Source organism: Ceratotherium simum, chromosome 5, assembly GCF_057802395.1.
Source record: "Ceratotherium simum simum isolate JZ-2026a chromosome 5, ASM5780239v1, whole genome shotgun sequence".
Classification (NCBI taxonomy): domain Eukaryota; kingdom Metazoa; phylum Chordata; class Mammalia; order Perissodactyla; family Rhinocerotidae; genus Ceratotherium; species Ceratotherium simum.
In genome coordinates, this window is record NC_141904.1 from 2,668,100 (window position 1) to 2,729,047 (window position 60,948).

Consider the following 60,948-nt stretch of genomic DNA (forward strand, 5'->3'; position numbering starts at 1 on the left):
GTAACTGACTCCCGCCACCCCCAAAATCCTCCTTTGTCATTGGCTGAACATGGTATTTAAGACGAGAATTTCTGCTATTGTGTTGAGAAACACAGTGTCCCTGCTTTCTCCCATGTATACATGTTATTAAACTTGGTATTATTTTCTCCTGCTAACCTGTCTTGTTAATTTTTTGGCCAGCCAGAAGAACCTTAAGGGAAAGGGCAGAGGGGGATTCTTCCTCTTCCCCCGACACCACCCTTCCACTGGAGCTTGCCAGAGACTCCACCTATCTGCCATCTGTGCCTCTAGCACCAACAGATCTGCAGGATTACAAGGCCAAGTGGTGGGGAAGGCTTCATCACAGCCCGGACCTGCTACAGAGTCATCTCCAATCTGAGCCTTAATCAACATTGTAACCTTTCCCATAATCTGATAAATGGATTGGAGGCAATATTTCCAAGTACGGCATAAGTTGCCTCAAAAAAGCAGATAGGCCCAACCAAACGCTATCTCCCTTCCTTAAAGGAGGTCCAAGACGCAAAAATGTGTTCTTCGCGTTACAGGGAAATTTCCTGGCATGTCCCAGATCACTAGTTCACTAAAAATTTTAAAGTGTTTCAGGACCTCTGGTATATGTGAATGTGACTAGAGTATCCAGGGTAAATGCTATTCCCTGTTCACCAAACACAGTTAGCATAATGGTATCAAAATAGTGGAGCAATGGGATATTCCAAGAAAAGTCAAAATAACCAAGATTCCTCCAAACGATATCATGACAAAGAAGAGAGGGGGCCTGAAAGCCCGGCAGCAGGACCGTGCACACACAGAGCGTACTGCCCGCTCTGGGAAGTGAGCTCTTCTGCGTGCTTCACCAGGGATGCAGAAGAGAGCATTGTCCAGCAGTAGCCAGAGTATGTTGATCTACTCCAGCAAAGACCACATCTGGCAAAGCAGCTGCAACTGGGCCACTATCTGACTAAATTTGTCCATTCCTCCCGTAACATCCTTTTTCTAACAGACAAGGAAACAAATGTGAGGGTTCTAGCAGTAGTTAAGTATCTATCCCAATTATATATTCTAGAACTGGAGAAATAACCACAGATCGAGTCCACAGATCCATTGAACCTCCAGTGAAATGGACTTGAGCCCACTCTGCATTTATTACCAGGCACCTATAAGTCCTCATTCCAACCAGAGGACCATGACGACAGAGTCAGCCCATATCTAGCGTCCTTGAAATTTGGCTATTCCTCATTCTGGGGTGTGCTGTTACGCTACAATGACCAAGGAAACAGCACAAGCTGTTGTGGCAAAGCAAGTACACCATAGCATATGAACTTAATTTGTTTATTTCAGTGATTTGTTTCAAAACTCTCTATACACTACAGGTTTATTTATCTATCTCTCTGCAAATACCACAATGCCTTAACTGCCATAGCTTTATTAAAATTTTATCTATTAGAGCAGTTTTCTTCTTTGGGAACATCTTTAATCTTCCTGAGATTTTTGCTCTTTCAAGTTTCAAATGCACCTCAAGTTCCATGAAAAACTCAGTTGTAACTTGGAATGGATTTGACTTCAGGAGAGCCATCATTTATGTATGGGATAGCAGTTCGAGATTATTCATAACTACAGAACAGAGATTGTCATGGGAATGGGAATGAATAAAAATGGAAGAGAGTATCTGAGACTGCTTTTCTGACAACTGGTGTTTGTCCTACAAAGTTTTTACTGTTTTATAATGAAATTTAAACTCTTGTACATACAGAGCTTTTAAGAAGCCAGATGGCAAAGGGAAAGAATGAGAAGGGAATATAGCTTAGAAATGAAGCCCAAAGTTTGAAGGAATGGATTTTGGTTTTTTTGGCAAATGAGCTAACAAAATTCAAAGGTACTTTAGATTAAAGGAAAGAAACCAGAAGAAAGGTGGAGAGGAAAGACTGAAGAAGAGACAAAATGATTGAGGCAGCAACAACCCCACAAATGTAGGGTGGAATAAGACCATGGTTCTCTGAATATGTGTGTGCGCCCACGCGTGTGTATGTGTGTACGTGCATGCAGTAAATAATGCTCAGAAAACAAAATTTCAAGAGTTCACAATATTAAAGAGGAAAAAAATCCCAAAAAAATCATACCCAAAGAGTGTCTTTATGCATAATTACTCTAACAGAATGGAGAAAAATCATTAGATTTGAGGAAACTGAGGAACTGTGGGAACAAAGAATTGTTGTGGGCAACGTGACCCATTTTAAGAGTTTTTCTTAAGAGGGAAATGAGATATGACTTGACAATTAGTAGATTTGACCATGGAAAGCATCTTGAGTTAATATTCCAGCCAGTTTTATGACTTTTGATATAATCCCATAAGAGCTACTTAAATTTCTCTGGATAGCTATAATTTTACCCATCTTATTTAGGAGGAAAATTTCTGCACTTCATAATTCAAGAACATTTTCATAAATTAGAGCTTGGGTTTCTTTTAGGAAAGAAAGTATTAAGAACTGAATGAAAAAATATTTTAACACGAAATCACTTTTCCTTCAAATGAACATGCATTTTTTTGGAAATTTTAAAATATGATAAAGACAGCAAGTTTTACAATCAAGTGATGTCATAAAAATTCAGCAGGAAATAATTGAATGGAGCTTTTAGTTTTCCTGCCAGAAGAATGTCCAGTTTCACAACAGGCATAACCTCTGGAAGTTTGTGATCTACACTTATTGATTTAAAGTTATTGTTCTAAAGTTATTGTTCATGCTTGAATCTAATTTTGATTTGCTACATCTGAGGAGGTGTGTGGCTATGATTCCATAGCTTATAAAATTATTTTAACAATGTAAAGTAAAATGATTAAAGTGAAAATAAAAAATGAGTTTTATTTTACATTACTCAAAAAAATTGCCAGTGAAAATAGTACGAGTATTAATAATTGTATTGGTGTTACATGTGACTCAGAAATATCAGTCTTTCATGCTATCTCTTCAATCATCTTTGGGTTTTTTTTGTTGTTGTTGTTGTTTTTTTAGTGAGGAAGATTAGCCCTGAGCTAACACCTGTGGTTACCAATCCTCCTCTTTTTGCTGAGGAAGATTGGCCCTGGGTTAACATCCATGCCCATCTTCCTCTACTTTATATGCGGGATGCCTGCTACAGCATGGCTTGATAAGTGGTGTGTGGGTCCGAATCCGGGATCTGAGCCTGTGAACCCCAGGCTGTCAAAGGAGAGCGCTTGAACTCAACCACTATACCACTGTGCCAGCCCCCAATCATCTTTGTTTTAAATGGCCACATAGGGTTCTTGCTTTTGTCTCGTTTTATTTTGTTTTTGCAGGGGAGGTGGTTTCATTCTCCCACTTTCACACATACACACACAAACATACACATACATCTTAATGATTTTGTGGCTCTTGGAACAATTTATAAATGTTATAAATAACTTTTATATTAGAACATAGCTACTTCCTTTACTGTATCCCAGATAGATGGAATAATTTTTCTTTAAGCCATTAGTGCTCTACTTAGCAATTATGGCTCCAACACTAAGTATGACGTTGACGGCTAGCGGGAATAACAAACTCTAACACATACTTCATCTTGCTCACTCAGTCAGGTCTAATTCAGTGGTTGACCAAATTTCACAAATGTTCGAAGCAGGGAAATGGACACCGATTTCTAGATTTTATTATTGAATGTGTAAATGGGGAATTTGAGACACAGTTATTTGCCATAATAAATCTGATGTCATTCAGTAACGAAGTTCCAGAGCTGAAATTAGTGTCACCAGCTCTTAACTCAACCTATTACACGCCAATGAACTGGTTGTATTTGTTTGGATTAAAACAGAATCATAGCGATGACTTCCAGAATGGTGGTGTGAGGACCTCTTCCCAGCAGAACAACCACAAATGATTAAAATTATTTAAAAAACAATTACTTGAAGTCTCTGGAAATTGTCCTAAGGAAATAGAGAAAACAGCGAAACGTTTATTCAAGAAAAATATACTAAATCTTTTTAAGAACAGCCAGAGTCTGTGGCAATTGAGCCACAATCCACTTCCTCTCACCCCCTCAGCTCAGTATCATGGAAACTCTACTCCTGGTGGTGCAAGCGAGAACAAAGAGATCCCTTTCCAGCCTGCTCCCAGTCTACAGCAAGGATATCTTCCTAGAAGGAGCAGCCGCCAGCAGTGCTCATCCTCCCAGCTCCTTGTTGTAGAAACTCTATTATAAGAAAGAGCAGTAGAGGGATCTGGGGCTCCCTTCCTCCACCCAGCTCCCATCTATAAGGTGGTAACACTACACGCGCCATTGCAGACCAAGAATACTAGACCCCAACCACTCTTGCCCAGCTTGCTCATGAGGTGGAGGTTTCATGCTGGGACTGTCAAGATGAGCACACTAAAAACTACCAAGCTCATCCAGCACTTCACTTGCACAGCAGGGTGTCACTTGGAGAGAAGCTTGCCACTGTCCTCACCTCCAATTCCCTAATGGTAGCACAGAGGTCTTGCACAAGGGTGCTGTGGCAGGTCATAAGGGAACTGACTTTATTTGGAACTGATCTGGGGAAGTTCAAGCCTGTAGGCACTGTTGAACAATGAAGATTTTGGTGATCAGCAATTAAGAGGAGGTTGGGGAGCCAGCCCCATGGCGTAGTGGTTAAGTGTATGTGCTCCACTGCTGGCAGCCGGGTTCGGATCCCGGGCTCACACCAACGTACCACTTGTCAGGCCATGCTGTGGCAACGTCCCATATAAAACGGAGGAAGATGGGCATGGATGTTAGCTCAGGGCCAGTCTTCCTCGGCAAAAAGAGGAGGATTGGCATGGATGTTAGCTCAGGGCAGATCTTCCTCAAAAAAAAAACAACAAAAAAGAGGAGGTTGGTAGCTCCATAAGAGCAACAAGCTAAGCCACAGACCAGCTAAAAGTTTAACAAATAGAACCAGGAAAAGGGAAAGCTAAGAAGAGCTCTCTTGGGATCAAAATGAGCCTCAATTTAGTTAAGTCAAATCTAATACCCAGGGGGCTGAATTTAATTGAATCAAATGTTGGAGTAATTTATGCCTCAGGGCATTGTTGAAAACAATAGAGCAATCAACTGGCAAATAGTGGAGGTAACAGAGGGGCACGATACCAATAGAGGCAAAAAGTCTTAACAGAGAGGGCAGGGACGGAGATCAAGAAAGCCTTGATGAAGCCACGGTCATCCTGCGAGTGTGCATGCCCAAGACTGAGCCCTATGAGGAACCACATCAGAAGACATACACTGGAGGAAAAAGATTTCACTACACTTGCCTATTTCAACAAAAATTATGAGACATGGAAAGATACAGGAAAGTGTGACCTATACACAGAAAAAAAAATGCAGACAATAGAAATTGCCTTTGAGAGGGCTCAGTGATCAAACTTAGCAGACAAAGACTTCAAAGAACCTGCTATAAATACATTCAAAGAACTGGAGGAAACCGTGCATAAAGAGGTGAAGGCAGATATGACGACAACGTCTCACCAAATAGAGAATGTTGACAAGGAGATGCAAAGTATAAAAGAAAACTAAATAGAAATTATGGACTTGAAAAGTAAAATAACTGAAATAAAAAATTTACTAGAGGGACTCAACAGTAAAGTTAAGCTGACCAGAGAGAGAATCAGTGAACTTGAAGATAATTGATATAGATAATGCAATCTGAATACAGAGAGAAAAAAAAGAATGCAAAAATTGAACAGAGGCTCAGAGAACGCAGTGTACCAAAACTTATGGATGCAGCTAAAGCAGTGCTTAGAGAGAAATTTATAGCACAAATACTTTAAAAAAAGAAATATCTGAAATCAATAATCTGACCCTTCATCTTAAAACACCGGAAAAAGGAGAGCACATTAGCCCTAAAGCAAAGAGAAGAAAGAGAATAATAAAATTTAAAATGGAAATTAATGAAATAGAGGATAGAAAAACAATAGAGAAAATCAATGGAACAAAATTGTGAAATGATCCACAAAATTGACAAATCTTTAGCTAGACTGGGAAAAAAGAAAAGACTCGAATGAAGGAGTGAATATCACTACTGACCTTACAGAAATAAAAAGAATTTTAGAGGAATAATATAAGCAATTGTATATAAACAAATTGGATAATTTAGATGAAATAAACAAATTCCTAGAAAGAAAGAACATACCAATCTGATAAAAGAAGAAATAGATGTAAATAGACGTATAATAAGTAAAAAGAATGAATTAGTTAATTAAAAACTGCCCAGAAAGAGGAGCCCAGGACCAGACGGCTTCAGTGGTAAATTCTACAAAATGTTTAAAGAAGAATAAAACTAATAAACACTAATTCTTCACAAATTCTTTTAAAAAATAGAAGAGAAGAGAACGATTCTTAACTCATTTTATGAGATGTGTTACCCTTACATCAGAACAAGATGAAGACATTACAAGTACAGACCAATGTCTCTTATGAAGGTAGGTGCAAAGATCTTTTACAAGATATAGCAAATTGAATCCAGCAATATATAAAAAGGATTATACACCGTGAGCAAGCGGAATTTGCTTCAGGAATGCAAAGTTAGTTTAACATGCAAAAATCATTTAAGGTAATACACCACATCAATAGATTAAAAATGAAAACTATATGGGGGCTGGCCCGGTGGCATAGTGATTAAGTTCACGCACTCCTTTTCAGCAGCACAGGGTTCGCGGGTTTGGATCCTGGGCATGGACCTACACACCACTTATCAAGCCATGCTGTGGCAGCATCCCATATCAAGTAGAGGAAGATTGGCAGAGATGTTAGCCCAGGGCTAATCTTCCTCACACAAAAAAAGAGAAGTATATGCTTATCTCAGATGCAGAAAAGGCATATCATGATAAAAACATTCAATAAACTTGGAATATAAAGAAACTTCCTCAACCTGAATGATAGTTTCTATGAAAAACAGCCACAGCTAACATCACACTTAATGGTGAAAGACTGAATGCTTTCCCTCTAAGATCAGAAACAAGGCAAGGATGCCCACTCTCACCTCTTCCATTCAACATTGTACTGGAGGTTCTAGCTAGAGCATTTACACAAGAAAAATGAATAAAGGCACATTGGAAAGAAAGAATCAAAAATATTTCTATTTTCCAATGACATTATCTTGTATAGAAATATATTAAAACTAAAATCCACTAAAAACTATTAGAATATTAGACTTAATAAATGAGTTAATCAAGGATGCGGATTATAAGATCAATATACAAAGATCAATAGGGTTTCTTTATAGTACCAAAGAACATTTCAAAAATGAAATTAATAAAAGAATTCAATTTCCAGTAGAATCAAAAACAATAAAACATTTAGGTGTAAACTGAGCAAAAAAGTGTAATACTTGCACACTGAAAACTACAAAAATTGTTGAAAGAAATTAAAGAGTATCTAAATAAATGAAAAGCTATTTCATGTTGATGGATTTAGGAGACTTAATATTGTTAAGATGGTGATACTTCCCAAATTGATGCACAACTTCAACACAATACCTGTCAAAATCCCTGTATTCTGTTTTTGCATAAATTGTTAAACGCATCCTAAAATTCATATAAAAATTCAAGAAACCCACAATAGCAAAACATTCTTGAAGAAAAGAACAAAGGTGCAGGACTCACACTTCCTAATTTCAAAACTTAGTACAGTAATCAAGAGAGTGTGGCAGTGGTATGAGGACAGACAAAAAGATCAATGGAATACAACTGAGACTCCAAAAATACACCCTCCCACTTATGATCAATTGACTTTTGACAAGGCTGCCAAGACAATTCAATGGAGAAAGAATTTTCCACCTCTGGTGCTGCACACTGGATATCCACATGAAGAGTTAAGCTGTACCTTTTCCCTACACCGTACACAAAAAGTAATTCCCAGAAGACAGACAGAAATGTATGAGCTAAAACTGTGGAACCCATAGAAGAAAACACAACAGTAATCTTCATGACCTTGCTAGGCAAAGCCCTCTTAGATATGCCATCAAATCATAACCAACAAAAGGAAAAATAAATAAGATGGATGTCATCAAAATTAAAAATATTTGTGTTTCAAATGATAGCATCAAGAGAGTGAAAAGACAACCTATAAAATAGAAGAAAATGAATAATATTTAGAAAAGAAAATAATGTTTTAAAAATAGATCATGATCTAAGAGCTGAAGTGCATTTTGCATGGGATCTCAGATCCTTCTTTAGTGTCAAGTCACAGTCTTGCTTTCCTCACTGATTCTTTCTTTGACTTCACCTCTCTCCATTTGTAGAGTGGGAGAGCACTGATTAAACAGGAGAAATCAAGGATAGTTGCCTGTCTAGTAAACTTTGACTGGGAAGATTTTCCTAGATCTTGTTGAAAACTAGAAGAACTCTAACTCAGAATGTTATTAGGCTCGAAAACAAAGCCTAGGCATATAGCTTACTTATTATACAAACCAAAATTACTTACATGATTGCTGTTTAATGATTCCATAAGATTTACAGCAAATATATCTAAAAAATACATATTAAAATGTCAGATTTTAAAAATAAATAATCCCACCTATTAGTCCCTCAAGGAAAAAAATTTGTAGTTTATTTCTTAGAGCTGAATTAGATAGGTCTTAGGTAATTAAGTGATATCTTGCAAAATATTGCCTCCAGATGGTAAATTAACTCTGTTTTTGAAATTAAGATTTTAATAAATTACTCACCTTGGAGTACTAGGTGTGTAGGTTTTAAGTAGATTTCAAACTTAAACTGTTCCTTAACTTCTTTTACCAGGATTACTAATATTCCCTGAAGAACTATTCATTTTCTAACTTGTTCGTTTTCGTTACTTAATATACTGATGGGATTACTTTATCTTGGGCCATGTCTAGACATACAGATGGTTTTGATAAGTTCATTTGAAAAAGAGGCTGAGTTCAGGGAAATGGCTAATTATTTTTTTAGAACTAAGCATATTTTCTTCTAAAGAAAGAATTCCACAAAATCATCTTGACTGAATTATTCAACTTTCAACTGGTTATTTTGGCACCAGCTAGTTTAGAAACTTCATGTTCTGATGGGAGTTTAATATCAAGCACAGAGAAACTAACAGAGACCTGCCTCCTGGGGCTGGGCAGCAGGAGTGCAGGTGAAGGAAGGGAAGCTTGCTTTTCACGGCTATCAGGTTAATTATTGCCACATAAATATGTCCATCCTTTCACAAGCAAAATCATATCCCAAATCTAAGCAACATTTTATTTCTAAGGGAAGTAGATGTTGCTGAGAGGTCACCCAAGAATTACTCTTTGAACCGTACACTGAAAATCATCTTTAAATCAAGACAAATGATAGACACGATGACCAAAGGTGCAGCTTTCTCATGTGGCGGGAAGTAATGTTTCATTTGCTGCAACCAAGAAAAAGGTCAGAACATGACAAGATTCACTGCACACCTAGTGGCAGATACCGAAATGATTCTCTCTTGTTTACTCCTTCAGACATGTTCCCGGATTCTAAACTGAGGATGGGTGCATATGGGTCACTCGTTATGATTCTAGGACTCAAGGTCGTGATTGTTCTTTTATTTATTTATTTATTCAACAAATATAAGAATAAATATTTGTTGAGCACCTCCCATGTGGCATTTCTAATTTGCGTGAACAAAATGTAGAAGCCTCAATATAATTCTCAGGGTAACTCTATGACATAGAAAACTGGGACCCAACGAAATTATGTAATTTGTGCAAAGTCCTGTGCTCTCCCAAATGGAAGAAGCGGGATGGAAGCAGTTCCCTCAGACTGTAAGGACGTTTGCTTTCTACGTTGCTGATTTGGTTCTTTAAAGACATTTATTGTTTTCATTTTAATTACAACACATATTTGATATTAAAAAATAAAAATGGCTTGGCATCCAACAATCAGATTTAAGAGAAGTTAACACTTCACCTCGTTTGCTTCGCCTCTTTATTTCGAGAAGTTAAGTGTTACAGATCTGGCTTTGACTCTAACTCCATTCTTTCTCCTTCCTGATTTCCTAGAAGAATCCACTGCCCCGAAGATGCTTTACATCATCCCCAGGTACATTTTGGTAGCCTGGGCCTATGTATTTTTACATTGTAATGTTGTTTTATGTGTTTAAATTTACATAAATGCTAACATTTTATGAATCTGCAACTTCCTTTTTCATCTATTATGTCTGTCAGACATCTATTTTGATATATGAATATTTGATTATTTCTTCTTTAACCATGAATTTATATTAACCTGCATTTTTAAATTTCTAAATGCCTACATTTTTGTTATTGACTTCTAATTTTATTGCTATTTACTTCTAATTTAGTTGAGAGTTTCTTTGTGGCCACTACATGTTCATTTTTAAAAGGATTTCATGTGCTTGAAAAAGAGCTTATTGTCTAATTGTTTTATGCATATTCCACATATGGCTATTATGTCAGGCTTATAAATTGTATTGTTTAAATCCTCTATATTGGAACTAAATTTTTGTTTGCTCAAGCAACTAATTTTTTAAAAATCATGTTAACTAAAATTAAAAATCCTTCTCTATGATTGCATATGTATAAATTTCTATTTATAATTCTTGCTTTGTGTATATTAAAGAGGTGTTTTTAGGGTCATATATTATCAAAATCATAATATTTTCCTTTTATCATGCAGTAGTACACTGTTCTCCATAATAATGTATTTAACTTAAACTCTATTTTGTTTGACAATTATCTTTCTGTAACACTGTTATTATAAACAAGCTATAGCTGAATTTTGTGGTTTAAACAATCTCAGAGTTTCTATCCTTTGCCTTGTGATTTCATGTTTGTACTTGTTGCGGCTCTTTATGGTGGATGTATCACTATCATGTTATTGTGAGCTGTTAACTATGTTTCTCCTTTCCTAATTATCTTTTCTTTTTCCTCAATTCTATTAGACTGATGAGTGTCCTTAATTTTATTTCTATTCTTTAAGGTTTTTAAAATATGCGTACTTGACAAGCTCTAAATTAAACCAATAATTCCACACACCAACTGAATAACAATGAGTTATTTGATTGCTTTAATTCAGAGCATACACTTTCCCGTTGGTCATATTGAGTGTGTACCATCATGCTGACTGTGAGCCAATGCTCCAAGTGAAGAGACATATGAGTGGTCATGCGACGGAGAGCAGAGATAAGATGGAGATGCAATCCTGATAGTGTCCAGTCTACAGTTCTACTTAATTCCTGAGGTCCAGTGGAATTCTCTTCTCTGGACTCTGTGAAAAATAGTATGTTCTAATAAATTCTGCTCTGAGATTAAACTAGTTTGAGTGGAATATATGTCACTTGGAACCAAATTAAGTTTCTCTCACTTAAAAACTAAAACAGAGGTAGAAGGAAAATAAGAGCAGGACATAAGGTGAAGTTAGAGCCAGGATGTTTATAAAAATTACTACTCTGACACCAGGCACACTTCCTGGAGATGTTCCAAAATTTAGCTCTAATGTTTCTAGGGGCTAAAGAAGAAAACAAGATTATTTTAAATATATATCAATGTCCATAACGTAAAATACATATTAGTTGCTCAGAAAAATATGCAGGTTTGCCATTTACTAATACCTAGAAGAAAATTTCCTATAGCTGGTCATAAAGCAACTGCATGTGATGTGGAGACTTGACAATCAACAACGTCCCTATCAACATCCCTGAGTTGTTACTTTGAATATCCTTGTGTGAGGTTAACACGGTGCATGTGTTAATGTGATTTGAACGAAGCTGAAGTTAGGACTTGGAGGAATAGGTCCATTGTTCTCATAATGGAGTTTTGCTAAGTTGGAACAGAAGACGTTAAAGGTTCTAACGGTAAAAACTTCAAAGGCTTATTTACGAGGATGATAAACAAAGAGCATTAGAAACTTTTAGTTATATCGATAAAAACTGAAATAACCAGGACACACTCCTCAATTAAAGAAAGCCAAGATTTGTTTTTCCAGAAACAATTTTCTGTCTACACTAATACATAGACAGAGGTGTGATTAGGGTTCCTACCTTCTATTCCAATGAGCCACATTTCACAGCATTTAAAAATGTAGGAATCACCCTTTAACACTTCTGTCTATCATCTATCTGTATATGGCAGAAGACTACATGGAGAAAAAATAAAGAAATAATTTTAAAATTTAAAAATCTAAAAAATAATTAAAAATTCTAATAAAAATATTTGAATCTGTGTGAAAAGGCTAAAACAATGTTAAGAGGAAAATTCATGGCCTTAAATAATATCAATATATAACAGGAAAGAATAAGATTAATTTAGTTACAACTTCAATATTATTAAAATTGTTTCCAAGCACAAAAAAGGAATGAAAACTTTCAGATTCTTTACTAAAAAGTCATTGGAACATTTATTCAAACCCCCCAAAAATAGTACTAAAAATGGAAAAGTACAGACCAATCTCAAATACAACGTCAAATATAACAAATAATGCAGAAGCTTATTAAAAATAATATACATTACACAAATGAAGTTTATTCTAGGAGTATAAAGATGATTCATTTATTTTTTATATTTTTTCTAAAAAGATAAAAATAAAAATAACAATATCCAAAGATATTGAAAATTGGAAAAATTCAATGTGTTTTAAAGAAAACTGTTGTATATAAGATATGGAGATATAGATATCTCCTATGCATATATTCATAGGAATATACATATGGAGAGAGTTCATACAGAGAAATAAACATATCCATCACTCTCCCACATGTACACGATTGCCCACAAAAAAGCAAGTATCTCTCAATCTGAAATGAGAAATTTTGTGTTCAGGTGTCCAAACATAATTAACAGCATTGGCATACAGAATAAAAACTATCAAAGATTACCAAAATGTGACTAGATCCAAATAGATAATGTGAGCCTGGCAGAGAGAACATAAGTGCAGAAACAAATCCAATTTAACTTGTGTTATGGACTAAATGTTTGTGCCCCGCCACCTCCCCCCCCCATTCATAAGTTGAAATCCTAACGCCCAATGTGACGCATTAGGAGGTGCGGCCTTCGGGAGGTAACTGGGTTTAAATGAGGTCACGACGACGGAGCCACCCCCCCCCCCCACGATGGCACTTGTGCCCTTGTAAGAAGAGGCCAGAGAGCTAGCTCCCTCTCTCTCTGCCGTGTGCGGATACGGTGAGAAAATGGCAATCTGAAAACCAGAAAGAGGACCCTCATCAGGAAACGAATCTGCTCATCTCTTGATCTTGGATTTCCCAGCCTCCAAACTGTGAGAGAGAAATGCACCGGTCTATGATAACCTGTTATGGCAGCCCAGGCAGACTAAGGCAGCTTGCTGGGGTGCCACTTCAGAAATGAAGCAAAAGATTCCCACCAGGAATGTCAGAGAACTCCAAGTCTTGATGACACTGTCCCTCTTCCTGAGTGACCCAGACACCCAACCCAGACCAGCTGGCAGAGTTCTAGGTGGCTAGTCCACCAGCCCACTCTTGTAGTTGCCAAAATGTTTTCCTTTAGACTTGGAGAGGAAAAAATTAGAAACTATTATCCTTGAAAAAAGGAGTTTTTAAGCCCAGATGTCTTTCAGGTATGGAAAGCTCATGACTTCCTGAACAAATGCTCTGAATACATTGTGATCATTGGCATCATTCATTTTCTCTAATGAAGGATGGGACCTTTCCTACCTATATATTTATTCTAATAAAAATTTTACCTTTCATTTTTAAAATATGCCTTCCATTCATCAGAGAATAGACTAGAGATTGTGAAATAGTTGTCGAATTTTTCGTTCTGACCCTAAAATATTGCAGTAATCAGAGTGATTCACACTAAAAACAAAAAAATTCAACAAAAAACAAAAACAAAACAAAAAAATTCAACATCTCAAGGACTTAGAGTAAAGATTTATTTCTCTCCTATGTCACAGTCACAGTCCAATTTGAATCAGGTAGTCTTTCTCCTTATTATGACTATTATATTGTATCATTAAATATTATATAAATTATATATATCTATAGTATATATAATTATGAATTATATAAATATATAATTATATATTATAATATATTATAATGGCCTTACTATACCATTGGGAACACAAAATTCACGTGACGAGGAGAAAAATAAATGCTGGAACCACACTGGCTCTTAATTTCCTTTGTCTGGAAGAACACCTGTCACTTCTTACAGTCCATTCACTAAAGAACTAGTGACATGGACCCACCCAACCAAAAGAGTGAGTGGGGAATGTTGAGGAGATAATGGGTATTTGGTGAACACTAATGGACTCTTCTACAGATATACTCTTGGTTTAAAAGATTAGACTATAAATTCGAATGCCTTTCCAGCCTGCTCTGTATCAGATGAGTCAGCCTCAGAAGTCAGTGTTGACTTATGTGAGGTGAATGGCAATAGCTTCCTCTCGTGGGCATTCTTCTCATCAGCATTTAAACATATTCAAGTTTCTTCCTTTAAAAAAAATCAAAATATCTCTCTCAAATCACATAATTCTTCTGTTATTGCCCCACCTAAGCCAGAGGGATATAATTCTTTAAGACTAATTATAGCAACGTACAGTCTAATTGAGGACTAACTAATAGCAACTAAGGGGAAGGATTGGCTATTATAGGAGCTATCAATTGTGCATGCTTGAAACAAATATTTTTATATCCATTTTACAAGTGAATAAACCAAAGCTTAAAAGATTAATCAATAACCCAGTTAGGGTTATAGAACCAACACACACAGGTCTTTTGACTCCAAATCCTGGTCTTTTACCGGCAACACAGCACAGTACATACATGATGTCTCCATGCCCTTAACGTTATCTCACATTTTCCCCTTTCCCTGAGGCTCCTCAGGAGTTTGGTGCCTGAGAGGGAGGGGCCTCACGCGGGCTGTTCCTTCCACACCCGCCCTCCCTGCAGTGCCCCACGGTCAGGACAGCTTTCTCCCTTGCCTGCTCATCATCACTCATCATTTCTGTCACATGTTCCTCTTCCAAAAAGCATGGATGTCAACAAGACATGACAAACATAAGCACATGAACAAAAGCATAACACAGTCAGTCACCCCCTGGCCAGCGGTTAAGTTCCATGTGCACCACTTCGGCGGCCTGGGTTTGGTTCCCAGGCGCGGACCTACACCACTCCTTGGCAGCCATGGTGTGGCAGTGACCCACATAGAAAATAGGGGAAGATTGGCACAGATGTTAGCTCAGAGCGAATCTTCCTCAGCCAAAAAAAAAAAAAAAAAAAATTGTAACTTTCACTTAACTAGGAAAACGATGATTGACATTCTTAGTAGAATTTGACAATGTGACAGGGCAGTAATTTGAGCAACCTAAAAATACCACTAGGCAAGCAACTATTTGTGCTGTCTCTTTAGAGGGCACAGCCTGAGTAGTAATAATTATCACATCCCCATTAAATCATTATACTGCGCGATTACCTGACTTTGACATTGTGGTAATTCATCTTAAATGATATAATACACATTAATTTTAACTAAACACTTTAAATATATTTACCAAGAGAACGTGAAACATGTGGAACATTTAAACACATGAACAAAAAACAGTTACAAATATCAAATATTTAGATTTTATTTCATGGTAAACTCTAAGCAGTTAACCTTGCTTATTTAGTAGATTTTTCTAATGCAATTTAAAAACCTAGCTGAAGTCATAAAAAATAATTTTCTCATGTTATATTATGCTTTTGTGGTAATAGAAGTTGTATCATGGAAAAGTTCATCAGAACTGTTATTGATGCCGGGTACTAATACGAGGCATAAAGTTTCTCCAAGTCCTATAATTACATAATAATGCATTACTGACATTAACAGATGTTTCTATGTTCATAATTGCCAAATTTTTTATTTTAATGTTATTTGCATATTAAACTGGAACCATATTGGTATAGTCCCATGTGCTGTACAAGTTGCCGATGCTTGTCAAAGAACATACTGCAGTTTGCGTTACCACCATAAGGTGGCAATAGTTGTTTCTCTGTAATTCACCAGAAAATTGGCATTTACTTCAACATCTTTATTTCTGTAGCATACAAAGAGCATGTGTCAGTTCACTTCAGAAGCGCTTCTGTTTCCATGGCAGCCTACAGAAAGAGAAACAGAGGTTAAATAGTTAAATAGTTGATCCGAAATAAGACCGACTGGATTAGGTTTTTAGAAGGCCCAAATCACTGAAAACATTATGATACACTTGATTTTCTCCCTTTATGTGTTGTAAAATAAAAAACAGCTCAGTAAAACTTACACATACATGGATACTAAAACGTTTTTTCTAGATTTTCTGTTTTCAAAATTCTGGATAAGGTATTTGAAGCTAAATCAATCCCAACCTGCCTCCCTCTCTCCATCTGTCTCCTGTTCTCATTCCCCCTGGCTATCCACCTATTGACGTGTCTGTGTGTTCATGCCCAGAGCTCATGCTCACTCTGGCAAGGGGGTAACCCTGCTCCAGCCCCAAGACACACACTACACAAGGACATACCAAGTTTATAATTCTAGGCTTACTGGTTTTTAACTCTTTGATGGTTATTGCTAGCTTTTTACCAAATAGGTTGTTTCCTCTCAAACCAAAATGCATTTGATGTGTTAATAGTATCTGAAAATTAAAATTTCATAGTATTTTATTATAGTTAAAAAATTTTTATTTAGATTCACTGTCACTGTATCAGAAACCCCAGCACACTTATTATATTCAATATAGAACAATATTACTAATTAGTAATAATAATAGTAACAATATAGATAAGCTCTTTGCTTGATAAAAGGAAAATTTGTGATCTCAGACTCTGGCAGAAATGTGAAAAAAAAAAAAAAGAACAACAACAAAAAAAAGAAACGTGAGCTCTTATTCTGAGGACAGAGACTATGTCGATCTTATGGCCCACTCTATCCCCTGTGGTTAGCACGGTACCAGGCACAGGGGAGGTCCTGCGGACAAGCTATGTGGGAATTTATCAGGCTCCTTGTTTTGATAACGGCATAGAATTTAAAGAATATAGTCTTCAAACTCAAATGGAGCTAGATTCGAAATCCTAGCTCTGAGACCTACTGGCTGTGGGTCTTGAACAATAAATTGACATTAATTAATTTTTACCATTTTAACATTTATTTATTATAAACATGAATTGAGCTTCAATTTCCTCATAGGGAAGATTGGAAGAAATGATGTGTGTAGATCCCCTGATAGAGTAGGCATTCAACTGGTGGCTGTTATTATTTCTTACTCATAATTACCATAATTTGCTATTCTGAATCCTGACAAAAAGAATTTATGTAGACAACTAGCTATTTTTCCCCCTGAAAAGCAGCATCCTAGGACCTTTCTGCACTATTTTATCCCCCACGTAAATTCATAGCACCCCTCAATTCTGATTCTGCAAATCCAAGTTTAAAGTCATGTTTTACCACCAGGGGCAGACTGAATTTCAGTAGGAAAAACTTGGGCAGCAACAGCTGGACACGCCAGAATTCAGAATGAAATTATGCTTCAGTGAGCGCACAGCTCAAGTCAGATACCTCCCTCTGCACCTTTCCCCTCATAATAACTAGTGAATGGACAGGGCGGCAGGCAGAGGTCTAAAGTGGCCAAGACTCCCACCCCCCGGTATACAGCCCTGTGCCATCCCCACCCTTTGAGGTGGGCAGGATCCATGGGTATGAAGGGTAGCCAGCCCTTTGTTTAGATTAAGTTACACAAGACTCTTGTGACAGAAGGGACAGAGCTATTTCAAGCAGCAGCAGACGCTCTCTTGCTGGCCTTGAAGGAGCAACCCGCCATCTGGTGGAGAGAGCCACGTGGCAGCAAATGGTGGGCAGCCTTGAGGACTGAGGGCCTCGGTCCTACAATCATAAGGAACCGGTGAGCCTGGAAGATGACCTCCCCGAGCCTTGGAGGAGACTGAGGCTCCAGCAGACACCTTGACTTCAACCTCACGGTAATCCGAGCAGAAGCCCTCACCAACATGTTCCTGCAGCATGGAAACTGTGAGACAGTCAATTTGTGTTGTTTGAAGCTACTTAGTTTGTGGGAATTTGTTATGTAGCAATAGAAAACTAGTACAGATGTCTAAGAAATGTCTACATTATTGAAACATCCGTCTAGATATTCAGAGTAATGATAGGAAATATCTGAGGATATTTGCACGTCTAATCTGGGACAAAGTAAATATCATTAACACGTGTAAAAGAAACAATTTTGAACTAAAGCCAAATGGTAAAATAACAAAAATCCTACAATAAATTTGATCCGTTGGTCTCCAGCTCTGATGAATAGTTAAGTAAAGTCAGAGCGTATTCCCTGCCCGAGGAGAGGGTAGCCCTGTGGCTAAAAATCACCCAGCTCCCTGGGTCTAGAAGATGTACTTTTCAAGCTGAACATTCTGTTAGAATTTGGCTTCAAATGTAAATCAGTGTTCCGAGAAGAAATTAGAGTGATCAGTGAAGTCTGGTATTTTTGGTCTATTTGATAATTAGTCATATTTTTCATTGTAAAAGAATAAATTAGAATTCTCTGGAAGCCAAGCCTTCTTTCAGCTGGTATTACCAAAGGATTTCATTCACTGGTAATTTTAAATGAAGTAACAATGCAGTTTCATAAACAAAGTGCGTATTTTATTTTCTTGTCCGGAGGATGCACTTCCCAATACTCATATGAAATGTTTGGCAAACTGTGGAATGTAATTTTTCTGTGCAGGTGTTTATCTGATGGTATGCAGCCTGAGGGCCAAACATTTCCATAAGGCAGCAATACTGATGTTCTTGTTCACGTTTCAGTACGGTTTTGGCATTACCTTCAAAATATGCCTGACAAACAAATGTTTTGAAAGTAAATGTATAATAATTGTCAAGTAGTAGTGTCTTACTATAGTATATTAAAACTTTCTGTCTTCTTTTTTTAGTGATTAGTTTTTAGGCTTCAAGTACATATATGTGTTTGAAATATAAGAACTGAAAAATGACCAGCAAGATTGAAATCTCAACATAAGCTAACATTGACTAAGTCTTTTCCATGTGTCAGGTACTGTGTAAAGCATTTTATATAGATTATCGTATTCAATCCTCAAGACAACTTTATTATTTCGACTATTAAATAGAAGAGGAAACCTAGGCAGAGAGACCTTAAATAACTTGCCCAAACTCATATAAAGCTAAAAGATTGTGGAGCCAGGAGTCAAACCTCAGCAAACGTAACTCCAGCTACACAAGCACCACACCTGCTAGATATTATATTGCTTAAAGGCAGGATAAATAATGTATAATCGATAAGTAAAGATGATATCTATTGGCTGTGAAGGAATTTGTCTGTTTTTTAATTAATCTGGTTTATAAAGTTGAAATAACACATTCATGTGGTTTAAAATAGTAGATCGTATTCCATGTCCAGATCCCCCAAATTCACTTGCATCCTCTCTCAAACAAATATTGTATATTTTTTGCAGATTCCTGCATGAATATTCTATACATATATAAATAAGTGTATGTTATATATTTTTTTATACAAGTGGGGCATCTATACACTCAAAAACTTGATTTTTTCACTTAACAATGTGTCTTGGGGATTGTTCCATGTTAACACAATAGATCTAGGTTTATTTGTTTTTACTTGGAAACTTATTAACTTACCACCACGAAAACCAGCAGAATTCTCAGAAGTAGAAGTACTTTCTTTTTCAAGACTGTCAAAAAAAACAAGTTAGGAGAAAATGCATTTTCTCGTTTTTGCACAGTATGGTTTAAAATTTTCATTTTACAGACATACTAAATAATTAGCCAGGCAAGCCATGAGATTAGGTAGAAGTCTGCTATTTATTGCATTAAAATTATTTCTGGGGTTAGTATTATAATTTTCAGTTTCACAGTAGACTCCCATTTGTTTTATGAACATTTTCCATTTTCATCCCTCACTTATGACATTAAAAAGAAGGCACGTTCCAATTAGTCACCAGAAGAGTAAATGACAAAATCTTTTCTTGATCCCTTTTGCAACAAATCAAGAATTGGGATGTCATGCTCAGCACAAATCTTCTGGAAATCTTAAACATTATATTATTTTCTATCCAATAAAATGTGTGTGTGTTGTGTGTGTGTGTGTGTGTGTGTGTATGTGTGTAATTCTATATCCAGTAGTTTGAATAACCAAGACCTTGGGGATCAAATTTGGCTTTTCCTTGGTTTCACTGGCTCTTGATCGTTGTAACCTGATTCCTCATATGTTTTATAATTTTGGATTGTGCACTTATGTTTCTAAGTGGGAATTCATGAGATCTCTGATAACTGGGCATCTTTCTTAGAGACTATTTGCATTTGCTTCTACCAGATGTCTGGGTTGCTACTAATATGGAACCACAAACAGTTACCTGCCTAGTTTGGAGTTCCCTGGACCACATAGGCAAGTGAAATATAAATCCCAACCCCCAAATTATTTCTTCCTAGAGCCTACCACAAGACTGATGACTTTCTTTACTGTTTCTCTTTGCTGGTAAGCACATTTTATAAGTCTACCATTCTCTGAGAATGTAGTCTTTCATGGCTCTCAGGTTTGTGTAGGGCCTCAGTTCCAAACCTCTGTTTTGAGAGCCTTGGGACCTAATTTCCTGTCCCATGTGTAGCTACAAAACGCCAAGGCTTTGGGACCTAGAGAGTGGAAGATGTACTCAGCAGAGATAGTTTCAGGTGTTATGGCTTTGTTTCTCGTTCCCTGGACTTGTTTTTCTTCGTCTAATGAGCCATGCTTTACATTTGAAAAGAAGCTTATTATGTTTTACACAACATATGTAAGTGGTTTTAGAGTCGGAGATTTTTTTAAAGTTATACAGTTATATAACACAGCTAGAAACAGAAGATCCAGAAAGTCTTCAAGCTGTTTTTTTCCTGAATCTGCTGAACTCTGGGCATCAGATGAACCTCTGAGCATATCATCTTATTGTCCCCCTTGAGAGGAAGAGTGATAAACAGTAAATATTGTGCACCAGGCAACAGTGGAGTGACGGGGAGAATGAGGGAGCCCAGGAGACTGAGTAAGAGTCTTACGCATGGTGTAAGGAAAGGGCTAGGATTTGCCGTCAGAAGTCTGCCCCAGTTTGCATTCTGGCTATACACCATGGCCTTCAGATCTTGGACACGCCATTTAATTTACAAGTGGGGATAATAGAACTTCCTCCACAGGGTTATCTTAAGAACTAAATGGAATAATTTATGAAAAATTATCTGAATACCAGCTACTCACTTACATGAACTGAACTAAGTACTCATCCATGTGTGAGCACACTGTGATGAATTAGAGGGTTTCAGGGCTGATCGAGGGAGAAAACGTGACCACAAGGTGGCAGTGAGACCTCATGAGCTTTATTGGTGGCGCTGAGCATGAGAGAGAAAGTCCTTCTCAGGAGACCTTCCAGAGACAACAGGATGGGGCCATCACCCGGAAGGGACCAAGGCAAGGGAACCTCTGGGGAGACAGGAACCAGAAAGAGGCTCATGTGTCTGGGGGATGTGGCTCAGCAGCAAGGTGGGTCTCTCCAGGTCACAGATCGCCAAGGGGCAGCAGAGGTCTGCTATCTTTTATAGCCCCAGAGTTTGTCTTATCTGTGGCTAGCAGAGGTTGGGTGCAGCCTCACAGGCTATACAAAGCAGCCAGTCTCTATATGGCTAAAAATAGGCTTACTTGGGCTATGTTTAAAGAAATTGGATGTGTAAAAAGTTGAGCTTGGTGCTGGCAGGATTTGGCAACTGAGCTAATGATTTTAGCCTGCTGTGAAAAAGCAAACAACACAGGAGCCAGTATGCAGGGGCATCTTTAACTCATATAACACACACGGAGGGACTTACACACATCCACAATGCAAATTGTCATCCTAACATCCTGTACTGGGTATTCTTCATTCGTTATCTGGATTCATTCTCCTACGTCCTCTGCCCTCCTTTGTTTCCCAGGAAGATGACCACCCTGAGAGTGCCCCAGGCTCCCTGTGCCTTCTGTCTGGCACTTGCAGGAGATTAGGGGTGGGAGGGCAGAAAGGTTGGGATCTTGATTCTTTTTGCTGCTCATTGCACGCTGTTTCTGGCAATAGCTGCACTCTCCACGTAGGGCTCTTGTCCCTGCAGCTCCCCCGGGGACCTCTCCAACCTGATGGGGCAGTGTTCTGGCTTCCTTCTCTCGCTAATCCTTCACTGCCTCATCTCCTATGGTGATTCCCTTAAATCAGCACATCTCTGCACATGGTCCCTTCATTGAACTCTCCTCTGTGAAACTTTGGGTGAGCCATCTCACAGCTAGAACTCCTTATCAAATCAGGCTAATGTCTCTGCTGATGGGGGCAAGTTTCTTTCTCTTTAAGCATTGTAAGCTATGTATATAGGCTTAAGATATTTTTAAAAATTTTTAGTTAGATAATATGTTCATATGCATCAAAAAATGAATAACTGTGTTGGGGCCGGCCTGGTGGAATAGTGATTAAGTTTGCACACTCTGCTTCAGCGGCCCGGGGTTCATGGGTTCAGATCCTGGACACAGACCCATGCATCACTTATCAAGCCATGCTGTGGCAGGCACCCCACATATAAAAAAGTAGAGGAAGATGGGCACGGATGTTAACCCAGGGCCAATCTTCCTCAGCAAAAAGAGGAGGATTGGCAACAGATGTTAGCTCAGGGCTTTTTTTTTAAGAAGTTCACCAAAAAAAAAAAATGAATAACTATTAAAGATAAAAAGTTAAAAAAATAAGTTCCTTTCCTTCCAACCTTGTCCCTCATCTGGACAGAACCTCCCTCCCTTCCACACTGAACTCTCTATTTTTAGATCCTGTGGATTTTTCCAGAGTTATGCATATTCAAGAAGATACAAATGTAGGCTTTTATTTTCTCTTATTTTAAACAAAAGGTATATTATACATACTGTCCTGACACATTTTTCCCCACTATATAGTTCCTAGGATTTTTTAATAGATATATAGAACTTCACTGTAAAAATAAGTCATAATTTATTTAGCCACTCCCTATTGATGGATTTTTAGTTGATTCTAACCGTTAGTTATTATGCAAAAATGTCACAATGATTAAATTTGAACCTATAGCATTTAGCGTATGTACAAGTATATTTGTAGAATATATTCTCAAAAGTAGAAGTGCTGGGTCAAAGGCTATATGTGTTTACGGTTTTGATAAAAATCGCCAAATAGTCCTTCATAAAGCTCATACTAATTTACACTCCCCTCAGCAAGGAAGAGGGCTTCCTTCCCGACAGCTTTGTCACAGGAGCATGTTGTCAAACTACTTCCCCCTATAGATCTCTCCAGAGCCATCTCAGACTGCAGACAGGGGAGGTTTACTCACAATTACAGGTAGCAAAAGAAAAACCACTCAAGGTGAAAAAGCAAAATTAGTTTTAATTTAATAGGTTCAACTTAAATACTAGATATAGAAAAGGAGTGATAAATCACCCTTTTGAATGGTTCCCACTACACTGTCTCCTTGATTTTCTGTTTTGTGTTGCATCTCTATGCCTCCAAAATGTCTCATTTTCTTACCCTCCAAAGAGTGACAATCAACAAGGCAGAATTTTTTTTAAGTACCTTTTTCTTTTTTGATGAGTGCTCCAAGCTCAAAGGGACACAAAACAAACTTATTATTCCTTGGGGAAACATGTAGCAATTTCTTTCCTTGTCTATCTCTCCGAGAGATTAGTCACAAACAGTTGATTTCTCTAGCTCAGAGCTGATATGTCTGGTTGATATCGCTGATGGTCCCATGGGAGTTGGTGTCAGGCACAAATAGAGAATAAACAATTCCTTCCCTCTTCCAGTGTGCTCACTGGTTACCTTTCTGGATGTGATTATAATGTTAGAGAGACATATTGAATCTGTCCCTACCCTGATCTCTATACCAGCCAGCGTTAATATAGCAAAGTATTGAAAATATTTTTGTTAATATGAGGCAGAAATGTGCTGGTAAAATGTTTACAACCTACTTTCCAGGAAGAAGGGCCCACATTTTAGTATATGTCCACTTCTGTGGTCTAAATGTTCCCTCCATGACCAGTTTTCAGCTACCAACGTGATGTCACTAAATGCAGAATTGGGAAGGGCCGGACCCGTGGCTTAGCGGTTAAGTGCGTGTGCTCCGCTGCTGGCGGCCTGGGTTCGGATCCCGGGCGCGCACCGACGCAGCGCTTCTCCGGCCATGCTGAGGCCGCGTCCCACATACAGCAGCTAGAAGGATGTGCAACTGTGACATACAACTATCTACTGGGGCTTTGGGGGAAAAAAATAAATAAATAAAGTTTAAAAAAAAAAAAAGAATTGGGAAGAGGCGCGCAGCAGCACACGGTTATATAGGTGTCCGTCGTATAGTATTTTCACCCGTGATTTTGTGATTTATAATAAGAAATACATATTTGGTCTTTGTCCTGGTTTCTGGCACAGAGCTCCTAAAACTCTTGGAATTTCCTAAGTGATGAGCTATCTCTTGTTATGTTAAGGAGGTGACCTTTGGACTGCACCTAAGGATGGGGCTGGTTGCCAGGGGAACCAACCAGTGTGATTAGAGGTTGAAACTTTCAGTCCCACCCCTGACATTCCGGGGGGCCGGGAGAGGGGCTGGGAGTTGACTCAATCTCCAGTGGCCAGTGATTTCATCAATCATACCTATGTAATGAAGCCTCCATAAAAACCCAAAAGGACTGGGTTCAAAGAGCTTCTGGGTTGGTGAACACGTGGAGATTTGAGGAGAGTGGTGCCTGGAGAGATCACGAATCTGCATCCTTTCTGCACACCCTGCCCCACGCATCTCTTCCATCTGGCTGTGTTTGAGTTATATTCTTTTACAATAAACCGGCTATCTACGAAACAAAATGTTTCTTTGAGTTCTGTGAGCTGCTCTAGCAAATTAAATAAACCCAAGGAAGGGATCGTGGGAACCTCTGATTTATAGCCAGTGGGTCAGAAGCACAGGTGACAACCTGGGCCTGCAACTCACATCTGAAGGTGCAGGGTGGTGGGGGCGTCGTCCTGTAGGACTGAAACCTTAGCCTGTGAAAACTGATGCTATCTCTAGGTAGATAGAGTGAGAATTGAGTTGAATGGTAGGACACTTGGCAGATGTCCAGAGAATGGTTGGTGGTGCGAGAACCACCACCCCCCACGTTGGAAATTGGGTCTCAGAACATTAATTATCACTATTCAGATACAGTAGATGTATGTAACCTCAAGGGCATAGATAACAGCAAATCTTTGTTTCTCATATGATTTATTCGATTCTGTTTATATTATTAATTTTTAATAATTGCTGTGTTTTTTACCAGCTTGCAAAATTCTTGAAAATTTACCATTTGGCTCTTGCAAGCTGGCTCCTGCACATTGCTGAAAGGGGAATATTATCGTCACACAGAGAAACAAACCGCTGAAATAGGGCTCATTTATTCATGGACCTACCAATAATTATAGTCACAATAATAACAGTGGGAAAGACTGCTACTTGCCTACCCAAATTCAATTTTCTCTTCTTTCTTAACAATAGAATTTTTATTTTGTTAGGTTTGGCAATGCATCTAGCTAAAATACATTTCCCATCTTACCTTAAAGAAAAGGGAAGGTATGTGACTCCATTGAGGACAATGATATTTGAGCAAAAGTTGTTGGTTGGGACTTGGGAAGAGTTTCTTTTAAGTGGAATGGATCCAGCTGGCCTTCACCATTTTGTGCAACCAGCTTTTTTCCTTCTTCTGCCTATGTGTGGCAGGTAGGATCATGGCAGCCTTATTGTGAGCATGAGGTGGTTCTGAGGATATAAGCTTCTGTTAAGAAGAGCAAAGCAGAAAATAGAAGTATGCTAAATTGTTAATAATACAAAGGAGTCAATACCCCAGCCCTGAACAGCCCACCTCTGGACTCCAATATACATAAGAAAAAAGTTAATGTACTTTTAAGCCACTTGTTTTTAGATCTTTGTACCTTGCAATCAAATACTACTTCTAAATGATAACATAGTTAAGATTTATTGAGTATCTGCCATGTGCCAGACACCATGTTAATAATTTGTGTGTTACTCCTAGAAAGATAACACCTTCCTGGGCAGATTAGACATGCCTAGTCTGTGATTTTTATAGACTCCTTTTTCCTAGGAAAGATTGATTAACTTTAAATTTATAAATGTTCACACTTTCCCCTCAGCAGAAAATAGGCGTTCTGAGAGTTAGATTTATCCTTTCATGCTACGAGGGGTACTTACTCAATTTCTGCTTAGAGAAGTATTAACAATATAAGTAACGGTTCTTCATTTGAATTTTACGTGCTGGTTAAATACTCAGTTCACTGTTTGTAACAGTAAATATGTATTCACGACAAGAAGCTAAGTGAGATTGACCACAGTGAACACAGTTCTGATGTTCTAGAGCTTCTTATAATTGAGGTAACTCTACTCCACTTCTCCAACCCGTTCCAAAAACTTCTAAAAATTATATCATTAAGTTGGACATAATATTCAGACGTGGAATCCCTGCTGGAATTGCAGACGCAAGGAGCTAACACTTCTAGTTCCCTCCAAGGAATCTATGACAGCACCTCAAAATGTAGCAGCTCCTGGAAATCTCTCCTGGAAGGAGCAGTTGGTGATCAGCTAGAGGAATGAAGCCTTTGGCGTGCTTGTCAGTCATGTCTGTTGTTGCATCCTGTGAAGGAAGGGAATCAATTCTGAATAGTATCTTTTAAGGAGAAAACCTGCTTTTATTATAATAAGGCTTTTCTCTAAATTTAACTTTTGAAAAAGTCTCAATTCTTTTTTTTTCTGAAGTACTAAGAGGGCCATTTGGGGATTATTTTACCTTATTTTACAGTTCAGGTTTATAGTCTACCTTTTTTCTAATTTTAAAATTAAAATTGAGGTTTTGTCTGGTTTGGTTTGGTTTTTTAAGCCCTCAAAATGGAGCCATTAAAGTCATTGTCACCTGACAGCAGTCACCAGATCATCCTTGACCTCTCACCTCCTCTCAGCCCCATCTCTCCATTTTGCAGCAGTGACAGAAGTATCCTGAACAAAGAATTCCTGCGGAAGATGTACAGACATATTCCAAAATTTGTACTCCTCTTTTGGGCTACCATGAAATATTTTTTAAAGATAATCTTTCCCAAATTACCTCCATTCATTTTTTGATGTATTATAATCAAGGAAAAATCCCACTCGTTAGCTACACGAGTAGCTATCCTTTCTACTTCCCCCTCGTTGAACTGAGAATTCTAAAGAAATAAGTAAATACTCATGTCTACAGAGGCTTTAGGTAATGGGTTTTATTGTTTTTGATGATAAGAAATTGTTTAGAAATTCCAGGTATGTGTGGTTTAGCTACTTTTCAAAGTGAGCTGCTGTTTTTCTGGTGTCTGTTCACAGGCAGGGAAAGTTTGGAGGTGGGAGAGAGCCTGGGGTCCAGGGCTGCATCTTTTTAGTGTCTCCACAAAATGCCCACTCCAGAGCCGGTGCTGGAGAATCACAGGCAGATCAGGGATATTGAGTCCTTACTCGAGGCCAGGTGCGGCGCTAAGCTGTTGACCTGTGTGATTTCACCGAGACCTCACAATAAACCTAAGAGGAAGTCATTGTCGTTGTCTTTATTTCCCAGATGAGGAAACAGAAGCTGAGTCGCAGCTACTGAACGGCAGAGCCTGAGCTCAATCAGCTTTGTCTGCCTCCAAAGTTTTTGAACTGAGATCTCCGTGCCATATTGCGAACGTTAGCAGATATCCACTGCATGCCTGAAGGTTACATGGTGGAGCTGAGGGCCTGCAATAAACAGGTCCCTTTCAAAAGCTCTGCTTCAAAAGTATTCCCCACTTAGTCCATTGATTACAGTTGTACCTAGTTCATCAAACCTCACACTGGGTTGCTTAAGACCCTTACCCTTCGGGTGGATTACTTTAATCTGATGGTTTCCTGCCTGCTAAAGAGAAGCACTTTGAGGTACTAGCTGTTTTGATTTTAGGGAAAGAAAGAAAGTGAGAAGAATGGAATAATTTTAGAGTAATGTCAACTTTATGCAATGGCGGGCCTCATGTTGAACTGTGAGACAGCCAGAGGCAAGGAGGGATACAGAAGACAAAGAGCAAAGGCATCACAAGTATATTCATTTTACTTTGTAAATGTGCTTCAGGCCCTTTTGGTTGAAACAGATCCACGTGCCACTGACTGTCACATCTGGCTTTTCAGCAATAGATTACTAATATTTGTTCTGGGCCTTGATAGATTGAAAGATTTGAAATAATTAAAATGTAATAACAATACTATATATACTAAACCAAACTGTGCTAAAGATCGTATTTTTAAGTTGATGATTCAAAAACCCTTTCAGATCTTGCTATATCCCAAAGTAAGCATTCTGAAAGCTACTACAAATACTCTCGTCATGCATGCCTTTGGTTGTTTGAAGATGCTCAGATATACACAGCAGAAGAGCGTGAAGCAATCCGACCGCACGTTTTCTGCAGGACCTTGCTACTCTAGACTCTCAGGTCTGTGCACACCGGCAGCCCTTCTCACAGCCTCTTCTGGCAGAGGTAAAGTCAAGTGGCTTCATGGCTGCTGTATCCGTTTCCTATTGCCTCCATAACAAACCACCACAAACGTCATGGTTTAAAACAACATGAGTTTATATCATACAGTTCTGTAAGTCAGAAGCCCAACACCTGTCTCCCTGAGTTGAAAGGAAGATGTCGGTGGGCTGTGTTCTTTGCTGGGGGTTCCCGAGAAGAATCCATTTCCTTACCTTTTGCAGCTTCGAGAGGTGCCCACATTCCTTGGCTTACGTCCACCTTCCACCATCTTCAAAGATTACAACATTGCATCTCTCCAACCTTGCTTCTGTCCTCTCGTCTCTGACAACAGTTGAGAAATATTCTCAGCTTTTAAGGACATGTGATTAGATTGGGCCCACCCAGATAGTCTCCCCTCCTCAAGGCAGTAACATCATCTCTGCAAAGCTCCTTTCGCCATGTAAAGTAACATATTCTTAGGCTCACAGATTAGGACGTGGACATCTTCCAAGGCCATTATTCTGCATACCACAGATGGCCTCGTTGGAAATATTTTGACTAGCACTGCAATGATCACTCTGCATGGGGCAACCAGGAAGGTCACCGTGAAGAGAGCCTGGCAGAGCCTCACCCCCAGAGTGACTCAAAGGTCAAGCCTCCCATGACAACTTCAGTGAGAGCAAATTCAAAAACAATTAAAACCTGCCAATAGGCTCCAGCTGTGAGCAAATTTTGTAGCACTGGGAGGAATAAAGTTGAACAAACTAGCTTTGCTGCTTCCACGTGAAAATTTTCCAATATAAATTTAAAGCCTTCTTGATTTGGTGGGGGGTATATTCAAACAACCCACTAATTTAAATTAAAGAATCCCAGAATTGGACTGAGACATCATCTTTACTGTCTAATGCTGCAGTCCCCTCTACATTGGCTTCTGACGAATGAATGATATACAAACATAGCAGGGAATGATAACTCACTGCTCATTTGAATTTTGTACAGTTGTAATTGTTTGAAGGTTCTTCCCACAATGATGCTGAAATATGCCCATCTGTTGTGTTCGCATACGGCTCTCCATTCTCCCTTTGGAACCACATGAGCAAAAATCTAATTCAGCTCCTCCTTGCTAACTGGTTTTTGAAGGGGCATATGGAGCCATTCTAGTCCCCTGTACAGATTAAAGAAATGGATAAAGTTTTCCTATTTTACAATTTGAGTCAAGAAAACAAACAAACAAAAAATCCAGTTAATGCAATAAGGAATCACTTGTTAGAACAGTTAAGAGATGTATGACATAATAGATCCACTAAATTGTTTTTAATCCGTGTTATAATCTCTTTATGCAAATTTGTTACAGGGAAAAAAATTCCACAATGGACTTTCAGCCAGTCAGTTTAAACTTAAAATTTATCTCCAAAATATTAAAAATCACTTCTGTCACTAATGCTAAGATTAGAAAAACAATCTCATTTTCACTATGAACTGTAATTTGAAATGACACTATTTCATGTTAAAATCATCTAAATGACATTGCCCACATTCTCTCTCAAGAAAGAGAGTTTTACTCTTTCCACAAGAAGAAAACATTTGAAGGTTGAAGTTCTAAAGGAACAGAACAGATGAGGGTCAGAAATGTCCCGGCAGCTGTTAACCAGATGTTTCTGTATTCAGAGGTATTGTTCTTGGAAAGCAATTAAGTGATGAGTTTTCTAGAATATCTATCATTTTTTTGGTCATGCTTTTCTTCTTGTATTTTAAAAAAATTTAAATCTATTAGCAAATATTGCAATTAGCAAATAAAAGCTAAGAAAATTCACTCAAGTTTAAGTATTAAATTGGCTTTACTGCTTAAAATTAAAAAAAAAAAGAAGAAGCATTCTATCCAATTCTTAGAGTTTGCTGGTGGTTTATAAGTAGTCAAGTAAACAAACTGAACCCATCAAAAGACCATTTATTAGTGTTTAAAAAAATAACAGGAAGTTAGGGGGAGAGATTTTAAATAAGGGGATGATCTTAACCATAGAAATGTCTTTTTGAAATGATGAAAAGCAACATGTTCAGAAATGGAGCATTTGATTGACAGATGAAAATCTGCACAAAAGCTTTGTGAGTTTGATCCTGGCATCTTTTTGAAGTTTTTGAATAATAAAAGTAATGAAGGTACCATGTTGCTCTGAGGTATTGTTGCAATTGAGGTGCTATTTGGTTCAAATTTTTTTCCTGTTTTTGTTAAATATAATTGCTGTTAAAATGTCTGTTAAGTGTGACAGTCTATAGTTTAGTCTAAAATTGAATTTTAAAACTGAATACAAGGTAAACGAAATCCCGGTTTGCCCTTAGACTCTGATTCTGCCTGGATGAATCTGTATCAGCCATAATAGTGCTAATCAGGGTACAGTTTCACTGAATGCTCTTCCTTAACCAGTATTTTGGATAACTATAATGTAAATAACACCAAATTCGATTGTACCATAGTATGTCTATGACTTTTTTTTAACTTAAAACACTTTATTTATTAATATGCCATTTTGTGAGACATTTGTGACTTAAGTTGGGATCCCTGAAAAACGGATTCTGAGATGGAGATTTGGATGTCCAACGTTTACGAGGAAGTGCTCTCAGGAATACTTGTAAGGAGTAAGGGAAGAGGATTGAGCACAAGGAGAAGTTGAACTGCGACACATTTGTGCCAGAGTGTTCTCAGATGGAGGCAAAGGGTCCAGGCCTTCCCACCCTTCCTCCACTGGCCAGTTGTGGTATGTGAGCTACACACAGGGGAAAGGATGTGCAGGTAGCCTCTCAAAGAAAGGCGATTCCCCAAGTGTGATGCAATGGTGTGCTCTAAGCGCCAACACTCTCAGCAGTGGGCAAATGAGCGCTTTCTACTGCAGGTGGTGGGTACATCACAGTATCAGCCACAACTTCCAAACTCAAAAACAGAATCTTCCAGTGTACCATTGGCATTGTGACCATGATATCATTAATGTTGAAATTTAGACCTGAATAGAACATCTGTCACCATCAAGCCAGGCCCTCGGGAAGCACTAAGGAAGAAACAATATGGATCTTACTCTACAAATCAAACAACTTTAAAAGACATTGGACTATGCCATTCAGCTAAATTCTGACTCATATATCCACCTGCCTACTCAATACCCCCATTTGGCTGACTAGAAGGCATATTAAAATAAAAAACCAGGCATTTGATTTTCCCCTGCATCAGTGTCACCTCCCCCAAGATTCCTCGCCTCAGTAAGTGGTGCGGTCATTCTTCCAGGTGCTTCAGTTAAAATCATCTGATTCATCACATTTTGTTCCCTTTTGCACATCCAATCCATTAGTACACCACGTCGGCTCTTCCCACAAGACATACCTAGAATCAGACCACTTACACACCACTGTGACCTCGGCGTAAGCCAGTATCTCCTTGACTATTGCAGCGGCCTCCTGAGTGGTCTCTCTGCTTCCCCCTCACCTTAAAATTTGTTCTCAACACATCAGAGTGATTCTTTTAAAACCGAGAAAGATCATGTCACTCCTTTACTCAAAACCTTCCAAAGACTTCATGCCCCCTCACTGTCCCACTCACTATGTCTCTACCTTTACCACCCCCCCACATCCCCTCACTTACTCTGCTCCGGTTACATCAGTCTTGCTACTCTCTGAAGACACCCACCAAACTCACGTCCAACCCGACGGCTTGTTCACTTTCTGTTTTCTCCGCCTTGAACTCTGGGTAGAGTGTTAGACAGCTGCATGATGGTTCTTCCACTTCCCTCAGGTCTCTGCTCCAATTGTGCCTATGCAAGTAGGCTTCCCTGCCCCTCCCTGATCCATCCACATTTATCCCTTCCCATGACTTACGTCATTCTTTGGTGATCCTCACCACTTCTACTATCCCGCTCTGAAATTAGACTTTGTTTTAATATGGCTGTCGATATTGACGACAGCTGACCTTGCCTAAAGTAAATCCCTGGCGCATAAATATCTAGCATGGCAGAAGGAGAGAAAAGGTTAAATGTGGTGATGGGGAAAGTAAATTTTGTGGCTTTGCTCAATAAGAGAATGTTCTAACAGTTACTACCAGCTGGGTAATGAACTGACATAAGAGGTGAGGAGTTTCCAACTTCCAGAGGGCGTCCACCAGAACCTAGAGAATCACTGCTGGTGCTTATATTCAGGGACATATCAGGGGTTGATTAAATGAATCTCAAGGTCTCTTACATATCTGAGTTCATGTGCCTTTATTAGAATTTTAAAGACCATTGTGTTTTACTATTTTTTGAATCCTTGAAAGATTTTAATTCATGTTCAGATTTTACTAGACAATCCATCTCAACATACCCATGGTTTGCCATTAAGATGACTCTTCTGGTAAACAAGGCAAAAAACAGATTTCTCTTGAAGCATTCATTACGCATATGAGCCCTTGATTAGAAATACGGCAACAGGAAATAAATAATCTCTTGAAAGTGCATTCCTGAACGATGCTATCATGTTCTAAATAAGCACAGTGTGAATTTCAAACTGGCTTGTTAATCATTAGAACACAACTCTAATCAGTGGAATGGGATTCTTTCAGGCTTTACTTTCAGGCAATTGTACTTGATTGAAAATAGCAGCCAATTAAGAGAAAAAGTACAAATGATCGGCAAGAAGGAAAAAGAGAACTTTAAATCTTAGACATGATTACTCCATTGATTGCTAAAAATTGAGTTGTTTAAAACTCTTAGATTGTTATAGCTCACCTGAATTAATCCCACACTATACAGACTAGAGAGTAATTTCTAAGGATAGTAGAGACAGTGTTCACTCTCTCTTTTCTTAGTTTAGAACCCCAGCTACACTGGGGGGCCACAATGCACTCATGTCATGGACTACATTTCCAGCCAGTTGCCTTTGTGGTTAGGTAACAAAGTTCTGGAGAACCGGATGTAATTTAAAGTGTTGTGGGGAACTTCTGGGGAGGCTAGTCTATCAGGGGCTGACTCAGCTGGGACTCATGTTCTTTTGCCTTCTCCTTTCCTCCTTCCTACTGCCTGAAAATCAGATTTGATGGATGAAGTTCCACAAGTCATCTCGAAGGTGACTTTGCAGAGAGAGGCCAGCTAACGATGGAATGACCCTGGACGACTATCTCTTGTATGTGAGAAGGAAATAAACTTCGATCTTACTGAAGCTATTGTTTTGAATTTTCAGATACATATAACCAAATTGAATCTGATAACACTCTGATGATTGATGCCATATTAAGTCCAGTGGACTTACTCTCTGGAGCACAACAAAGAAAAAAATGCACTGAGTATAGTAGTTATCTGTTATCTGTCATAATTTCCTGCCCAGCACCCATTCTCCTCTGTAACATTATCTCAGCTTTTGTGGAGCCATCCCTCCAACACTGAAGGTTCTTCAGGTGAGACTATAAAACAAGGTACCCTCTCCCCTGAGCAAGAAGTGGGCCCATTGGCCAACCTTGACCGATGGGATTCCATACGCCCTAATCTTGAACCTTGAGTGACAAAAAGATGACGTCTTCGCAGATGATTCTTTTACCATCATCCTGAACAGATGGGCCTTTGTTTCCAGCCAACTAAATACCAAGAACCCCTAGTTGGTGTCCTTTCTTAGCCTTAGTTTTTTATCTTTTCTTGCAATGCTATACTGGGAGCTACTAATATTATCCTTTTAATACATATATATTTCATCTTTGCTTTCTTTGGGGGAGGAGGACTATATTTTCTTTTGTTTTTGCTTAGTAAACAGAAGTGGGTTTTGTGTTCCACGTTGTACTTAGCACATGACCAAAGTTGGTCCAACAGTGGGTCAGTCAAACCCAGCATAATTGGTATTGACTAAACCTAAAGCTCATGTCCACTGCAGTTATCACATGCATTTAGACTGTTCTGATGTCGGCTGACGCCTAGGACTTCTGAGATTCTAGCATTGGTTGTAGGCCTGCATGGGATCTTTGTTGACTATTGCTTAGAGCAACTGGTTACAGTACAGTTTTCATGAGGTCAATGTAATGATGCTAGGTGGCTTTTCTCTGTTTTATGACTCCAGAATGTACCCTTGGTCACAGCTGGCCATGTCACAGATGATGCCAGTGACCACCAGTAGTATCTTGAGTGCACAAATTCATCCCCACTCTTAGAATAGCAAATTAAGGATCATATAACATTGATGCCAACCTAGGAAACTTCTGAACGCATTTAGTACAGCCCCAACTTAGCGCCATAGAGCTTGATTGACCTGTGCCAGATCTCACTATAGCAGAGATCGGGTTAGAAGATAAGTGGCCTGACTCTAGTTTCTCTGCTCTTTCCCCTACACATAACTGTTGTGAGGTATGAGCTCTACATTTTCTAATTTACTAGCTATATAACTCAGTATAATTTATATAACCTCTCTAATACTCCACTTTCTTAGTTTTCATCTACAAAATGGGAGTGATTGCATAAATTAATGTACTCATTGCCCTTGCACCTGGAACAGATATAAGGCTATAAATCTTGGATACAATTATTAAGATTAACAATAATTATTTTAATAATAAGAAGAAAATACTTTTCTATGTTACCTTTTTTGTCTATTTTCTACAAATCAATGCATGATTTAGCATCAAAATTTATAAAGGAAAATAAATACAAAAAACCAAACATGGTAGAAAGGTTTTGATTTACTTCTTTAACTATAAAATATCAAGTGGATGAAAATAAGTGAGTCTTTCTTTTTCATCTCTCTTAAATTCTTGGAATATCAAATCTTTAATTTTAGAGTACCTAGAAAATGTCATTCGCTATCATGGGATACTGTCTAAAGCTGCGCTCAGAGGAAATTTTGTAGTTTTACATACATATATAAATCAAAAGGAAAGAATCAAAATAATGAGCTTAGCAGAAATTCAAGAAACTAGAAAAGTGGCAAATTCACCAAAAGGAAAAAAGCAAGGGAATAATAAAAAATAAAGACAGAAATTAATGAATTAGAAAAATGAAAGAGACTTGAAGTAATAACTAAATTAACTGCTTAATTGAAAAAGTTGTAACTTTAATCTGACCAAAAGAAGAGAAGAAAAAGAACAAATATAAATATAAGAAATAGAGATGGGGAAATAATCACAGATATAGAGAAAATTAAAATAATCAAAACTTACTACTTAATCAAACTCCATGAAAATGTATCTTAAAATATGGATGAAATGATTAATTTTCTAGAAAGTTATGTATTACTCAAACTGACCTCTACAGTGGCAAATTTTTTTTAAATCCAATAACCATAGAAGAAATTTGTCAAAGAGCCACCATCCTAAAAAAATTTGGTAAATGGTGTGGGTTTGTGTAAGTAAGACTGTTCACTTACAAGGGCCTTCCTGGAGTGGAAATTCTGACTAGTTACTCTACATGGGGCAATGTAGGGTGGGTGTGGGGCCAGAAAGCTGAGTCGTGTGGCACTGGTCTTCCAGACTCCAGCCCCACCACACAACACAGCAAAACCTGCAGAGAGATGGCTTCCTCTGAAGTTTTGCTCAATTTCTTCAGAGATATATCCTCAGTTTATTTCATGGGGATAAAGCTCACTATGCACATCGAGATTCCATTTGTCCCTGTTGTTTCCCCGATCCGTGATTTCCCAACCTCTTTCTGTTGTGCAGAAATACAGTGAAATTTCTCATTCACAATGACTTCTCCCCTACCCTAACCTCCACAATTCTTTTTTTCTGTTGTGAGTTAACTCTTATTCACACATCTTATTTTTCTTTTTTTTCTTTTCAGCAAAGTCTCAACAGGTATAGGAGGCAAATGCATGTGTCTGGTCTGCTACCTTTAACAGGAAGAATCTTTAATCCTTGTTCAGAAGATGTTGGGATGTAAGTATTAAAAGATAAGTACAGTATATATTTTTAAAATAAATGATTTCCTTTAAGTATTTTACTGAGATAAATAATACAATTATGTATAAATCCATTACTGCAATAGCTTCGAACTCTAGCAACATAGTCATCATATCTATTTAATGTCAATATAACCAATATCAATTTACTTTAGCCTACTACATAACATATTGTTGGTAATAGTAAAGATTAAAAATATAGAAGATTACCTGACTGAAATATGCAGATTTATGTAAATGAAGACTACATACAAATGATGTTAAAAAAAAGGCCTACACTTTCTTACTCAAAAATACATCTCTTTTCCTAATTTTCCACTTTGCTATTTAGAAATTCTTATCATCCCCACCACCAGAAAAAAGGATTGGATGACACGGAATTTTGAAAGACAGTGTTGGATTCTGCTTATTTCCAGGCTGATACAAAATATCTTATAGGCAACCCATCCTTTAAAAAATTCTGGCATTCTCATATTTCATGTTAAATCGAAGTACAATATTCACTTATAGTATTTGGTAAGTCATACCTATAAAATTTTATATGAGAGACTTCGTGTATTTTTTTGTCTTCTAGGTATCCCCCAAATCAAAATGTTATAGAGCAAAGTGCCAACAGAAAAGCAACTTATACAAATTATTCCAACAAGCTAATTTGAGAGACATCATTTACTTTGAGACATAGAGTACTATTTTTAAAGAAATGTTCTTAACTCTTTAATAACTTGATTGTAGACTCACACACAATGTAATTCTGCATGTGTAAAATCTAAACTTTTTTTTTTTTGAGGAAGGTTGGCCCTGAGCTAACATCTTGTTGCCAATCTTCCTCTTTTTTTTGCTTTTTTTCTCCCAAAGCCCCAGTACATAGTTGTATATCCTAGTTGTAGGTCCTTCTAGTTCTTCTTTGTGGGATGCCACCTCAGCATGGCTTGATGAGTGGTGAGTAGGTCCACGCCCAGGATCTGAACCAGCCAACCCCAGGCCGCCGAAGTGGAACGAGAGAAATTAACCTCTACGCCGCGGGCTGGCCCCAAATTCACACATATTAATCTCAGTGTCCCTTACAAATAAATTCAGGTGAGAGGTTTTAAAAGATTTGATACATCAATTTTATATTAGTGAGATTAATACACTCTGGTTGTGTATTTCACAAATAGAAGAGAAACGTATTATGGTGTTGACTTCCTGATAACACAACATCAAAGCAATTTGTTTCTTAATAGAAGTGTGAATGGTAATTTCAGACTTAATTCTTGTTTGAACTGTCACAATGAGCAAGTATTTATTTTGTAATGTAATAGGATTTTAATAAATTTAATTAGAAACAATTTGGTTAATTCAGTGATAAAAATAGCAAAACAAATTATTTGACATTCTCTGATCTTTCCTTTTCTATCTCATCTCTCCCATTGTCACCCTCAAAAGATGTTTATCCTTGAATTATTTACTTCTGCTGTCTTGTACTGTGGTTTACTAAGTGTGGATCCAATGATCACTGCCAACTCTAAACATAGCTTTTCATCATTCTATGATTTTGGTGGCAACAATGAGTAGGGGAGACTGTTTTTTTCACTGTTCTATAGCATATGGTAGCAATTCAAAAAATATTTGATAAACAAGTAATTGAATGAAAAGATAATGGATGGAGTAAGTAAGCACAGTAGACTGAATAAGATGAATATTACTTTATCCAAATAGATGACATAAATATAAAGATAACAAAAACTATTATTTGTGGCTTGTGAGGAGCCCATTTGTGGTAGAATTCTTCCTACATTTTGTTCACCTTGTTATTTTCATCCCTTGCTAACATTTGACATTTTCTTGACTTGTTTCTTACTTTGTTGACTTTCTCATTTAGTAGAGAAAATACAGTTCAGCATCCATCTTTTGTGTTGTGCAGAGAGTAAAAATATGCTGGGCCAAGACAGATAATGAAAGTTTTTTCTCTTTCTAGGAACAATGCAGCCTGATATAAAATCCCAAGAAAGAATTGGAAATTAGAGTTGAGTGATAGCAGAGATACTGAGAAAGGGAGAAAACTGACAGCAAATCGAGGAAACAAAAATAACATTGGCTGGGAAATGAGAGAACATTGCAAAATTCACCTTGAGAGTAATGTGCCTATTGACCATTTTGGCATTGAAATTAAAAACAGGATGTAGAAAGCCACAGAGACAAAATGTTTCATTCAACTCTTGAGAATATCTCACTTGAGAAATGGCTTCTCTTCTCTTCCAGGAAAATGCAAACAGGAGGAAAACTTAGCTTAAATAATCATCATGCCTATAAATTAGTAAAGGTCTGTTTACTGACTTGACTATAGGAAAAAAAATAGAACTTTATTGGCAGAAGTTATTGTATATCTCATTCAATTCCTTAAGTTTCAGAAGAGAAAGCAATGATACACAGCATTCAAACTACTTGCCCAAGTTAGGTGAAACTAGAATCCATACCTACCGGCTTATAGTGAAATGGTCTTTCCAAGATTTATTTGACAATATAATTCTTTAAAAATGATTATTTAGACTTCCAGCTTCAATACCATTATGATAGGGAAAGGCAACGGAAACTTGACTATGAAGGAAGGGCAGATCAATGGCTTCAGATGGGTGTGGGTGGATTTCTGATAATGGCGGCAAAGTGATGTCATATGAACCTTCCCAAAGATAAAAATTATAAAATGAAACACACTATTTTTTAAAAAACCAACTATTTAAAGGCACTAAAAAGTACTCAAGTGCAAACAAAAGCCAAGGGAAATTGTATTCTTGAGAAACTATCCCTACAAAGGTAAGAAATGCATGGGTATGCTCCCCAGACACCTATAGAGAAGAGAAAACACAGCGTAACCAGCTCAAGAACGCAGAGGAAAGAGCTCAGTACTGCAGAAGCAGCTGAGAATTTTAAAGGCAAGTCCTATGAGGGAACGGCAGACGTGCTGAGACCCAATATCTGCATATTAAGTTCTGCAGAAATCCCTGACTGACCACTAAACTACAAATGTGTAAAGCAGAGCCCTAGGTGTCTGGCAAACAAAGAGGGGAAAGACCAAAGAGGAATATAGCCTTGCAAGACAAGTTCACCAGGTACGATACGTGAGTTTGCTGCTTTTTGACCAAGTGCATTCCCTGACCCATACACCAAGCAGACAAGAGAAACCTGAAGACTTACTGGTTTGCAAGATTAAAGAAAAGAGCCTGACACTGGAAGGGCATCTGGAATTTTAAGGGAGAATCTCCAGAAGCAGGGTAGCCATGACAAGTGAGCCTAAAAATGTAAACACACATTTTGCCGGAGTCGTCAGCTTGTCACCATGCAGCCACAGCGGAGACACCCAGGGGACCAGGCTAAGAAAAGCAGCAGCTGTCTGCGGTGAGAAACCAGCCAAGTCATCAGCTCCTGCATTCCACAGAGAAGACTGCGCTGGCAGTGTGAATCCAAGAAAATTACCTGACTACTATAACAACAGCAACAACAACAACAACAACAGCAGCAAAATCCCCAGAGGAACATAACAGAATCCAGAGTTGCTACAATATACTATCTACAATGTCCAGTTTTCACCAAATAGTACAATACATGCAAAGAGAGAGGGAAGTGCAATATACAATCCGGAAAAAATGACAAGTCAGTGGGAACTTACTCCTGGTTGGCCAGACTACAGATCTGTCAGACAGATACTTCAGAGCAGCTATTATGTGTTCAAAGAATTAAGAAAAAATATTTTTAAAGAATTAAAGAAAAAAATTGTCTAAAACAATGAATGGAAATAATATCTCAACAGAGAAATGGTAACTATTTAAAAATGGAAATTCTGGAATACAAAAATTAAATGAAAAATTTACTAGATGAGATCAACTTCAGATTGAAAATGATGGAAAAGATAATTGATGAAATTTATAAGATCAAAAAGAATTGCCAATCCCAAGAACAGAGAGACAGAGTACTGAAGAAAAATAAATAGAACCTCAAAGTCTTCTGGTATAATACCAAGGCTCGTAACACACATGTTGTTAGAGTTCCAGAAGGAGAGGGGAGAGATGGGTATAGAAGAATGTTTGAAGAAATAATGGCTAACTACCTCACAGATTGGTAGACAATATTAACTTTCAGATCCAAGAATCTCAAAAGCAAAATAAACAAACAAAAAAACAAAACACACACACACAAGGTAAATATAAAGAAAACCACACTAGATTCAGACTGCTGAAAACCAGAAATAAATTTTAAAAAATATTGAAAGGAGCCAGAGAAAAATAACATAAAGCATATAGAGGAACAACAATATAATTAGTAGCTAGCCTTTCATCATAATAAAAGAAGGCCAGGGCCGGCCCCGTGGCTTAGCGGTTACGTGCGCGCACTCCGCTGCTGGCGGCTCGGGTTCGGATCCCGGGCATGCACCGACGCACCGCTTCTCCGGCCATGCTGAGGCCGCGTCCCACATACAGCAACTAGAAGGATGTGCAGCTGTGACATACAACTATCTACTGGGGCTTTGGGGGAATAAAAATTAAAAAAAAAAAAAAAAAAAAGAAGGCCAGAAAACATATTTAAAGTGCTGAAAAATCTATTTCCAGAAAAATTATCCTTAAAAAGTAAGGGACATACAGATATTTTCAGATAAATTAACCATGAGGAAATTCCTCTCCAACTGATCTACAAAAAAAATGCTAAAGGAAGTTGCTCAGGCTGGAGGAGTTGTTTTCTGACTCTAAGAGAATAAAGTTACAAATAAATACAATATGATATCTAGAAAAGCCCCAAGATATGTAAATTAAATTAAACAAGTCACTTCTGCACAACCTAAGGGTCAAAGAAGAAATCACAAGGGAGGATAGAAATTAATTTGAACTGAATACATAGCAAATCAAAATCTGTGGAATTTACCTAAAACAGAAAAGAAATGATAGCTTTATATGTTCCTTTTACAAAAGAAGAAAGATCTAAAACCAAAAATCTAAGTGTCTACCTTAGGAAGATAGGAAATGAAGAACAAATTAAAACAAAATTAAGTAGAAGGAAGGAAGGAAGGAAGGAAGGAAGGAAGGAAGGAAGGAAGGAAGGAAGCAAGCAGAGGGAAAGGGAAGGACGTTGGTTATAATAATTGCTTTAAGTCTTTAAGTCCAACATCTGCTTCATCTTGGAGTTTCCATCTGTTGACTTGTTGATTATTTTTCTCTCGAGAATTTCTCATGGTGTCCTGGTTCTTTCCATGTTGAGTATTTTTGGATTGTATCCTGGACATTTTGAATATTACATTATGAGAGGCTGAGTCCTGTAACAATCCTCTGGAGAATATTGATTTGTTGTTGCTATGGTGGTTGTGGTGGTGGTTTCAGAAGGCAATTAACCGAGTTAGGGCTGAAACTTGCACTGGATTCAAGTTTTATCTGTTGTTGTCATAGGCTCAGAGGCTCCTCTGTCACTGGAAAGGGAAGGTCTATGGAGGAAGCGCTCTCTGGCTATCTGCTACAACGCTTGACCTTGTACTTTTCTCCACATTCTTCCCCCTCCACCCCTCACTATTTAATTCAAAGTCCCGTAGTGAGTTACAATGAGAGGAACTGAGTTGAAAACAAGAGACTCCAAACAGTTAGTAATAATACTAGCTTTAAGATGAATATTTTAAGATTAATGAGATGTCAAATGGACTTTAAAAAAATTTTTTTTGGCAAGACAATAGCGGTACTCATATTGTTAGTGACCCATCTAAAGAACCTTTCCAAAGACAAGAGATTATGTCTAGACCTTGAGAAAACAAATTACCAATGTCCCTAGACATGTGAAATTAAAGATATCGATCATTTGGTGTAAGTTTTAACATATTCAATGACTGATGCAATGATACCTGCATATAATTAGTCCTATATCATGTATTTGACTCATTTTGAGAAACTATTTATCTGATTGGATGAATTTTATTAGTTGCTTCTTGTTTTTTCTCAGTTTTATTCATATAAAAAACACTAATTAATAAACCACTTTCTGAACTCATAAAATTGACTTAGTCATGAGAGCTGCCAATATCACATAAGACTGAGAACAATTACCTTCTTACCACTATTGCTTGCACTGTTTTAATAAAATCAGTTTTTTCTAGTATTATACAATCAATATTGAAAATATAAATAATTTTTTAAAAAAGAATAATGATCTCAAACACAACTATGAATATTTTGAATTTTCTTGCAATCATTTCTCCTAGGCATTGGTTTCTCATTTAGCCTTAATCGGTCTACACACAATTTATATCACACTTTTTTTTCTCTAAACCTTACCACAATGCCACATTGTCTTCATAACCTTAATTTTAATTGGTACCTAACTTGCCAAGAAGAGATGGCACTATGGTTATTGCAAAAATTTTTTGTTGAGTAATTAGACTGTTCCCAGTTTTTACTCAATTAAATAATACTATTATAAAAATTTGTATCTATGTTGATTGCCCATTCTTTGATAATTTCCTTAGTGGGAATTCTCAGAAGTAGAATTGATGTTTAAAAATTAACATTTGCTATATTTTTTGAAAAATTTTATTTAATTATTACTATTCCAAAATGTTGCCTTTGATTAGCAATGCCTTTTATCAGCAAAGTTATTTTCTTTACTGTACTTTTAAATTATTGAGTACTATCTTCTTGAGGGTGATTAATTTAATAAATGATAAAGGGCATCTCAGCGTTACTGCACTGTACATTTCTTTGATCACTAATTAGGTTTAATTTTTTTCATTTTTTATTGTATTGGCTTTTGAAAATTGTCTTTTTATGCCCTTGTCCTTAGGAATGAGCCCTTTGTAGATCTCTCTGATGCTAAGCAACAAGGAAATATTTGTAATTATTATTATTTTTTTTTTTGTGAGGAAGATCAGCCCTGTGCTAACATCTGCCAATCCCCTTTCTTTCTGCTGAGGAAGATTGGCCCTGGGCTAACATCCGTGCCCATCTTCCTCTACCTTATATGGTACGCCGCCACAGCATGGCTCCACAAGCAGTACGTGGGTGCGTGCCCGGGATCGGAACCAGCAAATCCCAGGCCGCCACATCAGAGCGCGAGCACTTAACCCCTACACCACCAGGCCGGCCCCTGTAATCATTTTTTGATAATCAAGTGAAGAACTTCTGAAAGCCCTTGTCATCTCATTTTCAGCAATTCTACCCTTTGCTCATGGAAACCAGCTCTCTGTGGTAAGTTCAGTTGCTGAACAGACATTGAACAGATGGTAGAGACCAGGCACTTGACCCACACTTAAATTATCTCATGTAATTCTTTTTGTCAGTCTGTGAAGTAGGTTCTATTATTACTACCAGTCTAGAGTGACTGAAGAGAAGCGTAGAGAAGGTAAATTACCAGAGGTCACACAGCTGGTTAGGGCTGACACCACAACTAGGCCCCGCATACCACACACCTTAACCACAACAAATCACCAAATCCAAGGCGTACTTATAAGAACAACCTCTCACAAGGAAGCTGTCAGGGAATGGCCTGATTCATCCTGTCACATTTCCGAGCTTTAGCTTCAGCCTTGTGACCAGAAAACATGCAAAGAATGGGGTCAAGTTTACCTCTCAACATGACTGAAGAGCCGGAATTACAGAGACATTTTCATCTTTATCTGTGTGAATCCACAAATGGGAGGGCGATAGAGTAAGAGCTGGGCCTTCCATTAATCCACTGAGTGACCCCAGGAAGTCATTTAAGCTCTCAGAGTCACAATGTCCTTGTCTTCCATTAATCCACTGAGTGACCACAGGAAGTCATTTAAGCTCTCAGAGTCACAATGTCCTTGTCTTTAAAAAAAGAGAAAAGCTCACAAAGCTTTCCTTGGATTAAATGAGATTATACAGGTAATGGACCCGACAGAGCACTTGGTACACAATAGCTGCCCAATGGATAGTTGCTGTCTTCGTGTTCGGTTTCCAAGACTTGATTTGGGTGTGTACATAGAGGGTCAAATGCCTCCAGATGACTCGTTCAGGCTCTATCATTCTTAGAGTTACTAAACTACTTAATTCCCGCCAAGACTTTAATTGGAAAAAAATAATCCATTTTAGAACTTCTAACAAGTATTTATCCCTTGGAAACTTTCCAGCGTAGACTAAATTGCTCTTATCGAATCTCTGGACAATTTCATGTCCTCCAAAATCTCTGTACCTTGACTATATTCATTGTGCAATTTCCTGAAATAGGCTTAAATAATTGATTGAGGAAAAGAAGAAAGAATCTCACGCCGTTAACAAGATTGGATTCTGACTCCCTCAAGCCTAATTACCTCCCTGAAAAGTACTCTTCTGTCCTTGTTGGCTCCTGTCTCTTAAAACAATTAACTGTAGCCTTGATTTTTGTTTCTGCTCATTCTCTATAAGTTCTATCTTCAAAGTAGTATGGATAGTGGGTTATTACTTTTTAATCCAACACTGCTAGAGGCACAATTATCCGACATCAGTACTTCTTCTTTGGAAACCATTTGTTTTGTAGAGTCCTTAATAATCTGAACTGGTGCTGATTTCATGATTTAGTTTAAGGAGATGCCCAAGAAAACACATTTCTATCCTCCCGTCCTTTATCGGCTTATATTCCATTGCCTCTGCAGGTGGGTCATAAGCTATTTGCTCTTTCTCACATAATCACAATCTTTCTCCTGGTATAACCAAAGTTACTGCATTTGTGACCTTTAAGAACAGTATAATTTCCAAAATGTGCCACACTTAGGAGCTATCGTGACTTTATATGCTTTCCTTCATTCACTAAGAGATGGCCAAAAGAATATTTGGGGTATGTAGAGAACGAACGGGTTAATTCAATAAATTTAAGGCTGACTGTTTTTGAATGACAGGTTAAAAATGCTCTGCAGTGGCTCCTCTATTATAGGTATTGTCTGCTTGGGTTTTAACAATTCAGTGCTCACCTAATCACAATGGCAGTGCTACTCTTATTCAGCCTGTTTGGTATTTCTAATCCTACTGTGATGGATAAATCACTCAGAGGATGTAACCTTTAATAACCATTAACAAGACCTCAGACTGTAAAGTGTCAGAATTATTCCCTGAACATAGTTCTTCCTCCTGCTTCTGCTGAACATTTATATAGCAATGAAATGTTAATAACTCCTAAGAGAGTTGGCTGGGTTTTATTGTACTCTAGAAGGAACAATTATTTCTCTTAGAGCCTAAGATTTAAATTGGATAGTCTGTCCAAAGACCTCCACCTCAGAGACTTCTCTGGAAGTAGAATGATCCAGAAAAGCCACTCTGGATAGGCTTTCAAAATTTCATCTTTTCTAAAGAAACTACCTTGATGCCGATGACATAAAAATGATTGGAATGTTCTTTTCCTGACTGCCATATATTAAACGTGTGACTTCCGTGAATTTCCTCATTTGTCACACAACAAAATCCATTTTTCTTGGCCATCATGTGATTAAATGTCACCCAGTGCATCTGGTTATAATACTTTGTCCATAACGATCTGGCTACCTTGCACCAGAGCCGACAGAGTTAATCCGTGGGATTTCCGTCTGTAACAGTGCCAAGTTCAGTTTTTATGTATAGACTTCATCAGCATTTGGTTTTATCTCATCCATTTCTGCTCTTGATTTGATTCGGACTAGAGCCAGGCAAGTGCAAGAATTTATGTTGATCCACATCTATCCCTGCCACAGTCATCTAAGGCCCCTCTATACTCTATACCAAGCGGGGGGTGGGGGGGGTGTTAGATCTCAATGACATTTAGAAGAAAAGAAAAACTTAGGTGCTGGCACTACTTTAAAAGTGATTATCTGTCTTCTCAGAAGCTCCTTAATTTCCAAAACGACTTTTTAGCTGGCTGTTTACTATTCACTCCATGTGTGTCTTAGACATGGACTTGGGGCAAATATTTAGATTACTCAGGTCTCTTCTTTCCTTTCCTGTGAGTCTTGAGATCTCTTTCTGATAGTAAGGTTACAAGAAAAGGTCTCCATATAAATTCAGACTAAATATTTGTATATACTCAAACATACACACGTATTTGTTTGGGTCACTCCATGGAAGGAGATGGACCTACAGCCAATATTTGGTTTGAAGGTTGAGACCAATGATGCTGCACACACGCCGGGAGGCTAGGAAGAAGTTTATTACTCACATAATGAGGCTGTGGAGGAGAGCAAGTCCAAAAGTGATTTGAGGGAGCAGGGAAAGAAGACTGGCTCCGGGTTTTATGGTGGTTGGAGGGTGGGGCCGCAGTGAGAATTCCCGTGTGGCTTGAACTTCCTGCAGGAATCAAAAGAGGGAGCACAGGTCTTCTTATCAGCTTGCCCAGATGTAGGGCAGAAGGGCGAAAAGGAGGGGAGAGGCTTAAAAGCTGCTGGTAGGCAAACGTCAAAAAATGAAGTCAGACTCTTATCAAAATATTTTGTTGTCAGTGTCGTCAATTCTATTCTGACTCCTAGTGCCACTCTGGACAGCAGAGGGAACCCTGCCCAGTCTTTTTGTGCCATCCTCTCACCTTCCGGGGCTCTATCAGACAACGCTCCACTGCTATTCACAAGGTTTTCATGGCCAAGTTTTTTGCAAGTGGGTGGCCAGGTCCTTCTTCTGGAAGCTCTGCTGAAACCTGTCCACCACGAGTGACTCTGTTGGTATTTGAAATCCCGGTGGCATAGTTTTCAGCATCACAGCAACATGCAGCACCCACAGTATGACAAATGACAGACAGGTGGTGTGGTTCCCTGACCGGGATGCAAACCCAGGCCATGGCAATGAGAGCACCGAATTTTAACTGCTAGACCACCTATTACAATATTACACCTGCATGAACACATAGCACAGATTTGAATACACCTACCCACACACGCTGCCTCCTTTACCATGTCTTCCCGTGAGATTTCTGCGCATTGCCGGGATCCAGTGATCACCCAGGCTCATAATTCCTGCTCCCTTGTGACTCTGACTTACATCTTATCTCTTAAGGCTGTTTGTGTCTCTGCACTTGGGTTGATCAAGATGCAGAATTCAGCCCTTCTAGGTGACTGAAACAATAACTTGCAAAAGACATTTGCATCTGTGGCATAGCATTCTAACAGTTTGATAACTCAGGGGCAGATTGCTATCCCTATTGATGAGAATTTGCCACATCTCTTAAAAGGTAGAAATGCCTACTTAAGTTTGGGCTGTAAATAACTAGTAGTTTTTTTCTCTACAACAAAAACAAAAGCTGCCCCCCTTTGATTATATGAGATTATATATCTAAATAATCTAGTAAGCATACACATACACATACACACACACACACATTGACACATCGACACATGCAGACAAAGGCTGACACATGGTTTGCTGATCTTGTTGGCTTCCTTGATGTTAAACGAGGAAACTTCACAAAAACTTGTCTGAGACTCAGGAGACTCAGAAATTCTGATAATCCTTCTGAAAAATGAACCCGAAGATCACAAAAGATCTCTCTAAATTAAATTTTATCATCTGTATAAAACTCATAAAGTGGAGTTCTTACAGAAAGTACCCAAATTCTCTTCCTCTAACTTTTTTTTTCCACTGAAAAGAATATCTCAGACAAAAAAAAGCAGAACCATTTCTGTTTATTCCTCAGATATATATTCACGTCTCATTTTCCCTAATGAAACGTGGGACTGAGAGGTAAATTACTTTAACTCTCGTGTCACCTTGGCATCATCATGAGCTGAATTTGTCTGTAAACACGAAGCCTTCGATCCCCAGTGTGCTGTGTCATCGCCGCGCATTCCCCAAGAGCAGTAGGTCTGCAAGCTGCGCACTGGGCGGCTTCTCTCCCTAATCGGCCTCCAAGCAGACTCCTGCTGAAGAGGACAACCTGATGTGCGCACTTGCCTGAGCTTTGTCTTGGTTAGGATATAAAGAATTTGGATGACTTAAATATAAATTTCAAGGTTTATTTTTCCCAAATTCTAGGACATAACGGTTTTAGAAACAGCTGTCCACCTTCTATGGAAGCAAATAAATATTGTGCATAATGAAGGAACTCTGTAGGGCTACCCAATACTAGAAAACAGTCAGGATTAAGAAGAAGCTGCCTCACCCAAATACGCTAAAATATTAGGAGGTGATTTTATAGGAAAAACGTTACAAATATAAGTTTCAAGTAAGTTGAATATAAAAATATTACCTTGAGCTTAAAATATTATATATCTATGATTAAAGATAGATCTCTTTTCTCTTTCGTTAATAGTTCTTTGTAAGTAATTTTTTCATTTGCTAGAATTCAAATGACTAGAAGTGGTTTCTTGCAAAATGTGCTTAAGGATCCAAATGAATCAAAAGAATCTTTATAATTAGGCATTTCACTTGTTCTCTCCCTAAAAAAGAGAAATTGATATTAAAACAGGTGATACATCCTGATGTGTCCTTTAACCCAAACTAATGCTGACTGAGTAAACCAGATGCATAATTTCTGTAAGTGTTTTTTGTGGATTTAAATAATTGTTAACCAATTTTTATTAAAAAATAATAAAACAGCTATAAATCAGGTTAACCAGAATTTAAAATTGATCAAGACCAGTGACATTTGTCTTCAGAATCTCAAGGTTTTCTCAAGATCTCTGGAGTCAGAAAGATCTCATTTGAATTCCTGGTTAATTATTAATCTTGTATTTGGCAGGGCATATGTTCTCTCTGTGCCTCAGTTTCCTCATCTGCCAAATGGAGATAAAAATACCTGCCTCAATAGGTTAATTGCAGGAATTAATTCAAACAAAAATTTTCAGAAAAAAGCAGGGCACAGTGTTTAGTTCACAGTGACACCTAGTACTTAGTGTTACTACCATTATGATGCAGTTGCATTTTCCAGCTAATACTAAAACTACAGGATATTTTTCTACACTTCTAGAAATACATATTCTTCTGAACTAATATGTCATCTTGTAGCAAGATGACTTCTAAGCCTGTTTGGTTTGCACACGTCTCAAGGATATCCTCTATACTTACACTTTTCTCATTTTTTTAAATGCTCAGATGCATATGCTACAAAGAAGCTGTCACCAAAAAAAAAGGAAATAACATATCTTCTTCCTGTTCTGAGAATGGTTTTATCACAGGAAATACAAATATTTTATGGAGAAGTTATGTTATATATAAATTACAAAGCTTTTATCCTAAGGTATATGCCAAATACAATTGAGTTTGAGAAAGTTTTCCTCTTACAAAAGCCACTGCAGATATCAACTTGCTAACGTGACTGAGATTGTTCTTACAACTTCACCAGCTTCTAGGCCAACTGCAATAAACTAATGTGGTGGGATAATAATTTGAGATGTTCTTCTGGGCTGAAAGATATGAGCTATTTTGCACAGGAAAGAGGCGTAAGAAAGTGAGGAGAGATCAAAGATGGAAACTTCTTAGTTTTTGGATTGAACCTACCATCAAGGTTTAAGACAGGATAATTTAGGAAGTGACAGTTATCAGCCAGAACTAGTTTTTCCTTCTTCCATCCAGCTCCAGACCAGATGAACTTCCTATAAAGTAAGGGAGATTGAGAGCATTTGACATTGGTTGTTCTCTATGTCTTGCTTCCCACCTTCACCCCAGGCTGTATCTGGGTGGACTTTGGGGTAGCAGTAGAACTTCTCAGAACCGTTGGAGGATGACACAAGAGCTGAGAAGACCTGTGAATCACCAATCCACCACGGATTCTGGTGGTTGCCAGCCTTGCTGATGTCCTCCACAAATGGTGTGAAAGCTGGAATCTAGAAGTCTGTGAAGGTGTCAAAAACAAATTGTAGCTTCTGGGCACCATAGAGGGGTGTGCGAGAGAAGCCAAGACTTCTCAATGTCCGAGAGAAAGGGGGCAGAAGTTGAATGAGAGAGGGAATGATTAACCTAAGCCTGGAGTTGGTTCCTTCAGCCTCAATGAGGGTTCTGGAGCAAGGGATGTGTGCAAGACATGTGTCCTTGCCAGGGGTTGGTTGGGAATGCAGTTATCACGGAAGAATGCTGGTATGGACTAGACAGTGAGAGCTCAATCACTAAATTGACTGTGTCATCTAGGACTGACTAGAATCAAATGGGTTTAGTTTTAGTTTTTCTTTTTTTTTACATCAAGCAGAATGAGGGCTTTTTGTACAAGAAAATTCATTTGACAGAAAAAATAAAGGTGCATTTTTGCACACATGCTATACCAGGACGGTTGGTGCTGAGGGAGGAGGAGTCAGGATTCTCACCCGGACCTTTTCTCCCAGAGCCAAAGGCAGGAAAGTCAAGGTAAATCCCATATTTTCTATCCACAAATTATACCAATTTTCAGAACTGAGGCTCCCAATACTTTACCTCCTGTTGTTTAGTCTTCTGTATTCCCCATGTTGAATGATTTCATCTACCAAACAAGTCACATGTGTTGAGTCAAAATTCATATTTTCAAGTTTTAAACTAAAGGATAGATAGCTAATTTCCAGTGCTTCTCATCAGCTTGAGTTGATCAAATCCTTCCAGGGCCAATGAAACTTATTTGTGTTAACACCTTTATCTTATCATGGAAAAGGAGAAAGTATTTCCTCTTGGAAAATTGCTAAACTCCTAAAATCCCAACCAAAGAGTGGCTAATATTAGTTCTCATTCTAAATGTGGAGAAATGGTGCAAGGTGCATGGATAGAGAGTAACTCATTCAAGTTCATATAGCTAGGAGATGGTATGCAGCCAAAAAGAGGAGAGGTAAAGAGAGTACCTTACTCTCATTATGAATAATTAGAATTTGAATCTAAGAAAAGAAGAATTCAAAAGTGTGTTTAAAACTTTGCAGAGCCATTTTACTTATCCAAATATACATCGAGTAAGCTAGGAGGGAGGAAAACTATGACAAGATGGTTGTTGGGCATATTCAGAATCACAGAACTCCCTGTTCCCTATGCAAAATCTCATGATACAAAATTTCTCTCTTGTGAAAACTTGGGTTTCTTTGAGAGACTGATTTGTTTCTCTCTCTTGTTTAAAATATGATTTTTTTAGAGCAGTTTTAGGTTCACAACAGAATTGAGAGGAAGGTACAGAGATTTCCCATATACTCCTGTCCCCACACACATGCATAGCCTCTCCTATTATCACCATCCCTCGCAGAGTGGTAACATTTGTTACCAACGATGAACCTACTTTAACACATCATTATCACCGTAGTTTACTTTATGGTTCACTCTTGGTGTTGTACATTCTATGGGTTTTGACAAATTTATAATAACATATATCCATCATTATGATATCATACAGAGTATTTTCACTGCTCTAAAAGATCCTCTGTGCTCTGCCTATTCATCCCTCTCCTCCCCCAGTCCCTGGAAACCATTGAACTTTTTATTGTTTCCATAGTTTTGCCTTTTCCGGAATGTCATATAGTTAGAATCATACAATATGTTGCCTTTTCAGATTGGCTTCTTTCACTTAATAATATGCATTTAAGTTTCCTCTATGCCTTTTCATGGCTTGATAGCTCATTTCTTCTTAGTATTAAATAATATTCCATTGCCTGGATGTACCACAGTTTACTTACCCATTCACCTACTGAAGGACGTCTTGGTTGCTTCTGAGTTTTGGCAATTATGAATACAGATGCTATAAACACCATGTGCAGGTTTTGTGTAGATATGTTTTCACTTCTTTTGGGCAATTAAAGAAGCATGATTGCTGGATGATATGTTAAGAGTATGGTTAGTTTTGTAAGAAACTACCAAACAGTCTTCCAAAGTGGCTGCACCATTCTGCATTCCCAGCAGCAGTGGCTGAGAGCGCCCGCTGCTCCACATCCTCACCGCCATTTGGTATTGTCAGTGTTCTGGATTTGGGGCATTCTAATAGGTGTGTAGTGGTAGCTCACTGTTGTTTTAATTTGCATTTCCCTGATGGTATATGATGTGGAGCATATTTTCATATGTGTCTTTGCCATCTGCATATCTTCCTTGGTGAAGTGTCTGTTAAGATCTTTGGCCCACTTTTTAATTGGATTGTTTGTTTCCTTATTATTGACTTTTAAGAATTCTTTGTATATTTTGAATAATAGTCCTTTATCAGATGCGTCTTTTGCGAATATTTTCCCCCAGTCTGTGGCTTGTCTTCTACCTCTTGCCACTGTCTTTCACTGTGCACAAGTCTTGAATTTTAGTGAAGTCCAGCTTATCAACTGTTTCATGGATCATGTCTTTGGTGTTGCATCTAAAAAGGCATCACCATACTCAAGATCATCCAAGTTTTTTCCTATGTTACCTTCTAGGGCTTTTATGGTTTTGCATTTTACATTTAGGTCTATGATTCTTTTAAGGAAATTTTTGCGAAAGGGGTAAAATCTGTGTTTGGATTCATTTTTTTGCATGTGGATGTCCAGTTGTTCCAGCACCACTTGTTGAAGAGACTATCTTTGCCCCATTGTATAGCGTTTGCTCCTTTGTCACAGATCAGTTGACTACATCTGTGTGAGTCTATTTCTGGGCTCTGTATTCTGTTCCATTCATCTAGCTGTCTACTCTTTTGCAAAGACCACACTGTCTAGATTACTGTAGCTTTACAGTAAGTCTTGAAGTCGGGTAGTGTCAGTCCTCCCACTGTGTTCTTCTCCTTCAGTATTGTGTTGGCTATTCTCGGTCTTTTGCCTCTGTATACAAACTTTATTGTTGAAATATGTTTCTTTTTTCATTTGAGTAATCAATTCAATCAATCTTTTCACTGTGATTGCCTGGAAAATCAGTGTAAGGTACATCTGCTTGGTCACTGGACTTCTGTTCATCCTTACAATTGGAAATTTTATTTTCTTCTCTACGTCTTGTTTCTCTCCTTTTAATTAATTTTATGAATACTATCACTTTAATGAAATAAACATAATCATGAACCACGTAGTCAACCCAACTTTAAAAAGCCCCATCACTCACCTGCCTCACAGTGATGGAGACCTCCTAGACAATAAACTTGGGAGCTAAGGATATGATTCCCATTCTGTCCTTCAACCAATGCTTTTCACTCTTAGTTGTTCTGACATATGAAAGGAGTTAGTAGTCTTCACAAGACAAAAGGGAAAGCAGACTGCTGGGTGATCAGTCTTTTCAAGTGGGATGTTGTCTTCCAGGCCTGTATTGGCAAAGTCCTCAATACCCCTGATTTTCTCTGCTTGAGCACTGTCGTTGCATTGAAGCAATTCCTCACATTCTGTTCTTTAAGACTGCCATTCTCTTGGTGCGCTCTTGAACCTGAGTTGGTCCTTCATTGATAACCATGTGAATATGATCCAAAACCACACAGCAAGACACGCAGAACAGACAACTGTTAGAAAAGCCTGTTTTGACATGTTATCTTTCCTGAAGGACAGAGCAAATTCTGTGCAAATATCAAATGCTGGTGAGCTATTAGTAAAAAAAAAGAAAAAAGATTGATTCACTTATTTTCTCAATTAATATCTGAGTACCTCTACTCAATGTCAACTTTCTTGTATGTTTCCCATTTATTCCTAATGAGATAAAATAGCTGCTAATAATAGCTAACATTTTGTGAACTTACTATGCCCACACACCAGACAGTACACTAAATACTTTATATTTATTTCACTTAATCTTCTTAACAATCCAATGAAGTGTTGGTGTCATTTTTATCTCCTTTGATGCACAAGAATATTACATTTTTTTCCTAAATCATAACCTAATAACTGGAAAGCAAGTATTTGAATCTAGGTAAACTCGAAATTCTGTGTTCTTCACCACTTATTAAATGGTCTCTAGTCTCAAACTATTCTTAACTGCTTGAATATAGTCCCCAAAGAATCGGGACTATGACCTAAAATCACTTGTGTCAAAGTTGTACGCAGGATCGACATTCATTAATATTTTGCATGTCATTTCTTCTCTGAAAATCCTTCCCTGGAAAGCTCATATTCATCCTTCAAGGCCCCAAATCCCTTCCTCAGTGAAGCCCGCCTCTCCTCCTCCAGACAGGATTTGTTGCCCCATCTTCTGTGCTTTCTTGGTAGCTTGTTCACACCTTGTGACAGAACTTAACCCCATAATTACAAGACTTTCTTTAAGGCAGCTAGACTGTTCTATTTCTTTGGTACCTGCTAGGTGCTAAAAAATATTTTTCTGAGATAAACACATTGCAATTCTTCAAGCCAAAAAAATATCATCGTTCTGGGAAGAAATTCAGAGAGAGGAATAGAGAGTAAATAGCTTTTTGGAACAGGAGGAAGAATAAATGCATATAATTTATGTATAACTAGCACAAGTTAAATCTCAAAGGGATAGAAGAATATTGTTGAAGCCGTATCTACTTCCTAACCTACAGTAATACACTTCTGAAGAAAATGCAGAAGAACAAAATTCTCTGGAGTACCTTTCCACACTTCGCGAGAATTGAGGATTTGCGCGGTACACTGTCCATCCTCCAGGTGAGGCCCCAGGTTTGGAGGACTTCCCACATTGTTTTAAACACCAACACTGACATCTGCTGGAAATCCACACTGTCCACATTCTCTGAAGTTGGTTAAAAAGAAAAACAAAATGGTGCACGGAGATAAGAAACTACCCCAAAACTACCTCAGAACCCAGATGAAGAACTAATACATCAAGAAAATGTGAGCTTGAACAATCTTGGGCATTTCTTTTATTGAGAATACAATCTCAAATGATTTTTTGGAGATAAACATGGCCATAGATTTATGATCTGAATCACTAATTCTTGTGTGAGTAACCTTTAGCATGGACCCCCCAAATGTACTTGATATTTCTTTTTAAAGCAAAATATGATAGACATCTCTGCATTTGAGGGATTCAATTAATTTCTGCCTCACGTTTCGTAAATAGCATGGATCCTGCTCTCCGGATGTAGAGAAGGCTAAATCATCTCGAGGTCTCATTTTCATGGGTGTGGAGAACACCACTTTAACCAGTGGTTTGTGCTGGGGTTTGTTGTCTTCCACCCACCCTCGAAGTCTCCGTTCCTCTCTCACTTGTGATACTAATTAGGTGTTTGGGGAATAGTCAAACTGAAGAGTACACTTGCCTCCATTTGTTTATTTATAAATTTTAAGTATAATCAGATGTAAAATATTTCTTTCTGCAATATTTTTCCTGTTTACTGAAGCTTTTTGGTAAGAGAAAAAATCCTGTGACTCAGAGAAATTATTTTGTTTTATTTTTCACAAAAATCCCCCCAAAACCTGTATATTTCAAATTGTTACCTGTAAAAATGAACTCCTAGCTTCCTAGGATGAGACTTCCATGTTGAGAGATGTTCATATTCTAAATTTACCTCATAAGTTTTCTTCTGGGGGAAGTAAGGTATTTATTTTGTCTCTTTTTGCTTTTTGATTTTTATCTCTTTATTGTAAAATATAACAAGTATACAGAAAATGTATATAAAACACAAATGTACAGCTCACTGAGAACTCGTGTCACCCTCATTCAGATGAAGAAATGAAACACTGCCAACATGACTGTGAACCCTACATGCCCCCCTCAGTTACAGTCCACACACTTGCTTTCTGTTACATTTCTTTTTTTTTTTGTGAGGAAGATCAGCCCTGAGCTAACATCCATGCTAATCCTCCTCTTTTTGCTGAGGAAGACCAGCTCTGAGCTAACATCTATTGCCAATCCTCCTCCTTTTTTTTCCCCAAAGCCCCAGTAGATAGTTGTATGTCATAGTTGCACATCCTTCTAGTTGCTGTATGTGGAACGTGGCCTCAGCAGGGCTGGAGAAGCGGTGAGTCGGTGCGCGCCCGGGATCCAAACCCGGGCCACCAGTAGCGGAGCGTGCGCACTTAACTGCTAAGCCACGTTACATTTCAACCTCTAAGAACACACCTCTAAACAGGACAGTGTCGCTGGGACTTTAGTTGTATATAAATAGGGTCCCGTGCGTGTTTTCTTCTGTGTTTGGCTTCGTTCAGTCAACGGCCTCTGAGTTTCTCCCGTGGTGTTGCGTGTAGCTGTGATTTCTCCTCACTGCTCAGTATCGTTCCATTTTGTGAATATATCACCAGTTGTTCCTCCAATCTATTGCTGGTGGGTCATTTACGGTTCAGGGCTGTTTCTAATTCTAATGCTTCTGTGAGCATTCGTGTGCGTGCATTGTGGTACACTTTCAGGCATTTCTGTGAGATGTAAACCTAAGAGTGGATTTGCTGGGTCACAGGTCTCATGGGTCTTTAACTTCAGTAACACCAAATCTTTTTCTAAAGCGGTTGTACCAATGTGGATTCTACCCAGCAGTATATGAGTGTTTCATTTGCTTCACATCCTTGCCAAGACCCGATATGGGCAGACTTCTTCCTTTTAACAGTTGGGGTGGATTTGTGAGCATATCTCCTTTTGTTTTAATTTGCATTAAATGTCCCCCTTCATGAAGTACCTATATAAGCCCTTGTTCATTTTCTTAATGGGTTGTTAGTGTTGTTCTTAAAAATTTCTCGAAATTTTTTATAAATTCTGGTTGTTTGACCTCTGTCAGCTTTCCTGTTCAATTTCTTAACATTATCTTTTGTTGAACAGAATTACTTAATTTTGACACAGTTAAATTTATCAAGTTGCATCGCATAAATGACTTCAGACTGAATGCTTCTTCAACCTGAGGCTCTGGCGGGCAAATAGCTTCATCCTTACGCGCATCTGTATATATAGCTAAGGAGAAGGAAAAAGATAAGGCCCATTGGGAACCCGTGTGTCTTCAGATTTGTTTTCTCACTTGTGAGCTGATTCTATCCACATACATATTCCAAAACACTTAAGACTCAATCTGATAAAGAGGAGTTTATCTCCACCCCTAATAAATTCCCCATTCTCTCTCCATCGATCGTGTTGCTGTCCAGTGGGTCACACAGAAACTTCAGAGCCGCCCTTGTGTCCTTCCTCTTTCTGTTTCTCCTCCATATCCCATCAGTTACAAACCCCCCTTCTCGAGACTCCCGCCCTCTATATGTCCCTTCCTGTCCCTGTAACAGGCAGGCATGTGCACCCCTCAGACCTCCAGCTGTGTAGAAAGCACAGACGACTGATAGTCCTGGCTCCTTCCCTCCTGAATCTACCACCATATTCACACCAAGGCCGTGTTTCCTGGGAGTTACTCCCTTTTTTTTTTTTTTTTTTTTTTTGCACTGTAGAGTATTGGGAAAATGAAGGTCTTTTATTTTTATTATTTTTTATCAATAATTTTTATTGAGATATAATTGACATATAACATTATATTAGTTTCAGTTGTACAACATGATTCAAAATTTGTGTATACTGTGAAATAATCACCACAATAATTCTAGTTAACATCTATCATCTTACATAGTTACAAAATTTTTTTCTTGGGATGAGAACTTTTAAGATCTACTCTCTTAGCAAATTTCAAATATACAATACAGTGTTATGAACTATAGTCACCATGCTGTACATTACATCCCCAGGATTTATTTATTTTATAACTGGAAGTTTGTACCTTTTCATCACCTCTACCCATTTTGCCTACCCCCAACCCCCACCTCTGGCAACCACCAGTCTGTTCTCTGTGTCTATGAGCTTGATTTTCTCTTGTTTTGTTTTGTTTGTAGATTCCACATACAAATAAGATCATATGGTATTTGTTTTTCTCTATCTGACTTATTTCTCTTAGCATAATGCCCTCAAGGTCCATCCATATTGTCTCAAATGGGAAGATTTCATCTTTTTTATGGCTGAATAGTATTCCCTTGTATATATATACCACATCTTCTTTATCCATTCATCCATTGATAGACACTTATGTTGTTTCCACATCCTGGCTACTGTAAGTAATGCTACAATGAACATGGGGATGCAGATATCTTTCCAAGACAGTGATTTGATTTCCTTTGGATAAGTACCCAGAAGTGGAATTGCTGGATCATATAGTAGTTTTACTTTAAATTTTTTGAGGCTCCTCCACACTGTTTCCCATAGTGGCTGCACAAGCTGACATCCACACCAACAGTGCACAGGTCCCTTTTCTCCACATCCTTGCCCCACATGTTGTCTCTTGTCTTTGTGATAATAACCATCCTAACAGGTGTGAAATGATATCTCATTGTGGTTTTGATTTGTATTTCCCTGATGATTAGCGATGTTTGCATCTTTTCATGGACCTGTTGGCCATCTGTATGTCTTCTTTGGAGACATGTCTATTCAGATCTTATGGCCATTTTTAAATTGGATTGCTTGTTTGTTTGCCATTGAGTTGTATGAGTTCTTTATATATTTTTGGATATTAACCCCTTCTCAGATGGGGTCCCACCACTTGAGGACTTGAAGGTGCTGGCCTGGCCAGGAGGAAAAGGAGTGAGAAGGGGAGGAGGAGGGAGAGGAGAATCTGAGCCAGCTACTGCCACTCGAGGACCTGGGGCAGCCCCCACTGGAGGAGGCCAGGCAGCCGGAGCAGTCCCAGGCCTTGGCCAGAGAGTCCCTGGCTGCCATGGAGCCTGAGCCCAAGCCCGCTCTGGCCTGGACAAGTGACCAGACATCTGGGGAATGGGTTACTGAGTAAGAAGGTGCTGGTCCCAGGTGGCCCTGCTCGAACTGGCAGCCAAAGGCCAGGTCACCCATCAGCTGCAGGTGTGCCTGGAGAATGGCGCTCTGGTGCCGGAGGAGGCCGAGCTGGTGTTCACAGGGGCAACTGCGACGGCCTCCAGGCCCTGGACCTCAGCGTCCAGCTTGCAGACGTGGCTGTGGTCGCTGCGGACTCAGTACAGCTAGGGCCCAGGACAGGAGCCCTACAGCCGCCACGTGGCCCTGTGCTGGGAGGTGACCCGGCGGACTGCCATGGACCAGCCTGACTGCCATGGACCAGCCTGACTTGAAGATGTTCACGGGGCCGAAGCACGTGCCCGTGGCCAACAGGAGCGGGACTGCGGCAATGCCCACTCCCAGCGGGCAACTTGGCGCTGGCCGCCAACTCTTAGGACCTCACCATCAAGGCCATCGCTGAGCGCCACGGCGGAGGAGATGTTCGCGGAGGACGAGCAGGTCCTGCAGCACGAGGGGAAGTGTCCGCAGCCCCGGCGGCCGCGCAGCCGAGGCTGGACCGGGGCGCGCAGCGCTGCACTCCGGCCTGGTGCTCGGACGGCATCGCGGCTGCCGGCTCACCGTGCCAACCACATGGTGTGTTCTCCGCAAGAGAGAGGTGCTGGCTCCGCAAGGAGAGGCCACCCCCATCCGGGGCGCGGCCCCAAAGCCGGAACCTTCCAACAAGGCGTCCACACAGAGCTCTACAAGCTGGTGAGGATGCACGTGGCCCAGCGGAGCTCGGAGACTGCCCTGGGCCGGAAGACACCGGCCAACTCCCGCCGCTGCCTGCCAAGCGTCCTGGCAAGGGCAGGGGTCCATCCCACGGAAGTGGCTGTTTGGAGCCCTGCTGTCGCCCTGGGGGGCATGCTCAACTCTGCCAGGAGCTGACCACCCAGGGGGCCGCCACCCCCTCCCACACTGCGCCCCATAACTCCCCCAGGCTCCCTGTCCACTGCCCTCTCTGGCCTAGCCCTGTCCTTTCCATGGTTGGGGGTGGGGCAAGGCTTGGGGTGGCGTGGGCCACCAGCAGGAGGGACTAAGGCCCTATAGGAGGAAAGTCCAGTCCAGAGGTAGGAGACCCTCATTCCTCCAGACCCAGTCCTTCCACTGCCCCACTTAGGTCTCAACAGGAACTGGCCTCAGTTTCCCTTTCCCAGCAGGCCTGAGGGCAGCCCTTCCGGCTCCCCTGTGAAGCTCCAGCCCCTCTTGCCCTGCCTGCTACCCTCTGTCCAGGCTCCCCGCTCCCCACTCATAGAGAAATAAAGCCTCCCATCCAGCAAAAAAAATTGCAGACCCGTTACAGCAAGATGCAGGACTTCTTTTATAGGCCACTTGGGCTTGTAGTCTCCCTGTGGGCCTGGCTGAAACTTTCCCGGAGCTGTGCTGCCGTCTGAACCTCTTCCCACCCTGCCCTCTTTCCTTCCCCCTTTCTTTCACAGCTGTCAGAGTGCAGGACAGCCAGTAGCTCTTCCCGATTTCTCTGGCTCCCTCTCCAATAAATGTCTGGCATGTTTAATCTATCTTGGCATCTGCTTACCAGAAGGCCCTAAGTACTCACCCTAATTTTGACCATCATGATGTCTCATAGCCAATAGCTGGTTTTCCTGTTCCTAGTTTTGCCTTCACAAATCCTCTGCAGGTGGCAACCAGAATGTTCCATCCATCCATAGTTGCACTCTTTAAGTGTAAACACTTTCCTCACGTCTCTGCGTGTTCCTGTGATCCCATTCCAGCCTCGATCTCCAGCTTTCCCATTTAGCTCTCTCTGTCTCACGTTTTGTGTGATGATGACATCCAGTTGGCTGAAGCCTTCCACTCACGTCTTGTGTCATTTCCCCTGTGCCTTATAAGGTTGTCTTTTCTGCCTGAGATGCTCTCCCTTCCTCTTTGCTTAGACGCAAATACTCATCTGGCTGGCACCTCCTCCGGAGAACATCCCAGATCACCCAAAGCTAGATTTAGTGCCTGACCCCACAATCACCCTACCCCCTAATTCGGCCTTTGTACCCTTCTCCCACCCGAACACTGCCCTCCGTCAGGCAGGGGCAGG

General features: G+C 39.0%; 1 pseudogene; it reads left to right on the forward strand.

The window, feature by feature from the left end:
* The first annotated feature begins 28,385 nt into the window (after positions 1-28,385).
* Positions 28,386-59,829, forward strand: LOC101408955 (peptidyl-prolyl cis-trans isomerase FKBP8 pseudogene; annotated as a pseudogene).
* Positions 59,830-60,948: the final 1,119 nt, after the last annotated feature.